Consider the following 71607-nt stretch of genomic DNA (forward strand, 5'->3'; position numbering starts at 1 on the left):
ATGAACAAGAACGACCGTCAAGTAGCAGTCAACGATATGTTTTGCCAAGCCATATTTTAAGCCAACGTGAGCCTAGTCAAGCTAGCATAGTCTGTTAGAGTGGGCCGACGGGCTCTCCAAATTAGAAAGTGTGACGACCAGAACACAAAAAGAAAGTCGTCGTTCTAAAAAGATTATCGAGATTTTATAATTAGCTTGCTTTTAGTTATTCCTGTATTAATTTTGTTGTTACATTTTTAAGAATATTGTAACCATATAATTACTATTTCCATCCTTGTTTTTCTTGAATTTGTATTCATTGATGGTGAATAGCTAGCATAGCAACATGTTTGTGTGGAAGCAGCAAAAACAAGAATGGAAATAGGTTAAGATAGATGATAAAAGCTAGTTGTACAAATAGCAATAATAGTTGTACTTTTATTTCTTTATATGTTGAATGTGATATCAAGTGAAGTCCATGAGTTCATTAAATTTACAGGCTTTTTTCTCATGAGGAAGATGGTTGCTTAATTCAATAGGGGTGGTGGGGAAAGGGTCAAAATAGTACTTTTGTTTATTTAAATGCTCAATATTTGTTGACTTTGTTAATTTAAATAGTTATGTGTGTATACTTTATACTAGAGTTTAATGAAAAGTATAATGTGTTGAACTTTCATTTAAGTTGTTTTAAAATAGTATACAATATTTATTGACTTGGTAAATTTAAATAGTTGTGTTTACACACGAGTTTAATGGGAGTGTAATTGTCTTTGTTGACTTTCATGTTTATCTTTTAAAATAATATACAAATTGAAATAAAAAAGAAAAGTCATTAAATTAGAATTTTAAAAAATAAAAATAATAATGAATAGCTTTTAATGTTGAGCATGTAACTCATTCTATAAATCTCTTAAAAAATTGTTCATAAGTAATGTTGTTACAACTCTTTTTTAACTCGTCAATCTTTTAAGACTTATTCAACATATTTATAACTTAATTACAAAGTCATTAGAAACCGTCAACCCGCTTCTTACTCGTCAACCTATCTCGAGTTTCTACTTGTTCTTAACCTCTTTAGACACAATACATTTTTGCAATCCAAATTAGACACAATACATTTTTGCAATCCAAATTATAACCAATTAATTGATAGTAATTCATACTGGTAATGTGACTAATGATACCTTTAACGTTTACTTTAAATGCCAAAATTATCCTCCTTCAACGTCTGACTAGCTTTCATATTTCTCGTCCAAAACAAGTAATAATGCGTGACTGATATAAAAATAACTCAGTCGTTTGTCAAGAGTCATTAGAGTGAGGTTGTCCATTAACAAATAAACTAAAAATCAGAAGTATCGTATTTGTCACATTTTCATTATGAATTAATATCGGTCAATGCTATTATCATCTAATTTTATTTTGTACAAATAAATATACGTGACATATGTATAGTTTCATTTCATCCCGCCAAACCTTCACCCTGAATTTCCACTTGATTTCCTGTTTTCCCTCTTTTTGTACTTTCATGCCAATAAATGAAAAATAGTTACAAATTAATTGGAAGGGCAAGAAACCCATGATAGACATCCGTATATATTTCATTTATGTTAATATTATTTATGCTAATATTTAAAATCATAAAAGAATTGTGATGTAATTTGATGATCTTATTATTCATTAGCTAGTGCAATTGTTTCATTATATTTAATACTAATTTTTATCCTCTGTATTACCGGGTTATTTTATATTATTTGTTTTTTATATTTATTTATTTTTAAACTTTTATTTTTTTATTGTATAAAAGTTAATAATATACTTATGGTTTGATGATAAATTGTTTCACAAATAAATGAGATGTTATAACCCGGTTTAAAAACCATGTGAGTTTGATAAGACCCAAGACCCGTTTATTTTTTTTACTATAAAATTGGTTTTTTAATTATAAATAATATATATATTTTAAATAAATCAGATATTAATTTTTAGCATATCCATACTTTATAGGATTTTTATATCAAATATTTGGTGATATTAGTTTTTAATTTAATGAGATGTTATAACCCGTTAAAGAAATATCTGGGTTTGATAAGACTCATACCCGTGAATTCGGGTCAAATGCATGAGAAGTCTCCATTTAAAAATCAAGCAAATCTGGTGACTCCAAAAAAAGGAAAAGCAACCACATCGCGACACGTAGGATTTTTATGATTTCGTTTATATATATTATATAGATTATAGATAGATAGATAAATAGATAGATATGCTAATATATAAAATCATCTTCAGAAAATGTTAAAAAAAAATCTTCTATTTCATGGTCACGTGTTTCTATAGACTATTTAGAAGTATTAGTAATTTATTTTGCAACCAACACATGAAAATAATTAAAAGATGGCAATATCCGACACAACCTCTTATACGACATGAAGATGAACAAATTTTGGGTTGGCATGTCTTAACTCGTTTAAAAAACGATTCGTACTTGGGTTGATCTGTTTAATTTTATAGGTCAACCCACGGACCTATTTAATTAAATAAATTGGCCCACTAACCCGTTTATGACATTTAAAACTCGCATTTGCAACCAACAACCCGATTAACACATTACAACTCGCATTTGGCAAATTGTTTTGGACGAGAAATATGATAGCTAGACAGATATAATTACTTCTTCGTTGAAGTAGGATAATTTTGGCAATTAAAATAAACGTTAAGGGTATCATAGTCACATTACATGTATGAATTACTATCGGTTAATAGGTTATAATTTGGATTACAAAAATACGATGTCTCAAAATAGGTTAATAACCCGCATACTCGAGATAGGTTGACGAGTAAAGAGCGGTTTGACAGCTTCTAACAACGTTGTAATCAAATTATAAATGAGTTGAATAAGTTTTAAACAAATTGATGAGTTATAAAAGAGTTGTAACAATATTACGAGTCTTTAATAGATTGATGTGTTATATAAGAGTTGTAACAACATTATTTATGATCGGTTTTAAAGATTTGTAGCATGAGTTACCATGTTCAACATTAAAAGCTATACATTTTTTTCTTTTTTTTATACAAATCAACCACCAACCTTTATGGCACGTCTAGATAAATGGGTTAAACCGCCTGTGTTTAGGTTACAAATTTTTTTTAACCGTATGCATGTTAAAATTGTTTTTTTTACACGAATAAAGATACGAGTCGTGTTCAAGTTAATCATTTAACACGTCAACCATAACCCGTTAATGTAACACAATTGACACTCCTGATAACCTTTGAATACTATGGGGCCTATGTATATAGCATCCCAAAAATATATATGATCTAAATGAATATGAAATTTGAATTAAATAATGCAGAAAGTGGTCCCTTTTTTAGAACAAAAAATGTGACATTTGTTAATGTTTGCAAGCATGAATGATGTGACAAAAACAATATATTTTGTGGAGATGTAGGAAATGATCACTTGGTTGGGAACTTTTCCGGTTGCACACAATCTACATAGATTTGACATGTTATGTTTCTTTTTTAACTAAATTTTTTTATTATGTCGTTTGACGTGTTTTCTTTTTGCTAAATATTATGATTTGACCCATTTGACCCGTGTTCCAGACTCATGGTTGTAAAAATTTCGCTTAGACGTCATTAATCCACACGACTAATCACTTGTCTGTATTCCACCGACTAGTTGTCGATCAATTGTTATTTAATTAAAATCAGCAAAAATAAAAACAATTATATACAAAGTTGGTGTGTGTGTGTATATGTGTGTGTTTGAAAAATTACATATAAATTTCAATTCCATTAATCGTTACTCTACCCTACCGCCCGACTAGAGCCTAATGAGTTCTATAAACACTACTACTTCATTACACAATTTGTATAGATTTGGCCCATTTTTTTTTAATTTGCCTCAGTTGACTCATTTTTTTTTTTAACTAAGTAGTTTCATTTGACTATTTATTTCATTTGACATGTTTTCTTTTAGCTAAATATTTTTGATTTGACCCATTTGACTCGTGTTCTAGACTCATGGTTTTAAAAATCTCGTCTATGCGCTGATTAATCGCTATTTGGTTGAAATCGGTCAAATTCCACATATTTACTTATTGTAGGAGACACCCCTAAGGCCCTAAATAGCCAGGTCCAACGGGTTTAGGCCCAATAGATACTGATCCATCCAATCCCCATTTTGGGATCATTTCCTACCAAGTCTTACCAGAAGATTTATTTCACATATGCATTTCTCATATTTATATATACGTCTATTATGATGATTCCTTGGACCGACTCTAAGTGTTAAAGCCTAATGAGTGGTCTCGCGCTTTCAGCCTTGGACCTTTCGAACGAGCTTCATGGTGACTGATAGTTCAATACATCTCCTCAACCGCTGCAACAATCTAGATCACCTCTCAATAGATCTTCGTTGCAAAACTTATAAATGGGATGATCGTGTCATATCTCAAACGAGTAGACAATGAGCCTAGCAGGTTGAAAGTCGCCCAAAGTCTGTTTTCTATTCATACAACCCCCTAAACCATTTTATAAGAAAACATTTTAGATGTTTATTGTACAAGTTTATTACTTTTTTGGTTCTTACGATTTTGTTTGGATTAATCCTGTACAAAGTATTTTTATTATGAAATATTGTCGTTGAAGAAGTAGAGCTGTGCGATGTAAACGAACATGACTGTGATTGCTTCGTGTTCGTATGTTCAAATATACACTTTTGTTAATCAAACACAATTTAGTAAATATGAATCACCTAAACAAACCACCCGATTTCCAGATCAAACATTGATAGAAACAGTCTGCTCAAAAACAATTTCATATCGGCATTAGTTGGCGACTAATCGCTACTCTGTTTAATTTATAGTAATCAGCAATATTAATCGCTAGTTGGTCCTAAGCAGCCCTGATTCCAGTCAATTTCTGGCGACTTTCGTATGTTCAAAATTTTATATATAAAAATGTGTACGTATAATGTATATATAACTAAAACTTACATAATTATTTCTATTATTTGCTAGTCAGTACCCCACCGGCCGACTAGCGCCTAGCGAGTTTACAAAACTTCAAAAACTGATGTTCAAAGTTAAAACGCAACCAATCTTATCAGGCAAAAGTCGTATCAAAGTTTCACATAATCAAACTGAAAACTTCACATAATTAAAAACAATTTATATGTAATATTTAAGTCAAAACTAGTTCAGCAATGAAATAACTAACCTAATCCAACACCAATAACCGAACATATCGGCTGTTCTTCAACACCGATGACGATTGACCTAATCCAACACCAGTACCAATGAAAACACCAAAATAACACCGAAACCATAGGGTATTGATACCATAATCATGAGAACAGAGAACCAGTACCGATGCCGGCTGTGTACGATCGATATTGGTTCTTACAGTTTCAGTAAAGTACCAGTATTTGCCTATTTGGTAAAAATCACTAAAGACTAAATCAACTTAACATGGAAACAGTTAGGGTGCACAAAAAACCCAAACCCGGAACCGTACCCGATAAAAAACACGGAAACAATTTTTTCAGTACCAAAACTCGTACCCAAACCGGACCCAATTTGTACCCGGTAATACCCAAAACCAGGTTTTCAAATACCTTATCTATACATGAAAAATACCCCAAAAAAATCCAATCTATACCCGAAAAATACCCAAATAAAACCCGAAAATAGGGTTTTTCAATACCCGGAAATAAGGTATTCAAATACCCAGTTCTATACCCGACCTAGGTATTACTAATACCCGATTTTTCAATACCCGAAACTGGGTATTTGAAAAACCCGATTTGTGCACCTCTAGGTCCTAGTACCAATATGTAATCAGTTCAATCAAACACAATTTCATATTCAAAATTTTAACATAAAGTTAGATCCAGTACAATAACCATTCATAATAATATCCTCATTTCTTCAACCATATTATTATTATTCTCCTAACATACTCAATAACAATAATATTATTATTATTACCATGATGGTTTCCGTCGAGATTCAAGCAAATTTCCGCCCAAAATGTTTACGTATATATAAAACTGAAAATTACATATAAAACGCGTGTATGTGTATATAAAATTGAAAAATTATACATTAAAGTCTGATCGCGATTAATCGCTAGTCCCTCCCCACTGCCCAACTAGCGATTTTTACAACACTGCTTGTACCGGTACTCGACACCGGTATTCGGTACAATATATTCCAGATCAAACACAATTTCAAATTTCATATTCAAACTTTCACATAATCATAAAACAATTGTTTACAAACTTCAACTTAAAATCAATTCATAATAATAATAACCATTCATAATAATATCCTTATTCATAACAATAATAATAATAATATTATTATTAATATCAAACTACCATGAGGCTTTCTTAACTCCTTGTATCAACCCTTTACCAGCCAAATCTCTAAAGACGATTCTGGAAACCCTAAACATTTTATAAACGGCGTGAGCACGGCCAGTGAACACGCACCGGTTCATGACGCGAGTGAACGAGCTGTTGCGAGGCAACGCGGCGAGCTTGGAACGGTGCGTTTCGCGGACCTCGGGTGGGAGTCCGGTGTCTTTGGATAAGGCTTTGTGGAGTTTGCGACGGAGTTCGAACTTTTCGGACAAGATGCGCCGTTTTTGGTCCGGAATGTTGCGTTTGTCAGACATAGTGTTTGTGATTGTGAGAATGGATCTGGTGATTGGAGGAGTTGTGAAGATGAAAAAATGGTGAAGGAGTGGGAGTAATTAGGGCTTGATTTTGATTTTGATTTTGATTTTGATTTATTTGGGCTGAGTTTGGGCCGTAGGATGGAGTGAGTAATATTGGGAATTTGAAAATCGGGTATTGAGATTTGAGAATACATGGGTTATAGGTGAAAAAAAAACAACCGGACCAGATAAAAATACTTTGAATCGGTTTTTTATACTTGGGATTTTAATACCCGAACTTGTACCCGATCCGTAGGGTACAGATAGGGTATGCATTTCAATATCTGGAACCGGACCCGATTTGTATCCAGTAATACTAGAAAATCCGAACCGGATTTGACAAATACCTGGAACCGGGTTTTTCAAATACCCGATATTCCCCGAAAAGATAATCGTAAATAATGCAACTCCTTAAAAAATCCAATATATATCCAAAAAAATACTCGAAAAAAGCCAAAAAAACCCGAAAATAGGTTTTTTTTTAAATACCCGGAAATATGGTATTCAAATACCCGATTTTAGAATACCTGGTTCTATACCCGACCCGAACCCGATACATAGGGTGTGGTTTTAGAGACGATACCCGGACCCGGACCCGATCCGAGTTTTTCCAATACCCGGTTTCATACCCGAACCCGAGTATTTGAAAAACATGATGTGTGCACCTCTTCATGGGGTTGGTTTCGGATTAGGGTATTTCATTACAAACTATATCATATGCACCGGGTTTGGGTCGGGTATATGAATACCCTGTTTCCGGGTATTGGAAAATCTCTATTTTTCTAGTTTTTTGGCCTTTTTTCGGGTAGCTATAGATTAGATTTTCAAGGGGTTGCATTTTTTATTTTTTATTTTTGAGGAATTTTCGGGTATTTTTCATGTATTTTTTTTGGGTAATTTTGGGTATTGGAAATCTCTAATTCCATATAGAGAACCGGTTTCAGTTTTTGGGTATTACCATGTACAAATCTCATTTAAAAGCGGCTTTTTTCAAGCTTTTACCGAATCAATCTCGATATTCATATTACAAAAGCAACTGAGCATTTTATCTATTCTTCGACCAAAAGTACACTTCCTCCTTCATACTTGACTCTAAATCAGCTTTGCAATCAGGCACAAGATCTAAAGATGATCCGAAGACTCCAAATCAGTCTCGTCAATTCCATGCCCCGAAAGTCCAAAGCTTCTTTTGTAAGGATTTGGTCCATCTCCGCTCTTCAAACAAAGTAGTTTACCTTAAGAGAAACCCAGTTGCTCCACGAATCAATCAATCGATAACAAATGGATAATTAATACAGTGTTTCGTTAGTACGTTTACATATTATTAACCTAACCACGTTCTTAACGACGAATATCTCAATTGGTTTGTTTTTATTATTATTATTATTATTATTATTGTTGTTGTTTTTTAGATTGTCTTCGGGTTCTTCGTTCAAGTTCATGTTCGGCATGTTGCATGACAAGCCGCCGGTAGACGTCGTGTAGTCCCCGGACTCAGAAGTTTTTGATCTTTTTGAACAAGATCCTTTCTTCCTTGGAGCCGTTGGTCCGTTCAAATCGACCAACGGAATCGGTATCCACTTCGCGTGACGTCTGGAAATCTGCCACGCATCCAAGTGGGGAAAATCCTTACATATGTAAACTGAGACATATTCGCGCAAATCGTTCGTTATCATAGTCGCCTCGCTCGCTCCGCTTTGTGGAGTTCGGGACTAGAAAACATTTAGAAAAAATTATATATATCAAATTATAAAAATAAAGTAATAGATTATAAAATAAATAAACTAAAATAGTTACCTCTTGGACGTAACAAGCATTAAATTTTGACATTTTTTTATTCAAATCTCCCCACTTGCCAATCATTTGATCCTTGTTTCGTTCGATTGCGCCGGGAAGTTGCGAGAAATGTTCTTTAATACGTTTCCATAACGCGTCTTTTTTTTTTGTTGGTTTGAGCGTTTTTTTTACTTCGGAGCAATGTAAATAAGCCTTGGTCAAGGCGACCTCCTCATCGGCCAACCAACGCCGAGCACCTCTTTGATGCGGCTCCTCATCCTCGGATTCATCTTCATCCAAAGTTTGCACATCGTGACGAAAAGCACTTGCAAATTGATGTATAACATCATTATTGTCTAGGGGATCGACGGACATTTGAGACGGTTGAGAGCCAAACAATTGAGACGGTTGAGAGCCAAACATTTGAGACGGTTGAGATCCAAAAGTTTGAAAAACATTATTTGGGTAATTTTGGGTAGAAAAAGGGGGTATAAAAGGTTGGTTTTGGGACGGTTGATAATAACGTTGTTGTTGGGAAGGTTGTTGTTGGTTTTGAGACGGTTGAAAAGGTTGGGGATAATAAGGTTGTTGTTCGGAAGGTTGGTTTGTGTCGGGTTCGTCTTGTAAGCGAAATCTCGTCGGTTCGCCTAGATTTTGTCGAACCTTTGGTCGGGTTTGGGTTTTCTTTGAACCCGACCCACGTTTCTTAGAACCCTCCATTTGATATGTTAACAATGGTGTGTGTAATAGAAGATTTAAGTTGGATTTGAGTTGGATTTGTGTATGTTTTGAAGATATATTTATAATGTTTTTATTGTGTTTGTAAATAATGTTTTTTTTTATTTTTCAACTCCAACGGCTAGATTGACCCCCCTCCTCAACGGCTATTTTTCTTGGAAATCACCCCCACCAAGCGTGATGGCCATCACGCAAACTAATCTATTTCCCCGTGACAAGGGGGCGGCAGCGGTGTTGGATGGCTCATCACACGTGACGAGGAGGCCACCACGTACCGCCCCGTCCGCACTAAAGAAACAAGTTCTAAAATTAGTATACATCAAATAAAAAAAGAATCAAAAGTGGGTCCAAATTAAATCCATAGGAAACCAATTGCACATTGTAAAAGAAAAGAATACTTTCTCGATACATTATCAAGAACCAAATGCAAAGTATAGACCAAAAACAAAACCTTGCTTATTCTTATAATCTCATCATCTTTTGAGTAAATTTCACCCCCCCCCCCACCCCCCACCATTCAATCATGGAGAATTGGATCAAGCAAATATGGTAAATGATTAGTTTTTATATATCTTTATACTCCGGGTGTTGTTGTACATAAGCGTTACACTCCTAACGTATAAAATGAACAATGTATTTTTGAGTTTTTTTTTTAACAAAGGTGTCAATAAGTACGCTTAATGTTTGTTCTTACAAAATATAATGTTTTAAACAATTTTTAAAGGGTGATATGTTGTTCATGGTCTTATTATTTATGATCGTTGTAGCATGAGAATTTTTCATGTCGAGGAGGAAAACAACGCACAAACTTCACGTGTAATTAGAGACCGTAAGGTTTCATCTCGAAGAACACGATCATTCAAAGGAGGTAAACTAACAAAAATCAAAGTTATGAATAATTCATGTTTGTTTCTTTCAACTATACAATAAATAAGAAGATGTATTCTTGTAACTTTTAATTAAGGTGTTACTATTTAGAACATATATGAAATGTCATACACCGGTTTGACATAAGTAACACATTTTCTTAATTTGTAGATAGTCGGAAAAGCCAAGATTGGGGTCGAAGAAAACCTTCACATGAAAAGAGTCGCAATGATGAGAAAATGGAAACCGTCGAGTTTCGAACTGCTGTTGCAGCCGCTGCATTCGCTATAAATTCTATTGAAAATAAAGAACAAGAAATAAAACAAGATCCAAACTTAAGCTCAAACTCCAGAAAAACTTTATCGGGTAACATTTAATTTGTATTGCAATTAACATAATAATCCTTCAAAAAAAATATATATTGATATTTAAATTATTATATACTGATCAATTATTATGTTTCATAACCGGAGTTTGAATTATTGACACCACTAACACGAAATGTGTGGTTTTTGGTTTACTTAAACGGGTTCATGTTAGTTTCGGGTCAAACCCGCCCATGTTTAGCTAAGTGAGATATCTTGAGGTCAACATGACGTATTGACTGGTTGGCCCGTTTAACCCATTTGTTTTTATATATACTTTAAAAAAACATGTATTATTATGTCATCATTTAAACCTATTGAGTATTTTATTTCAAAATTTTAAAGATAAAAGAGAAATAAGTATTGCTACGGTAATCTAAACATCCATCTTTTATATATTTTTTTAACTATGAATTTGTAATTTGTATTATTAATTAAAAAAACTTATAATTTTCGAATTAACCGAGTTATGCTATAGTCAACCTGTAAAGAATCATGTTGTGTCGAGGTTCTTGTCAATTTTTTGGGTATGTATTGAAGTTTGATTTGCAGTACCATGAACATGACCTATTTAACACGCATGTTTATAACAAGGATTTTAAGAAAAAAAATTAAAAAAAATAGATATTAGGCATTCAAAGTTTTAACCCTCTTGTAAAAACTTGTTAAGAGTGACTATACCTTTAACAAAATGGGAATTGTAGAAATTATGGAGATGACACCACAACCAAAAACTAATGACGATCTTCCTAGCGGGGCTAATCAACGAAAGCTAGCCGCCATTGATTCGAAAACTGATGAAAAAGTGCCGGTGAAAACTACTGGTTCAACATCATCCATCGAGAAAACTCCTACAATTGCTTCAAAGAAGCAATCGGAAGTAGAAGCTAACCAAAAAGAGCCTGAATCAAAACTCGGAAAACCAAATACTTTGGAGAAAATCCAGTTAGAAAAGACTAGAGAACGGTACGTTTTATTTTCTATCATCAAAACCTTAGAAAAGTTGGTGTTAAAGTTACTAAATTTATTCTCCCATATATTGTTCTTACATTTCACAATTTGGGTTTCCAACAAATCAACAATGAATAAGTCAAGTTGATCTTTTCAAAGTCAACTTAATTTTGAACTAATTTTAAATCAACCATAGTGAAAAAAAAAATAACTTATTCTTGATTTTTTATAGGTATATGAAAGTGAATGCTAGAATATTTGAGTGGGAGAACAAAAAGAAGTCAAAAGCAAAGATGCAATTGATAAGAAAAGAGGTCTGATTTTTATACTGTTTTCTATATCAACGTTATAACATAAAAGCCCTCGTATTTTAACATTTGAATAATAAACAACAAAATGTTCAGGGTAAGCTAGAGTGGAAACGAGCTCGAGCATTGCAAGATTTCAAGAAAAAGATGCAGACGGTCGAAAATATCTCTCGGGGAGCAATATCAAAAAACGAGGAAAACCGGAAACGTGAGGAAGCCAGGGTTAAACAGAAGGCGAATATGATTAGATCAACGGGACAAGTCCATAAGCCTATGTTTTTATGTTGGTGAGATATCAAAATGACTAATTGTTGTGTTTAATATTTAACATGGATGTAACACATAAGTTGTAAAAGATTTGATGTATTTATTTTGGGTGTGGGTGAATATCTAAGTAGATTGCTTAATAATATAAACAACAATGTCAATATTACTCATTGTTTGTGATGGTGACATAATTTGTTGGATACTTAGGCAATTGCTATTTGATACGAAAACATTATTAAAGTTGTCCCGACAATGATCACACACGTGGACATTGTACATATGTGGTTCTAGTGTTTGAAAAAAGCTGAATTACTTGAAAATAAAATGAAATTTATTTAAATGATTTATAATATATTACCGTTCAACACGACTGTGTACTGTTAAAAATGAAATGTGAAATGTTAGTCGGATTGGAAACGTTTAGATTTTCTTTTATGATCAGTTAAAAGCGTGACAGCATAAAAGGTCTAATGATACACACGGGACTACAGTAATAAATTAAGTATTAGAGAAACCAAATAACGTGAAGATATTTGAGTCATTATTATTATTATGAGGAATCATATGGATCTTCATCTTTTAGTTGTCAAAGGTTTGCTTCCACAAACGTTAAATACTAACTTGTTTTAGTGATACTTGACTTATGTTCGAATATTTATTGTATGCTAAAATCTTTGTATAACTAGCTTAAAACCAGTGTACTATTTTTCGATATAATAATAACCTTTTATATATATATATATATATATATATATATATATATGTATATTAAACCTTATTTTCATATTACAAACTTATGTAACACAATAACACATAAATATCACACAGCATACAACACATGTATAGACGTGGTATACAACATGCAATTGTTGCTCTACTTGAAGAAACTTCCCGCAGCCTTTAAAGCATCTCCGGCACCAACCGCACTTTCAAATTCATCTTTTTCACCTTTCTCCTCTATAGGCAGAGGTACCTTCACCTTTTCCTCCTCCACAGGCAAAGGTACCTCCGCCTTTTCCTCCCCCTCCACAGGCAGAGGTACCTCCGTCTTTTCCTCCTCCACAGGCAGAGGTACCTCTGCCTTTTTCTCCTCCAGAGGCGCCGCTGACTTTCCAGACAGAGACGTCTCATCCAGTGGTGTTGCTGTTTTTGTATCAGCAACACCACTGGACTTCTCATACTGGTGCAGATACTCATCTGCCTGGTTTATATACTGCCCCACTCCTTGACTCTCGTCAAACTTTCCATACTGTTTGACAGAGTCAAGGAGGTCGCCAGCTGCACCAGCGACCTTAGGCTTATCAATTTGGTCAGTCTGGTTGTTTGCAGCTGACTGGGCCGCCTCGGCCACCAGCTTGGCACTCGACAAGAGGCCCGTGTTCGATTGTTGATCCGGGTTGGTTGTCTTGTCGTTACCAACGGCTCCCGAGGCTGCGGATTTGATGTTGCTAATGAAAGAACTCATGTTTTCCGGTAACAAAATAATAATAATATTGGCGGGGAATTGAGAGTGTGAATTATGGTTTGTGTGTATATTTTGGGTTAACTGAAAGTGGTTAAATAGTGTAGTTGTTGACGAAATGCCCTTGGTGTGTTATGTACTTGAGTGGTGGTGGGGGGTTACACGAATGAGGGTATAAAGGTCATTTGGTTATTGATTAAGATTATTATATGTCGGCCACATTGTGATCAATTAGTTAGTGGGCCCATGTTTTGGACTTTTAAGTTACGTGGCAGGGGCCTGGTTTTGGGCCTTTAATTGTTTTGAAAAGTGACATTGAGCTACAAATGTTAGTAGTGGGATGGTGGACAAGTATCAATAATAATAATAATATTACCATGTATTTTCGTGAAAAGAGTTTAACAAAGTCATAATTAATTTGACTGATGTCAGTTTAAGCCTGTTGGAATCAAAACCAGTACTGAAATTGGCTTGAAACCGACCTAACCGACAAGATTAATATCGGGTTGTATTAGAGAGGTGTAAAGTCAGTTTGGTTATGGGGGCGTAACTATAACCATAGCTAAATGGATGGTTAACCGTCAGTTATGGATTGGTGTCGGTTAAGTTCGGTTAATCGTCCAGAATATTTTTTTTTTCGTTTATTATAGTTGAAACAGTTCATTTATGGTGTTCCAGTCTCAATTACGAAGTTTCAAAGCAGAAATATGTTGATTTCAAGAATTCAAGCTATGTTACAAGCAATTACAACATATATAATATTCAAAGCTAGAAACGAAGGTATAAAAGATGGAAATAAAGGTAAAAATTAAAGAAAAATACAAACATACAAGGTTTGGTTCAATTCGGTCTCAGATAAAGTTTGTTTACAAAGCCACATTAACAACCATAACCGAATGTTCGGTTAATCAGACTCGCTTAACCATAACCGTCCGTTTTTTTGGTTTAGATTAATGTCGGTTAATTTTTTCGGTAAACGGGTTGGTTTTTTGCTCACTAGTCACCCCTAGGTCGTGTCTTGATACTTAGAAACCGGTCAAATCCGACTAGAACCAGACAAAACTCAATTTTAAAACGGTCAAACCAGATCTGACTTTTGGCTAGAATTCAGTTCCAACCCGACACGGTATGGCAGAAACATGATTTTACTTTTGTTGACCCAACTCAACCCCGTTTCAACCCTACGCTAGAACCCAATCTGTGCCACGGTATACTTCATAGGAGTCAAGCTCATGTCACAAAAAAAAATAGTAATAGTAATAGTAATAATAATAATAATAATAATAATAATAATAATAATAATAATAACAACTAGGCATCAAATATCATAATACCTTAAGATCATATATGTAATTACTTGACTTCATAATATCATATATGCATTGCCGCATTGGCTTTAAAATCCACATTAAAGAACCAACATCTCAAAAACCTAATGTAATACTACGAACACGAAATCTATCTGTAAATTCACATAAAGTATTCGTGAATCTTGAATCTTGAATCCAAAATATTGAGTCCCACAAAATTCCAGTTAGTGTCTTATCCTTTTAAAACTTCTCGCCATCCTCGAGACTGCACTAGTATGCTTTGACCCGTTATGAGCTTCCACCTCACCCATACATGAACACGAAGATTTGCATAGTTCACACCAAATCGGGTTGCAAATTCCCACTTTTCGCTTCTTCATTTGGGTTATGACGACGTTGTGCAGTTGACTTTTGACGTGACTTCTAAGGTAAAAAACCGAAGTGAAGCTCAAGTTGCATGCCTTGCAAGAGAATATAACTCTTTCTTTCAACATTTGGCTGCTTGAAGAGATCTGTAGCATTGGAGGCACTTGAGCATTGCTCGGTGCCACCTCAGCAGTTCTTTCCAGGTTTGCGTTGTTGCTTGGTGCCACCTCAGCATGTTCTTTTCGGGCTTGAGTTTGTGGGCCCTACAATGTGGATTTATAGGGTCAAATGGCAATGGTGTACATGTGAAATTACATAAATATCCCTAAGTTTAATCAGCTTAGGGGGTGTTTGGGATTCCTTATTTTGCCTCCTTATAACTTTTCATTAAGTTAATAAGTTACAAAAGTGTAACTTATAGAACTTTTCCTCTCACAATGTAAGCAAACCCAAACACCTTATTACTTTTCAATAAGTTTATAAGTTATAAGTCGATGAAAATAAGCAATCCCAAACACCCCCTTATTATCATCTAAAACTTTATTGTTTTCTTGATTCAGTTTTACTCAAAGGTGGCGTTTTTGACCCGTTTAGAAATGAACGAATCGATTCAGGTAAGTGGGTTATTTTTTTATTTCTAATGGCTCAAAAAGGGTCAAACAGATTGAAAGTCGACCAAAGTCTATATCAAATTATTAATGAATAAAACCCTCCTAAATCAGTTTACTAAAAAAACCAGATTCAATCTAAAAAAGATCTTAATATATGCGGACACTGGGCAGTAGGGGCATAATGGTAATTTTAAACCGGAAATATAGAGAAAACAAGAGGCATAATAGTCGATGGCTCGATGCAAATTATGTAATACAAGATTGTGGAAAACAGTTATACAACAATGTGGATTCAATTTAAGCTGGTTATATTGGTACATAATGTGTTACATAATGTAATTTTGATAATCATATGTGACACGCTAATTGTTTATTAAAAAGTAAAATCTTTGGATAAAAGGTGGTTCGGGTCAACACAACCAGACCAGCCCGTTTCTTATGTGTCTTAACACATATGCATGCAGACTCACATAGATTATAAAAACATTCTGTTTTAAAAAAAATTTAGAGCATTACCATTTGGCTGCTCGAAAAGATCTGTACCATTGGAGGCCTTTGAGAGTTGCTTGGTGCCACCTCAGCATATTCGTTTCGGGCTTGAGTTGGTGGGCCCTACAATGTGGATTTCTAGGGTCAAATGCTATTGGTGTACATAGTAAAATTACATAAATATCCTTAAGTTTAATCAGCTTATTAGTTATTACATTCTAAAAGTTTATTGTTTTCTTGATTCAGTTTCTCAAAGGTGGCATTTTTTACCCGTTAAGAAATGAATAAACTGATTAAGGTAACTGAACTATTTTTTTTTCTCTGATGGGTCAAACGGGTTGTCAAGAAAATAGGAAATGGGTCAAAAAAGGTCAAGCGGGTTGAAAGTCAACCAAAGTCTATATTAAATTATTAATGAATAAAACCTCCTAAATCAGTTGACTAAGAAAACCAGATTCAATTTAATAAAGATCTTAATATAAGTGGACAGTAATGGCATACTTGTCAATTTAAACCGAAAAGAGAGAAAACGAGGGGTAAAATAGTCGATGTAAATTATGTAATACAGATTGTGGAAAATAGTTATACAACAATGTGGATTTTTATCGCCTTCGCCTTGGTTTTCCTTGATTTCATCCTGATTAACAGAATCAAATCCAAAACAAAACCAATGATTAACAGATAGTCTAATCAAATCACTGAATCATGCAATTTAATCTTGCATAACAATAATTTGTAGTCTTGTACACATAATTCAACTAGAGGCGTAAACAAGCCAAGCCGCTCGTGAGCTACTCGAGATCGACTCGCAGAAAACTCAAATCAAGTCGAGCCTAACAATATGTTTGTTTAATAACCGAGCCCAAGCCCGAGCTTGAGCCTAAAAATAAGCTTGTATAATAAATAAGCCTAAGCCTGAGCTTGAGCCTAAAAATTAGCTTCCTTAATAAACATGCCTGATCCGAGCTTCACTTGTTGAGCTTGTGCCAGTTCGCGAGCGTAAACGAGTTTATTTTTTATAAAAAAATAGTTTAAATGCTTAATATGTATTCATTTAAGCATTATAATAATAATAATAATAGGGTTTGGATTAATATAATAGGGTAATTACATAATTACTTTACGATATAATTACATAAATACTCTCATTGTATATATATAATTACTTTACTTGATTCTCACAATTAGCAAGTTAAATTCATTTGTACATTAACTTTCCACATAATAATAATAATAATAATAATAATAATAAATAACTATTATGTTATATATTATAATCTATAATTAAAAATTATATATATTGATTATAAATATATCTAAAATAATTAATAAATAATATAAAATAATATAAGTTTAAAAAAACTACTAACCAACCGAGCTCTAGCCTAGTCAAGTTCAGGCTCGGCTCGTTTATTCGATTCCAACAAGATCTCTAAAAGGTAAAAAAAAATCCCCAAATTAACATGCAATTTGTACAATTTCAATTGTACACAGACCTGGTGGTGAGATTGAATGTGAGTGGTGATTAATGTCTTCTTTGAACGAATGATTCCACAATACTCGCACGTGTAACGCCGTACGTCTTTGAATATTGGTAATTGGCTATTTGTTTCAATCATTGTTTCTTGTTCCATTTGCAGATATTGTTAATGGCAGTTGCTTGAAGCTTGAAGCTAGCTAGGGTTTTAAACTGTGACAATTGGGTAATTGGGTATTTGGGCGGGTCGGATTTCAAAGCCCAATAGTAGAGAGTGGGCCTTGGGCCTGTTTTTAGTTTTATAAATTGAGATGGGAAAAAAACCCGGTTCCGGACCCGACCCGTGGGTATGAACCAGATTTCAGTTGCTTAGATAAATCGTACCCATGCTTGGTTCTTGACTTTGTTGATCATATCTGGAATTGGTTCCTACCTGGTTTCTGGAAAAACCCGGTTCCGGACCCGACGCGTGGGTATGAACCAGATTTCAGTTTTTTTAGAAAAATCGTACCCCGGCTTAGTTCTTGACTTTGTTAATCATGTCTGGAATTGGTTCCTACTTGGTTTCTGGAAATGTCCGGTTCCGGACCCGACCCATGGGTATGAACCAGATTTCAATTGCTTAGAAAAATAATACCCCGGCTTGGTTCTTGACTTTGTTGATCATATCTGGAATTGGTTATTACCTGGTTTCTGGAAAACCCCGGTTTTCCCACCGCTATAAACAAGTAATATATGAGTTTTGTCTTGTTGGGACTAGCCAAAGAAGACAAAATTCAATGTGTGTGTGTGTTCGTATTTTCGTTTATATATCAAATCTAACATTTTGAAAGTTTGATTCATTTTCGTTGGAGGAAAATCAAGACGCGGAAATATATGTTTTGACTGGACCGGGAACCGGGAGTTAAATGCTTAAAACATTTCTTTTTTATTTATTAAAGTCTTTAAAGTTGTAAAGTCACATCGAACGACGAACATATATGTATTGTTCTTTTATAATATTTGTGATGTCATATGGTTTAACTAGTGAACCAATAAGGCGACCATTTTGTTGTACAACCCGACTCTGAACACATTGTAAAAAATATATAGAGCCACGAAACTAGAATCTCATGTGTAGTTTTAGACGTAAAACTTATTGTAAGACACCTACGACATCTTTGTCAGTTGTCGGTCCCAAGAAACAATACAACAATACTCATTGTGGTTATGAGACATATTGGTCATCTTAGGCAATATCATCCCTCGGCTGTTGTGTTCTGGAAGACAAACGTGTATATACGTAAAAATATAGTTACACGCTAATGTGGATTCAACGTTAAGCCGGTTATGTTGGTGCGTTGTGTGTTGCATAACGTAATTTTGATGATCATATGTGACACGCTAATTGTTTATTCAAAAGTAAAATCTTTGGATAAAAGGTGGTTCGGGTCAACACAACCAGACTGGCCCGTTTCTTTATGTGTCTTAACATATATGCATTCAGGAGTCACATGACTATTGAGTATTTAAAGATAGATTATAAGACCATTCAATTTTAAAACATAAATAAAAATAAGAACATTACCATTTGGATTTGGCTGCTTGAAGAAATCTGTACCATTGGAGGTCTTTGAGAGTAGCTTGGTGCCACCTCAGCATGTTCTTTTCGGGCTTGAGTTGGTGGGCCCTACAATGGGAATTTCTAGGGTCAAATAGTATTGGTATACATAGAAAATTACATAAATATCCCTAAGTTTAATCAGCTTATTATCATCTAAAAGTTTATTCTTTCTTGATTCAGTATCCCTAACAGTAGGGGCATAATAGTCAATTTAAACCGAATAGATAGAAAAAACGAAGGGCATAATAGTCAATGTAAATTATGTAATATAAAATTGTACATTATGTGTTGCATAATGTAATTTTAATAATCATATGTGACACGCTAATTGTTTATCAAAAATTAAAATCTTTGGCTAAAAAGTGTTTCGGGTCAAAATAATCAGACCGGCCCGTTTCTTTATGTGTCTTAACATATACGCATGCGGAGTCACATGACTATTGAGTACTTAAAGATAGAATATAAAAACATTTAATTTAAAGAAAAAACATAAGAACATTACCATTTGGATTTGGCTGCTGGAAGAAATCTGTACCGTTGGAGGCCTTTGAGAGTAGCTTGGTTCCACCTCAGCATGTTCGTTTCGGGCTTGAGTTAGTGGGCCCTACAATGTGGATTGCTAGGGTCAAATAGTACTGGTGTACATGTAAAATTACCTAAATATCCTCAAGTTGTCAAAAGTCAACCAAAATCAATATTAATGACTAAAACCTCCGAAATTAGTTTACTCAAAAACCATATTCAATCTAAAAAAGATCTTAATATATGTGGACAGTAAGGGCATAATTGTCAATTTAAACCGAAGAGATAGTGAAAACAAGAGGCATAATAGTCAATGCAAAAATTATGTAAAACAAGATTGTGTAAAACAGTCATACAACAATGCGGATTCAATTTAAGCCGGTTGTATTGGTACATCGTGTGTAATTGTTTATTAAAAAGTAAAAGCTTTGGATAAAAGGTGGTTCGGGTCAACACAACTAGACCGGCCCATTTCTTATGTGTCTTAACATATATGCATGCAGGAGTCACATGACTATTGAGTATTTAAAGATGGATTATAAAACACTTATTTTAACAAAATAAGAACATTACCATTTGGCTGCTTGAATAAATCTGTACCATTGGAGGCCTTTGAGAGTTGCTTGGTGCCACCTCAGCATATTCGTTTCGGGCTTGAGTTGGTGGGCCCTACAATGTAGATTGCTAGGGTCAAATAGTATCGGTATACATGTAAAATTACTTAAGTATCCCTAAGTTAAATCAGCTTAGGGGGTGTTTGGTAGAGGGATTTGATTGGGGAGAAATGGAATTAGAAATATTTCTTTTGTTTGTTTTCCACTTTTCATTTCTATTTCTCTTTCTATTTCTCTAAAACTAGAGAATTCCTATATCTTATGTTCCAAAAATTTGAATCTTTTTAATTTCTTGTGTACTGTGGTTGAAGAAGGGGATTTGGTGGCGGCAGCCGGTGGTGGTGGGCTGTGGTTGAAGAAAGGGCTGTGGTGGTGGTGCTGGTGGTGTGGGGCTGTGGTGGTGGTGCTGGTGGTGGGGCTGTGGTGGTGGTGCTGGTGGTGGTGGGTGTCACACCCGGCCCTGAGCGGCGGAAACAGCCGGGCGCGCGCGAGTGGGGATTGATAATTAAGCACGGGCCATTGCAAACATTCATAGTAAGATTTTCATTGCGCATGAAATGTTTAATACAAATACATTACATTGTTTAAAAATTACATAAAAACATCCAAGTATAAAACTGTTGAAGATTTCCACGCCATATCCCCTTGCGCGGCGGGAACAGCCACGCGCATCGAAGGGATAGAACTAAAATCTTCCAAAAAGCTAGTTTTAGATGTTCAGCGTGAGGTGCTCTAAGTGTGACTCCATGCGCTACCTAGTTATCTCCTGAAAGACACGTAAAAACATTTGAATCAGTATAAACTGAGTGAGTTCACAAGTTTTAGTAACTTGATAAATCGCATTGCATCATAGTCTTAATAAAAATCATATTAAAACACATTTCTGATTTCATGTCTAAACATATACTTGATAATCCGTATGAAAACATGGATCTGACACATATTTCTGATAAAAGTCGTTCAGCGGCTACGCGCGATCATTACTGGAAGTGTGCTCGTCCATGCAAAGTGGCGCTGCCACTACGAGCTAAATAATATAATGCCGTCCCGCGGTTTACGCGTGGACATTTCTGAAAAACCGTGCTCGTCTATGCAAAGAGGCGCTGCCCCTACGAGCTAATCAATAATTCCGTCCCGCGGGTTACGCGCGGACGTTGTGCAGGAAAACAAGGCGCTCGTCCATGCAAAGAGGCGCGACCCCTACGAGCGGGCTCAAACCCATAGTACTGCCCCATGACCATACTAGGCACTCGTCCATGCAAAGAGGTGCGACCCCTACGAGTGGGTGGATCAAACCAGCAGTCCCTACCCTTAGAGTTCCAATGGTAAAGTGATCACTTACTCGAGTTCTAGCGCACATACATCGAAAACCTTAGATAACCGTTCGCATTGCTCATCATGAAATATAATTTAAACACATAATCGCTTGCATAGCTTGTAAGTATACCAAGATAAAACATTATTTAAGTACGTGTCCCTCGCCCCGAAAACAGTTTAAAAACAGTGAAAACAGCGAGAATAGGGGCTGTGAGACTCACCTGTGGTTCTTGTTAAGGGATTAATCGAGATTCGGGTTTTCTTGGTGTTGGCCTCGGAATTGAAGGTCTAGAATACGATTAAATAACAAGAATTATATATATTAAGATCAAGAATTAGGAGAATATAAGGGTTGGAAAGCATATCTCAAGGTTATATTCTTGGCTTACCTGGTAACAGGATCGGAAACGAAAACAACGGATGCTTGGGAGATGATTAGTGCAAGTTGCAGTTCTTAAGAGAGAAGTTTGAAGTGTGTTTTGGGTGATAATTTAGGTTACATATTTATAGGCAAACTCAAGGAAACACAATCCCTTGCTTTAGGGGATTGTAATCTCTTCATATCTAGGTGTAATGATGATAAAGTATGGAAATTATTATTATTTATTTAAGAGTGGAGTAGTGGATAAAAGATTTTGATTTGATTTGGACAGGACATGCAGGTCTGTGGTTGGTGGGAGTAGGGTGGCTGACAGTTGACTTTTCATGTTACAGTGTGCTTTTTCAGGTACTTTGTCAGTGTACAGTAAAAAGTGGAAAATCTCTTAAACACGCTACTGTTTCCCTTTGGGCGGGAGTAATCTCCTTACAACTGGAGAATAGACTAAGTGTTCTGCGCGTATTACTTTGTGCGCATAGCTTTCTGCGTGAAGGACATTTCTTTGCTGCGGGTAGGTGCGTGACCTTCTCGCAGTCAGGGACATTGAGTTTCATTTGTAGATTCTCCAGGTGGTCTTGGTATTTCAACATAGTGATCAGTCATGTTGAAGTCAATTCCATCTTGGAGCTTCAGACAAACTAGTTCTCAATGTTCCCGCCATGCGGGAAGGTTAGTTCCCCTTCCGCACGCGCATAAACGATTTGGGATGCACCCGCCTTAGCATCATGCGAGACGGTCAACCCATTAGACAACATTAAGTTATAGAAACATAAAACCAATACACTCGCGCATGGCGCATATAACATATGCCCACGCAGGTTCTTAACATGGTGCGCTCGCGCAGGGTGCTCATAACAAATACCCGCGCCGATTCTAACATAGCGCGCTCGCGCAGGGCGCACATAACATGCCCGCGCTGACTAATATGGCGCGCTCGCGCAGGGCGCACATAACGAATACCCGCGCCTATTCTAACATGGCGCGCTTAATATTTACACTCACCTAATTATTAGGTTGATTACTTAGTTTATAGGATTGGGAAATTACCGGGTGTCACATTCTTCCCCTGTTAAGCGAATTTCGTCCCGAAATTTAGGAGACGTTGCTGGCAGAAGCCATGTTCTGAAAGAGGTGTGGGTATTTCTGGCGCATTTGATCTTCTCTTTCCCAAGTGAATTCAGGCCCACGCCTTGAGTTCCATTGAACCTTTACTAACCTGATTCGACTTCTGCGCAACTTTTGTTCTTTCCAATCAGTTACGGCTATAGGCTCTTCTACGAAGTGCAGTTGTTTGTCGATGTGAATCTCTTCCAACGGTAAAATCAACGTTTCGTCAGATAAACACTTTTTGAGGTTGGACACATGAAACGTATCATGAACTCCACTGAGTTCGGCGGGTAAACGGAGTTTATAAGCAACCGGACCGATCCTTTCCAGGATCTCAAATGGTCCGATGTAGCGCGGATTCAACTTTCCTCGCTTGCCGAAACGGGGGACTCCTTTCCATGGAGAGACTTTCAAAAGTACTTTATCCCCTACTTGAAATTCCAATGGTTTCCTTCGCACATCTGCGTAGCTCTTCTGTCTATCGCGCGCTGTCTTAAGGCGATCCCTTATCTGAAAAATCTTGTCTGTTGTTTCTTGGATCAATTCTGGACCAGTCATTTGCTTGTCACCCACTTCAGCCCAGCACAGTGGGGATCTACACTTGCGCCCATACAAAGCTTCGAACGGCGCAGCCTTGATGCTTGTGTGATAACTGTTGTTGTAAGAAAATTCAACCAATGGGAGATGAGTATCCCAGCTACCACCGAAATCGATTGCGCACGCGCGCAGCATATCTTCCAATGTCTGGATTGTTCGCTCGCTCTGCCCATCCGTTTGGGGATGATATGCCGTACTCATGTCAAGACGAGTACCTAAAGCCCCTTGTAACGATCTCCAAAACCTTGATGTGAACCGACTATCTCTATCAGAAATGATGGACACTGGGACTCCATGTTTTGAAACTACTTCTCGAATATACAGTCGGGCTAACTTTTCCATCTTATCGGTTTCCTTGATCGGCAGGAAGTGCGCTGACTTAGTTAGCCGATCTACAATAACCCAGATCGTGTCATAACCCCCAGGTGTCCTTGGCAGTTTGGTGATGAAGTCCATAGAGATTTGTTCCCACTTCCACATGGGAATTTCTGGCTGCTGAAGTAACCCCGACGGCTTCTGATATTCAGCCTTTACTTTTGAACACGTCAGGCACTTACTGACATACGTCGCGATGGCGCCTTTAAGATTGGGCCACCAATACAGCGCTTTAACATCTTGGTACATCTTGTCTGCGCCAGGATGTACGGAATACCGCGTCTTGTGAGCCTCGTTTAATACTCGCTCGCGCAATCCTCCCTTGAGAGGGACCCATATGCGGTTAGCGAAATATAGATTGCCGTTCTTAAGTTCCAAACTCTTAATCATACCCCCAAGGGATTCGTTTTTAGCAAACTCTGGTTTCAAAGCTTCTTGCTGAGCGTCTCGGATGCTGGTAAAGAGATCTGAGCGAATGGTCAGCCTTAGAGCCTTGACTTGTAGCGTTTTTATTCGCTCCTTCCTGCTTAGCGCGTCTGCCACCACATTCGCCTTTCCAGGGTGATACTTTATTTCACAATCATAATCATTCAACAATTCAACCCATCTTCGTTGCCTCATGTTTAAATCCTTTTGATCAAATATATGTTGAAGGCTCTTGTGATCCGTAAAGATTATACACTTTGTACCATAGAGGTAATGGCGCCAAATCTTTAGCGCGAAGACAACCGCTCCAAGTTCCAGATCATGCGTTGTGTAGTTCTTTTCATTGGTCTTGAGTTGGCGCGAGGCATACGCTATGACTTTGTCTCGCTGCATAAGGACACATCCGAGTCCCTGATGTGAAGCGTCGCAGTAAACGACGATGTCGTCCGTCCCCTCGGGCAGAGACAAAATTGGCGCACTACATAACTTCTGTTTCAACATTTGAAACGCTGCTTCCTGATTTTCGCCCCAAACAAACTTCTTGTCTTTCTGAGTTAGCGCGGTCAGAGGTAGAGCTATCTTGGAGAAGTTCTCAATGAAGCGTCGATAGTAGCCAGCTAGTCCTAGGAATTGCCTCACCTCAGTTGGGGTTTTTGGCGCTTCCCAGTTTTCGATGGCCTTGACTTTGGAAGGATCAACGTGTATTCCTTTCTCGTTTACAACGTGACCGAGAAAGTGAACTTCTCTAAGCCAAAACTCGCACTTGGAAAACTTCGCATACAACTTTTCTTTCCTCAACAATTCCAAAATCAATCTCAGGTGTTGCTGATGCTCGGCCTTGGTCCGAGAATAAATCAGAATATCATCTATAAATACAATCACAAACTTGTCCAAGTATGGTTTGCACACGCGGTTCATCAGATCCATGAATACAGCCGGCGCATTAGTTAGCCCGAAAGGCATCACTAAGAACTCATAATGGCCGTATCTAGTTCGGAAGGCTGTTTTCGGCACATCTTCCTCATGGACCCTAAGTTGGTGGTATCCGGACCGTAGATCTATCTTCGAATAATAACTGGATCCTTGCAACTGGTCAAATAAGTCGTCAATCCTCGGTAAGGGGTACCGATTTTTGACTGTCAGCTTATTCAGCTCCCTGTAGTCAATACACATTCTGAACGAACCATCCTTCTTCTTAACAAACAGTACTGGAGCTCCCCAAGGTGAAAAGCTTGGGCGTATGAAACCCTTATCCAATAGTTCCTGTAACTGATTGGATAGCTCTTGCATCTCAGATGGAGCTAGTCGATAAGGCGCTCGAGCTACTGGCGCAGCTCCTGGGACCAAATCAATACGAAACTCGACTTGTCGCGGCGGCGGTAATCCGGGCAAATCTTCAGGAAAAACTTCTGGAAATTCGCGCACTACTGGTAAGTCTTCAATTCTTCGCTCATCTCTTTTCTTCTCTACTACATGCGCCAGGAAGGCGTAGCACCCTTTCCTTAGGCACTTGCGCGCCTTTAAGCACGAAATTAGTTTCGTCGCAACTCCCCTTCTTTCCCCTTGAATCACCAAGGTTTCTCCGTTCAACAGTGGGACCCGAACCTGCTTCTCATGGCAAATAACTTCCGCGTGGTTCTCGACTAACCAATCCATACCTATCACAATGTCAAAACTTCCCAAGTCTATTGGCAACAAGTTAATATTGAACCCGTGACCTCCCATGACTATTACACATTGTTCAGTTCTTTCGTTCGCGCATAACTGCCTACCATTGGCTAGTTCTATAGTATAAGGTGTGTCTAGCCTACTGGTTGCTAGGCCTAGGGAGTCTTTAAACTCAGCGGATATAAAACTTAGGTCAGCGCCAGTATCAAATAAGACAGATGCAAAATGTCCGTTAAGCAAAAACGTACCGGTTACCACATTCGGCTCTTCTTTAGCTTCGCCTGCGCCGATCACAAAAGCTCTCCCGCGAGCTTGGTTTCCCTTTTGCGGGCAATCCCGACTAAAATGCCCTGGCTTCCCGCATGCGTAGCAGTTGTCGCTCGCTCCAGCTTCTCTGACACGGCAATTCATCGTCTTGTGCCCTGGTCTGCCACATTTGGCACATTCGATTCTTGCGCATTCACCCTCGTGGTGATACTTGCATTTGTTGCACCATGGGCGAGGCCCGCTGTATCCTTTCCTTGATGGCTCCGCGACTTGGATCGCGTAAGCCCTTGCGCTCTCCTGCTTCTTGAACGGTGGCTGCTTGGAGTCGGACCCTCGGTGGTGAGAGTTCCACTTCCTCTTGGGATCAGAGGTTCGCTGCTCGATTCCGCGCGTAGTTAACATACCCGCACGGACCGTATCCCTTGTAAGGGTGATGGCCCGCGCTACCGCCTCATCAAAGGTTGGAGGGGTTGCGGCGTTGAGCGGAACCCTAACAACAGGAGGTAACCCAAAGACATACCTCTCGATCTTCTTTTCCTCCGTGTTTGCCATGTCTGGCACCAACTGGCAAAGCTCGTTGAACCGGTTGTTGTAGGCGTCGATATCCGTTCCTACCATGGTGTGGTTCCAGAATTCCTGTTGTAGGTTCTGAATTTCTGCGCGAGAGCAGAACTTTCTCATCAACATTTCCTTCAGTTCATCCCAGGTCTTGTGAAGAGCAACTTCTCGCCCCAAGGTTTTCACTTGAAGCTTCCACCAAGACGAAGCTGCTTCTTGGAACATGCAGGTCGCGTAGAGGACCTTCTGGTTATCACTACATCCGCTAATGGAGAGAACTGTCTCCATCTTGTCAATCCAGTTGTAGAGCCCAATGGCCCCTTCGGTACCCTTGAATGGCCAAGGCTTACAGGCCATGAATGTCTTGTAGGAGCATCCTTTGTCCAAGGCTCCTGATTCGGGTTCTGGGGTCTCATTCTGACGACCCTGACTTGATTCGGCCTTGCTGGCCTCATGTGTTGCGATTGCTTGCGCGATTATTTCCGCGAGTTCCTCGGGTGTCATGGTAATTCCCTTGGCTTTAGTTGGAGGCATTCTTGCTTTAAAAGAGTGAAAACATATCAATCTTAGCGCATGTATTCTGAGCACATAATGTTATCATTATTTACTAGACACTGTGTGACCCGTGTTCCTAAGTGTGTGTATAGTTTCTTTTGAAAATATTTCATGCGATTTCCCCCAACGGTTATAGTCTAGGTTAAAACTTCTTTTCCTAGTTCGCTATAACCAGTGCTCTGATACCAATCTGTCACACCCGGCCCTGAGCGGCGGAAACAGCCGGGCGCGCGCGAGTGGGGATTGATAATTAAGCACGGGCCATTGCAAACATTCATAGTAAGATTTTCATTGCGCATGAAATGTTTAATACAAATACATTACATTGTTTAAAAATTACATAAAAACATTCAAGTATAAAACTGTTGAAGATTTCCACGCCATATCCCCTTGCGCGGCGGGAACAGCCACGCGCATCGAAGGGATAGAACTAAAATCTTCCAAAAAGCTAGTTTTAGATGTTCAGCGTGAGGTGCTCTAAGTGTGACTCCATGCGCTACCTAGTTATCTCCTGAAAGACACGTAAAAACATTTGAATCAGTATAAACTGAGTGAGTTCACAAGTTTTAGTAACTTGATAAATCGCATTGCATCATAGTCTTAATAAAAATCATATTAAAACACATTTCTGATTTCATGTCTAAACATATACTTGATAATCCGTATGAAAACATGGATCTGACACATATTTCTGATAAAAGTCGTTCAGCGGCTACGCGCGATCATTACTGGAAGTGTGCTCGTCCATGCAAAGTGGCGCTGCCACTACGAGCTAAATAATATAATGCCGTCCCGCGGTTTACGCGTGGACATTTCTGAAAAACCGTGCTCGTCTATGCAAAGAGGCGCTGCCCCTACGAGCTAATCAATAATTCCGTCCCGCGGGTTACGCGCGGACGTTGTGCCGGAAAACAAGGCGTTCGTCCATGCAAAGAGGCGCGACCCCTACGAGCGGGCTCAAACCCATAGTACTGCCCCATGACCATACTAGGCACTCGTCCATGCAAAGAGGTGCGACCCCTACGAGTGGGTGGATCAAACCAGCAGTCCCTACCCTTAGAGTTCCAATGGTAAAGTGATCACTTACTCGAGTTCTAGCGCACATACATCGAAAACCTTAGATAACCGTTCGCATTGCTCATCATGAAATATAATTTAAACACATAATCGCTTGCATAGCTTGTAAGTATACCATGATAAAACATTATTTAAGTACGTGTCCCTCGCCCCGAAAACAGTTTAAAAACAGTGAAAACAGCGAGAATAGGGGCTGTGAGACTCACCTGTGGTTCTTGTTAAGGGATTAATCGAGATTCGGGTTTTCTTGGTGTTGGCCTCGGAATTGAAGGTCTAGAATACGATTAAATAACAAGAAGTATATATATTAAGATCAAGAATTAGGAGAATATAAGGGTTGGAAAGCAGATCTCAAGGTTATATTCTTGGCTTACCTGGTAACAGGATCGGAAACGAAAACAACGGATGCTTGGGAGATGATTAGTGCAAGTTGCAGTTCTTAAGAGAGAAGTTTGAAGTGTGTTTTGGGTGATAATTTAGGTTACATATTTATAGGCAAACTCAAGGAAACACAATCCCTTGCTTTAGGGGATTGTAATCTCTTCATATCTAGGTGTAATGATGATAAAGTATGGAAATTATTATTATTTATTTAAGAGTGGAGTAGTGGATAAAAGATTTTGATTTGATTTGGACAGGACATGCAGGTCTGTGGTTGGTGGGAGTAGGGTGGCTGACAGTTGACTTTTCATGTTACAGTGTGCTTTTTCAGGTACTTTGTCAGTGTACAGTAAAAAGTGGAAAATCTCTGAAACACGCTACTGTTTCCCTTTGGGCGGGAGTAATCTCCTTACAACTGGAGAATAGACTAAGTGTTCTGCGCGTATTACTTTGTGCGCATAGCTTTCTGCGTGAAGGACATTTCTTTGCTGCGGGTAGGTGCGTGACCTTCTCGCAGTCAAGGACATTGAGTTTCATTTGTAGATTCTCCAGGTGGTCTTGGTATTTCAACATAGTGATCAGTCATGTTGAAGTCAATTCCATCTTGGAGCTTCAGACAAACTAGTTCTCAATGTTCCCGCCATGCGGGAAGGTTAGTTCCCCTTCCGCACGCGCATAAACGATTTGGGATGCACCCGCCTTAGCATCATGCGAGACGGTCAACCCATTAGACAACATTAAGTTATAGAAACATAAAACCAATACACTCGCGCATGGCGCATATAACATATGCCCACGCAGGTTCTTAACATGGTGCGCTCGCGCAGGGTGCTCATAACAAATACCCGCGCCGATTCTAACATAGCGCGCTCGCGCAGGGCGCACATAACATGCCCGCGCTGACTAATATGGCGACCTCGCGCAGGGCGCACATAACGAATACCCGCGCCGATTCTAACATGGCGCGCTTAATATTTACACTCACCTAATTATTAGGTTGATTACTTAGTTTATAGGATTGGGAAATTACCGGGTGTCACAGTGGGGCTGCGGTGGTGAGTGGTGTCAGGTTGGGTGGAGGTGGGGTTGGGTATGGTAGAGTTCTCTGTTTATTTTCTCGTGTACCAAACAAGAGAAATGATTCTCATTCTCCATACCAATTCTCTTTCTCTACAATTCCATTTCCATTTCTATTTTCTCTCCTTTTCCATTCTCTGTACCAAACACCCCCTTATTGTCTTCTAAAAGTTTATTGTTTTCTTGATTCGGTTTTACGCAAAGTTGACATTTTGACCTGTTTACAAATGAATGAATCGATTTGGGTAATTGGGTTATGTTATATCTCAAATGGGTCAAATAGGTAGTCTAGAAAATAGAAAATGTGTCAAAAAGGGTCAAACGGGCCGAAAGTCACCCGAAGTCTACAGCTAATGCGTAAAACCTCCTAAATCAGTTTGCTTAAAAAAACTACTTTAAACTTAACAAAGATCTTCTTATATATGAACAATGAGGGCATAATTGTCTATTTAAACCTATTATATATGAAAACACAGGGGCATAATTGTCAATTATGAAAACATTTATGTAAAAAGGAAAATATTATGAAATCATTATGTTCACACATACATGCAGAATAACATGATTAATGAGTACTCAAAGGTACATTATGAAAACATTTATATAAAAAAGAAAATATTATTATTATGATTCAAAAGGTTACCTGCGCGAGAACGAGCGGTTTCAAGTCACTTAGATTTTGACTGTTTAATGCTTCCATTTTTGCGCGATACGCAAGCTCCCTTTTAACTGCAAGCTCCACCGATATGATGTTACACATATTAATCATCTCTTCTTCCATCTTTGACTATTTGTCTATGCAACCTGCTTAATAATAATCACATCTGAAAAATATGAGGCAGTTAGTTACTCATTTAACTAACAATTTAAAGTTATATAAGCTTATAAAAATCAAAATTTTGTCCGATGAACATTTATAGAACTTCGGATTTCGTTTATTAGACGGACAAACGTATTACTAGTCTCTTAACTCATTCATCAATTTCATAAAAGTGAGGTAGATTCTACGCTTTCTAGAACTAAAGAACGAGTCCAAATGCATTGACCTTTTGGAGTCAAAACTTGTAGCTTCTAACTTAAAAACTATTACTAAACACGTTACAAACACAACACCACAATTTTCAATCGCTACTACACACAAAAGTTAAACAACTCCTCAACGAAGCGAACCAAACAAGGCCTTGTTCACGTTCATGTTCGTCCATTAAGCTTTTAACGGAGTAGCAAACGATTCACGAACAACGAACCGAACGAAATTTCTTGTTTGTGTTCGTTCATTAATGAAATGAACTTGTTTCAGAACGATTCACGAACACAAACAATGTTGTATTTGATTTGGCTAACCGAGAATGGTCAAAGTCAATGACTCGAAGACTTCGTTCCGGCTACCAAGTTTTGTGTTTGTGTTTTTATTAACATTCATATTCATATTTAAATGTTTCATATAAACATATCATGTAATACTCATATATGTTTTTGTTCTGTAATTAATAATTTTGCTTAAATAAATAAATAAAACTAAATAATATATATTATTTTATACATAATATTATAATAGAAAAAATATATAAAAACAATTATAATTATATATAAAATAATTGGTAAATAGTAAACGAGTTGAGCCCGAGCTTGAAAATCTACTCACTAGCCAAGCTCGAGCTTTGAAAATAGAGCTCGAAACGATCCGAGCTTAAGTTAAACGAGCCGAGCTCGAGACCACTCGGCTCGTTTACACCCCTATTTTTGTTTTATTGTTAATAATTTTGCTTAAATCTATATAAAAATGTCACACCCGGCCCTGAGCGGCGGAAACAGCCGGGCGCGCGCGAGTGGGGATTGATAATTGAGCACGGGCCATTGCAAAACATTCAAAGATTTTCATTGCGCATGAAATGTTTAATACAAATACATTACATTGTTTAAGATTACATAAAAACATCCAAGTATAAAAACTGTTGAAGATTTCCACGCCATATCCCCTTGCGCGGCGGGTACAACCACGCGCATCGAAGGGATAGAACTAAAATCTTCCAAAAATGCTAGTTTTAGATGTTCAGCGTGAGGTGCTCTAAGTGTGACTCCATGCGCTACCTAGTTATCTCCTGAAAGACACGTAAAAACATTTGAATCAGTATAAACTGAGTGAGTTCACAAGTTTTAGTAACTTGATAAATCGTATTGCATCATAATCATTCTGAAACATAATTCTGTTAGCATCATTAAAACACATGTTTGGTAAAACATAGCTCTATCAACATATTCTGATAAAATCGTTCCGCGGGTTACGCGCGAACAATTCTGAGAAACTGTGCTCGTCTATGCAAAGTGGCGCTGCCACTACGAGCGAAACAAGTAATACCGTCCCGCGGGTTACGCGCGAACGTTTCAGGAACATGTGCTCGTCCATGCAAAGTGGCGCTGCCACTATGAGCTAAAATAATGTATTATCGTCCCGCGGTTTACGCATGGACATTTCTGAAAAACCGTGCTCGTCCATGCAAAGAGGCGCTGCCTCTACGAGCTAATCAATAATTCCGTCCCGCGGGTTACGCGCGGACGTTGTGCCGGAAAACAAGGCGCTCGTCCATGCAAAGAGGCGCGACCCCTACGAGCGGGCTCAACCCCATAGTACTGCCCCATGCCAGGCACTCGTCCATGCAAAGAGGTGCGACCCCTACGAGTGGGTGGATCAAACCAGCAGTCCCTACCCTTAGAGTTCCAATGGTAAAGTGATCACTTACTCGAGTTCTAGCGCACATATATCGTAAACCTTAGATAACTGTTTGCATTGCTCATCATGAAACATAACTTAAACACATAATCGCTTGCATAGCTTATAAGTATACCGTAATGAAACATTATTTAAGTACGTGTCCCTCGCCCCGAAAACAGTTTAAAAACAGTGAAAACAGTGAAAATAGGGGCTGTGAGACTCACCTGTGGTTCTTGTTAAGGGATTTAGTCGAGATTCGGGTTTTCTTGGTGTTGGTCTCGGAGTCGAAGGTCTAGTAACAGGATCGGAGCTGGAAACAACGGATGCTTGGGAGAAGATTAGTGCAAGTTTGTAGTTCTTTGAAGGGTGTTTTGGGTGATAATTTAGGCTACAAATTTATAGGCAAACTCAAGGGAACACAATCCCTTGCTTTAGGGAATTGTAATCTTTTGAAATGATGATAAAGTATGGAAATTATTATTATTTATTAAAAAGAGTAGAAAAGTAGATTAAAGATTCTGATTTGATATGGACAGGACATGCAGGGCTGTGGCTGGTGAGAGTGGGTGGCTGGCAGTTGACTTTTACAGTTTGCTTTTTCAGTGCTTTAGACAGTGTACAGTAAAAAGTAGAAGTTTTTCTGAAACACGCTACCGCCCTCTTTTGGGCGGGGACAATTTCCTTAAATCTGATCATTTTGACTAAGTGTTCTGCGCGTATAACTTGGTGCGCATAGCTTTCTGCGTGTAGGACATTTCTTTGCTGCGGGTAGGTGCGTAACCTTCTCGCAGTTAGGGACATTGAGTTTCATTTGTAGATTCTCCAGGTGGTCTTGGTATTTCAACATAGTGATCAGTCATGTTGAAGTCAATTCCATCTTGGAGCTTCAGACAAACTAGCTCTCAATGTTCCCGCCATGCGGGGAGGTTAGTTCCCTTCCGCACGCGCATAAACGATGTAGGATGCACCCGCCTTAGCATCATGCGGGATGGTCAACCCATAGACAACATAACGTTTAAGTTACATGAAAACATAAAGCCAAATCATTCACGCATGGCGCATATAACATATGCTCACGCAGGTTCTTAATATGGTGCGCTCGCGCAGGGCGCACATAACACATGCACGCGCTGACTAACATGGCGCGCTCGCGCAGGGCAAACATAAATGCCCGCGCTGATTCTAACATACGCTCGCGCCGGGCGCACATAATGTGCCCGCGCTGATTCTTAACATAGCGCGCTCGCGCAGGGCGCACATAACAAATGCACGCGCTGACTAACATGGCGCGCATAATATTTACAATCGCCTAATTATTAGGTTGATTACTTAGTGTAAGGGGTTGGGAATTTACCGGGTGTCACATTCTCCCCTCGTTAAACGAATTTCGTCCCGAAATTTAGGAGACGTTGCTGGCAGAAGCCATGTTCTGAAAGAGGTGTGGGTATTTTATGCGCATCTGATCTTCTCTTTCCCAAGTGAATTCAGGCCCACGCCTCGAGTTCCATTGAACCTTTACTAACTTGATTTTGCTCCTGCGTAACTTTTGTTCTTTCCAATCGGTTACGGCTATAGGTTCTTCTACGAAGTGCAGCTGTTTGTCAATATGAATTTCTTCCAACGGTAAAATCAACGTTTCGTCAGATAAACACTTCTTGAGGTTGGATACATGAAACGTATCATGAACTCCACTGAGTTCGGCGGGTAGACGGAGTTTATAAGCAACTGGACCGATCCTCTCCAGGATCTCAAAGGGTCCAATGTAGCGCGGATTTAGCTTTCCTCGCTTACCGAAACGGGGAACTCCCTTCCATGGAGAGACTTTCAAAAGTACTTTATCCCCTACTTGAAACTCCAACGGTTTCCTTCTCATGTCAGCATAACTTTTCTGTCTGTCGCGTGCTGCCTTAAGGCGATCCCTTATCTGAAAAATCTTGTCTGTTGTTTCTTGGATCACTTCTGGACCAGTCATTTGCTTGTCGCCCACTTCAGCCCAACACAGTGGGGACCTACACTTGCGCCCATATAAAGCTTCGAACGGCGCAGCCTTAATGCTTGTGTGATAACTGTTATTGTAAGAAAATTCAACCAACGGAAGGTGGGTGTCCCAACTACCTCCAAAATCGATCGCGCACGCGCGCAGCATATCTTCCAATGTCTGGATCGTTCGTTCGCTTTGTCCATCCGTTTGGGGGTGATAAGCCGTACTCATGTCCAGTCGAGTACCTAACCCCTCTTGTAATGATCTCCAAAACCTTGAGGTGAACCGACTATCTCTATCAGAAATGATGGACACTGGGACTCCATGTTTTGAAACTACTTCTCGAATATATAGTCGGGCTAACTTTTCCATTTTATCAGTTTCTTTAATCGGCAGGAAGTGCGCTGACTTAGTTAGCCGATCTACAATAACCCATATCGTGTCGTAACCCCCAGGTGTCCTTGGCAGTTTGGTGATGAAATCCATGGAGATTTGTTCCCACTTCCACATGGGAATTTCTGGCTGTTGAAGTAACCCTGATGGTTTCTGGTATTCAGCCTTTACCTTTGAACACGTCAGGCACTTACTGACATGTGTCGCGATGGCGCCTTTAAGATTGGGCCACCAATACAACATTTTAACATCTTGGTACATCTTGTCTGCGCCAGGATGTACGGAATATCGCGTCTTGTGAGCTTCGTTTAAAACTTGCTCGCGCAATCCTCCCTTGAGAGGGACCCATATGCGGTTAGCGAAAAATAGATTGCCGTTCTCTTTCAGTTCCAAACTTTTAACCATACCCCCAAGGCATTCGTTTTTAACAAACTCTGGTTTCAAGGCTTCTTGCTGAGCGTCTCGGATGCGGGTAGAGAGATCTGCGTGAATGGTCAACCTTAGAGCCTTGACTCGTAGCGTTTTTATTCGCTCCTTTCTGCTTAGCGCGTCTGCTACCACATTCGCTTTCCCCGGATGATACTTGATCTCGCAATCATAATCATTCAACAATTCAACCCATCTTCGTTGCCTCATGTTTAATTCCTTCTGATCGAGTATATGTTGGAGGCTCTTATGATCCGTAAAGATTACACATTTCGTACCGTAGAGGTAATGGCGCCAAATCTTTAGCGCGAAGACAACAGCTCCAAGTTCCAGATCATGGGTTGTGTAGCTCTTCTCATTGGTCTTAAGTTGGCGCGAGGCATACGCTATAACTTTGTCTCGCTGCATAAGGACACATCCGAGTCCCTGGTGTGAAGCGTCGCAGTAAACAACGATGTCATCTGTCCCCTCGGGCAGGGATAAGATTGGCGCACTACATAACTTCTGTTTCAACATTTGAAATGCCGCTTCCTGATTCTCGCCCCAAATAAACGCCTTGTCTTTCTGAGTTAGCGCGGTCAGAGGTAGAGCTATCTTGGAGAAGTTCTCAATGAAGCGTCGATAGTAGCCAGCTAGTCCTAGGAATTGCCTCACCTCAGTTGGGGTTTTTGGCGCTTCCCAGTTTTCGATGGCCTTGACTTTGGAAGGATCAACGTGAATTCCTTTCTCGTTTACAACGTGACCGAGAAAGTGAACTTCTCTAAGCCAAAACTCGCACTTGGAAAACTTCGCATACAACTTTTCTTTCCTTAACAATTCCAAAATCATTCTCAGGTGTTGCTCATGCTCGGCCTTGGTTCGAGAGTAAATCAAAATATCATCTATAAACACAATCACAAACTTGTCCAAATATGGTTTGCATACACGGTTCATCAGATCCATGAATACAGCCGGCGCATTAGTTAGCCCGAAAGGCATCACTAAGAACTCATAATGGCCATATCTAGTTCGGAAGGCTGTTTTCGGCACATCTTCCTCATGGACCCTAAGTTGGTGGTATCCTGACCGTAGATCTATCTTCGAATAATAACTGGATCCCTGCAACTGGTCAAATAAGTCGTCAATCCTCGGTAAGGGGTACCGATTTTTGACTGTCAGCTTGTTCAGCTCCCTGTAGTCAATACACATCCGGAACGAACCATCCTTCTTCTTAACAAACAGTACTGGAGCTCCCCAAGGTGAAAAGCTTGGGCGTATGAAACCCTTATCCAATAGTTCCTGTAACTGATTGGATAGCTCTTGCATCTCAGATGGAGCTAAGCGATAAGGCGCTCGAGCTACTGGCGCAGCTCCTGGGACCAAATCAATACGAAACTCGACTTGTTGCGGCGGCGGTAATCCGGGCAAATCTTCAGGAAAAACTTCTGGAAATTCGCGCACTACTGGTAAGTCTTCAATTCTTCGCTCATCTCCTTTCTCTACTACATGCGCCAGGAAGGCGTAGCACCCTTTCCTTAGGCACTTACGCGCCTTTAGGCATGAAATCAGTTTCGTCGCAACTCCCCTTCTTTCCCCTTGAATCATCAAAGTTTCTCCGTTCAACAGTGGAATCCGAACCTGCTTCTCATGACAAACAATCTCCGCGAGATTCTCGACCAACCAATCCATACCTACCACAATATCGAAACTTCCCAAATCTATTGGCAACAAGTTTATATTGAACTCATGACCTCCCATGACTAATACACATTGCTCAGTCCTTTCATTCGCGCATAACTGCCTACCATTGGCTAGTTCTATAGTATAAGGTTTGTCTAGCCTACTGGTCGCTAAGCCCAGGGAGTTTTTAAACTCATGGGATATAAAACTTAGGTCAGCGCCAGTATCAAATAAGACAGATGCAAAATGTCCGTTAAGCAAAAACGTACCGGTTACCACATTCGGCTCTTCTTTTGCTTCACCCGCGCCGATCACAAAAGCTCTCCCGCGAGCTTGGTTTCCTTTCTGTGGGCAATCCCGACTGAAGTGTCCAGGCTTCCCGCATGCGTAGCAGCTGTCGCTCGATCCAGCTTCTCTGATGCGACAATTCATCGCCTTGTGTCCTGGTCTGCCACATTTGGCGCATTCGATTTTTGCGCATTCACCCTCGTGGTGATACTTGCATTTGCTGCACCATGGGCGAGGCCCGCTGTATCCTTTCCTTGATGGTTCCGCGGCTTGAATCGCGTAAACCCTTGTGCTTTCCTGCTTCTTGGGCGGTGGCTGCTTGAAGTCTGACCCTCGGTGGGAGTTCCATTTCCTCTTGAAGTCAGAGGTTCGCTGCTCGTTCAAGCGAGCGGTCAACATACCCGCACGAACCGTATCCCTTGTAAGGGTGATGGCTCGCGCAACCGCCTCGTCAAAGGTCGGAGGTGCGGCGGCGTTGAGCGGGACTCTAACGACAGGAGGTAACCCAAAGATGTACCTCTCGATTTTCTTTTCTTCTGTGTTTGCCATGTCTGGCACCAGCTGGCAAAGCTCGTTGAAACGATTGGTGTAGGCATCGATATCCGTTCCTACCATGGTGTGGTTCCAGAATTCTTGTTGCAAGCCCTGAATTTCTGCGCGAGAGCAGAACTTTCTCATCATCATTTCTTTCAATTCTTCCCAGGTCTTGTGAAGAGCAACTTCTCGCCCCAAAGTCTTTACTTGGAGCTTCCACCAAGATGAAGCTGCTTCTTGGAACATGCAGGTCGCGTAAAGGACCTTCTGGTTTTCACTACATCCGCTGATGGAGAGAACTGTCTCCATCTTGTCAATCCAATTGTAGAGCCCAATGGCTCCTTCGGTGCCTTTGAACGGCCAAGGCCTACAGGCCATGAATGTTTTATAGGAGCATCCTTTGTCCAAGGCTCCTGATTCGGGTTCTGGGGTCTCGTTCTCTTGGCGACCCTGACTAGATTCGGCCTTGCTGGCCTCATGCGTTGCAATCGCCTGCGCGATTATTTCTGCGAGCTCCTCGGGTGTCATGGTAATTCCCTTGGCTCTGGTTGGAGGCATTCTTTTCATAAAAAAAAAATATAACAAACTTAGCGCATGTACTCAGAGCACATAATGCTCTTATCTCTAGACACTGTGACCCGTGTTCCTAAGTGCGTGTGTGATTTTTCTTTTGAAAATATTCTTTGAAAAATATTTCATGCGATTCCCCAAAGGTTATAGTCTAGGTTAAAAACTTCTTTTCCTAGTTCGCTATAACCAGTGCTCTGATACCAATCTGTCACACCCGGCCCTGAGCGGCGGAAACAGCCGGGCGCGCGCGAGTGGGGATTGATAATTGAGCACGGGCCATTGCAAAACATTCAAAGATTTTCATTGCGCATGAAATGTTTAATACAAATACATTACATTGTTTAAGATTACATAAAAACATCCAAGTATAAAAACTGTTGAAGATTTCCACGCCATATCCCCTTGCGCGGCGGGTACAACCACGCGCATCGAAGGGATAGAACTAAAATCTTCCAAAAATGCTAGTTTTAGATGTTCAGCGTGAGGTGCTCTAAGTGTGACTCCATGCGCTACCTAGTTATCTCCTGAAAGACACGTAAAAACATTTGAATCAGTATAAACTGAGTGAGTTCACAAGTTTTAGTAACTTGATAAATCGTATTGCATCATAATCATTCTGAAACATAATTCTGTTAGCATCATTAAAACACATGTTTGGTAAAACATAGCTCTATCAACATATTCTGATAAAATCGTTCCGCGGGTTACGCGCGAACAATTCTGAGAAACTGTGCTCGTCTATGCAAAGTGGCGCTGCCACTACGAGCGAAACAAGTAATACCGTCCCGCGGGTTACGCGCGAACGTTTCAGGAACATGTGCTCGTCCATGCAAAGTGGCGCTGCCACTATGAGCTAAAATAATGTATTATCGTCCCACGGTTTACGCATGGACATTTCTGAAAAACCGTGCTCGTCCATGCAAAGAGGCGCTGCCTCTACGAGCTAATCAATAATTCCGTCCCGCGGGTTACGCGCGGACGTTGTGCCGGAAAACAAGGCGCTCGTCCATGCAAAGAGGCGCGACCCCTACGAGCGGGCTCAACCCCATAGTACTGCCCCATGCCAGGCACTCGTCCATGCAAAGAGGTGCGACCCCTACGAGTGGGTGGATCAAACCAGCAGTCCCTACCCTTAGAGTTCCAATGGTAAAGTGATCACTTACTCGAGTTCTAGCGCACATATATCGTAAACCTTAGATAACTGTTTGCATTGCTCATCATGAAACATAACTTAAACACATAATCGCTTGCATAGCTTATAAGTATACCGTAATGAAACATTATTTAAGTACGTGTCCCTCGCCCCGAAAACAGTTTAAAAACAGTGAAAACAGTGAAAATAGGGGCTGTGAGACTCACCTGTGGTTCTTGTTAAGGGATTTAGTCGAGATTCGGGTTTTCTTGGTGTTGGTCTCGGAGTCGAAGGTCTAGTAACAGGATCGGAGCTGGAAACAACGGATGCTTGGGAGAAGATTAGTGCAAGTTTGTAGTTCTTTGAAGGGTGTTTTGGGTGATAATTTAGGCTACAAATTTATAGGCAAACTCAAGGGAACACAATCCCTTGCTTTAGGGAATTGTAATCTTTTGAAATGATGATAAAGTATGGAAATTATTATTATTTATTAAAAAGAGTAGAAAAGTAGATTAAAGATTCTGATTTGATATGGACAGGACATGCAGGGCTGTGGCTGGTGAGAGTGGGTGGCTGGCAGTTGACTTTTACAGTTTGCTTTTTCAGTGCTTTAGACAGTGTACAGTAAAAAGTAGAAGTTTTTCTGAAACACGCTACCGCCCTCTTTTGGGCGGGGACAATTTCCTTAAATCTGATCATTTTGACTAAGTGTTCTGCGCGTATAACTTGGTGCGCATAGCTTTCTGCGTGTAGGACATTTCTTTGCTGCGGGTAGGTGCGTAACCTTCTCGCAGTTAGGGACATTGAGTTTCATTTGTAGATTCTCCAGGTGGTCTTGGTATTTCAACATAGTGATCAGTCATGTTGAAGTCAATTCCATCTTGGAGCTTCAGACAAACTAGCTCTCAATGTTCCCGCCATGCGGGGAGGTTAGTTCCCTTCCGCACGCGCATAAACGATGTAGGATGCACCCGCCTTAGCATCATGCGGGATGGTCAACCCATAGACAACATAACGTTTAAGTTACATGAAAACATAAAGCCAAATCATTCACGCATGGCGCATATAACATATGCTCACGCAGGTTCTTAATATGGTGCGCTCGCGCAGGGCGCACATAACACATGCACGCGCTGACTAACATGGCGCGCTCGCGCAGGGCAAACATAAATGCCCGCGCTGATTCTAACATACGCTCGCGCCGGGCGCACATAATGTGCCCGCGCTGATTCTTAACATAGCGCGCTCGCGCAGGGCGCACATAACAAATGCACGCGCTGACTAACATGGCGCGCATAATATTTACAATCGCCTAATTATTAGGTTGATTACTTAGTGTAAGGGGTTGGGAATTTACCGGGTGTCACAAAAAAGATTAGAAAAGTCATTAAAAAAAGTATTAAAAACCATAAACACACATGTCATTGCCAAAAATAAACAAATGTACGACAAACAAAGGTGAGTGCCCGCAGCCTCTGTTTGTGTTCGTTTATTAAGAAAATGAACTTGTTTCAAAAACGATCCACGAACACAAACGAACACAAGCAATATTGTGTTTGATTTGGCTAATTTTACATATAAACTAATCACATAATAATAATAATTATAATAATAATAATAATAATAATCATAGATATGGAATTAATGAGGTTAAGTTCGATAATTATACATGTTTATATAAATTAGACCTAAAATAAAATCAATCGTTAAAGTTATTACTCGTATCGAACCATCATAATAATATTATTATTATATTATGAATATAAAATGAAACTCACTGAATATGTAAAACTCAAATCTTTGAGATGAAAATTGGAGAAAATGATTATTACCTTTTGATGAATTTGATTAAGATTATGTATGTATATTACCATAATAACCGGTATATATAAATATATATTTTTAGCTCATTTAATAGAAGAGAGAAAATGATTAGCGTTGGCAAATAAATCGGTTAATCGAACAGATTTGAAAATCAAACAGAAATCGATTATGTGAAAATCGGTTTGGAATTGATTGAAATCGTAAGTTTGGAACTTGTTTATAATTTTCTGCACCAAAACTAGGGGTGTCTAAAAAGTCCGCGGCTCGCTCGAAAATAGCTCGGCTAGAAAAAGCTCGATCCTAAATGAGCTCGGCTCGATTTCTAAACGAGCCGCCATGTTTAGCTCGGCTTGAGGCTCGACTCTTTAGCTTGGATCGTTGGCTCGTTTAGATTAAACCATAAATTATAATATCTGTATACAATAATATCATACTTATACATATATTATATCACTCGATACCTAAAACCTTATAAAAAATAATGACAATAAAACATATAAAGTTCTAATTGTTAATTTTTATAGTATGTATGTTAAAATTATATTTTTTTTTTGTTTTTTATATATCAAAATTTGTAAAATAAAAAATAATAAAATAATAAAAAAAATTCAAAAAAATTAAAGGAGACTGGCTCGACGAGCTCAATTTTTCAGCTCGATAAATAAAACGAGCCGAGAACACTCTGGCTCGGCTCGTTTACAGCCCTAACCAAAACTAGTTCCAAACAGGTTAAAACCCGAACTAAAACCGATCATAACCTGGTTAAGAAACCGGTTTCAACCCGAACCGAAAATGATCATGAACCAGTTTTGACAACAACTTTTGTTGAGCAACCCGAACCGGTTTCGAGTTTTAAACCGGTTGGCTTAAACGATTATATATGTTTTTGGAAAGGCTGAGAATCTTACGTGTAAACCTACTTTTTTTCAGGGCTACATCCAACGTCGACTCCTCGACCGCCGTGAGACCGTACCCCATAGTGCGTGGGAAATGGATGGAATCCGTAAACACCCGGCCCATGTCAGGTTCGAACCCGTGATTAAATACCTGATTCGTCCTTTTACCCAGATACCCATGAAAATAAACCAAGTGGGAATCGATCTTACGTTTCTACTAGGGAGGGCTAACCAACTAACCACTTGACCAAATTCATCTTGTCATACTTGCTTCTCTAAGTTATCCAACAAGTTATTAATGAAATTGCTTGGGTTACCACACTCCGTATTTAGCAACCCGACAATGAACCATGAGATGCATCGAAGATTCTACAATTATATTTAGTTGTACCTATATGTGTATATGGAGGTTGATTCATGTACAAACAAGTTTCATCACACAAAGCATACGAAATGAAGAAATAAAGAATGCTAGGGGTGTGCATGGTGCGGTTCGGTGTGGTTTTTGACTAAAACCGAACCAAAAACCAAACTTTCGGTTTTATAATTTTTTAAAACCATTCAGTTTCGGTTTTTTCGATTCTCGGTTTTTGGTTTTTGGGTTCGGTTTGGTTTTTGATGCGGTTTTTTTGGTTTTGCTAATCGAGCCAAAACTTTTTGGGCAATAAAACCCAAGATATTGAAATTGGGCATGATATTTTAAGAAAAAAGTTAATTATTAATAGAATATTGAATATTTGGACTTCAAATATTAAAAGCAAATAAAAGATACATTTAAAATAAAAACTCAAAATCAAAACCTAGTACTATTAGTTATTAACCATATCTGGAAACCAAATATATTTGTTATTAACCATATGTTAAAACTAAAAAAATAGTCATCGGTGGATTTTGCTTTAATGGCTACTGACTTATTATAAAGATATTATGGTTTTTTTAATTTTTGGTTATTCGGTTCGGTTCGGTTTTTAACAAAATACAAAACCGAACCAAAACCAATATTTTGGTTTTTGCTAAAGTTCAAAACCGAACCGCCGAATTCTAATACGGTTTGGTTTTTTTGGTTCGGTTTATTTGGTTTTTCGGTTTCGATTCGGTTTTTTCGGTTTTGTGCACACCCCTAAAGAATGCTTTGACATCTTTGTAATTACTCTTAAAAAATAAGTAATTAAGTTACAACAAAATATTAGTTACTATGGTTGTAAACGAACCGAACATCTGGCGAACCATTCATGAACCGTTCGGGGAAATTCGTTTATGTTTGTTCGTTTAGTAAATGAACGAACATGAACAAAGAATTTCGTTCAGTGAGCTTGACGAACGAACACAAACATAGAGTGTGTTCGTGAGTGTTCTGTAATGTGCTCGTTCTTAATGTTCGTCTACTTACGTTCATTTACGCTTGCCCGGTTATGTTCGTTTATTAAAGATTTACTATTGCTGTCTTCTATCCATCAATATTTTTTTTTTTACTATTACTAATTTGATATAAGTATGTTTATGATTACTACATTAAACTTTTTTTTTAATATTATGTGGTGTATTTTCAGATTTTTAGATTATTTAGTGATTATCAAACTCAAATTAATATACGTATGTTTGTACTCATTTATGTATTTTTGTTCATTTACGCCCATTAGTGTTTGGTTACATTCGTTTATGTTTGTTAGTGTGATTAAAAGGATTTCATGATATTTGTATGGCATTATCTATAACAAAATAGGAAATAGAATAACTTGTTTTGTAATTTGTAAATGTAAATGGAAAATAAAAAATAAAAAAGTCACGTGAAAGATGTGTTTACCTAAAAATAGAATAACTTGTTTTGTAATTTGTAAATGTAAAATAAAAAATAAAAAGAGAAAACAATACACTGAATACAAGAGTCCGGCCTAGCAGGAAGCTAGCCCACGAATCAGCGACAACACCAAGAAACACCTTGTAAAAACAATATTGTTATCTTTTATCTATCAATATACTCCATCCGATTTTGACTTTTGTTGACCATAACCGGAAACGGTTCTTGAAAATACCCGGTTTGTGCACCTCTAGTACAGTAGTACAAACAACTTTTAACGTGAAATAATATTTTAAAAAATTTCAAAACAAATAATTTTTTTAAAATATGATTGAAATAAATAGCAAAATCACAATATCAAGACTTTTATCATTCCTTGAAAGTTTTCATGAATATACATAATACATACATCTAGTTAAACAACAATAATATAAGTCACTCTTCATCCTCTGTTGATAGTAACCAAGAGATATAATCAGACCCATGTATGTCATCGCATTCTCTCGGTGGACACACTCTCTTACTCATAAGCGTGTCGATTTTAACGGGCAATTTTCTTTTCACGCCACCCCTCGGTCTTGATCGAAACTTGTCATCACCCTTCACAAAATCCCCCTATAAAAACCATTAATTAATTTAATATTAATAATTGATATAATTGATAAAATATTAAAACGCGAAGCTACATTACGCGGACTGATAGTGTTCTTACGAGTGTGTAAACATGTCGCCCGGATTTCTGGTGCTTGTCTCTCACATGCTTGAAAGAAAACCTCATTCCACAACCCGAAACGCTGCATGCGTATGGCTTTTCTTGAAAGTGAGCGGCTTTTATGTGTTGTTGAAGATTTGAACTCTGTATTTTTTGCAAACAATAAAATAAAAATAAGAATTTTTATTTCATTAAAAATATGCTTTTTTCAAACGAGACGGGTAGGCAAATTAGATACTTTATTTGGTAAAAAAAAAAAAGTTGACTTTTGGAATGGGTCAAACGGTCCGGGCTAGCTGGTAAACGAATTTTCTTGCTTTATGGTTATTAATAATAACGGTTGTGTACAACCTAAACCGACCTGTTTAACAGTAAGTATGGGTCAAAATATCTAAAGACGAATTAAAGGCGTTTATTTGTTATTTTCACAAAAAGACGAATAAACGCCGTTGAATGAATAAACTTTTCACAAAAATTTAAAAATAAAACTGGGATTTGTTATTTTCGTTAAAGGTAACTTTTTTATACAAGAAAACTATAGCAGGTAAATCTGAAAAAAAAATTGGTCAAAAGTTGACTTTTAATACGGTCAAACGGGCTGGCGGCTGGCCTAAACAGTAAATGTTTTTTTCTTCTTTATTAGGTATAATTCATGATGGTTGCATACAACCCAAATCAACCAGTTTAACAACAAATAAATAACGGGTCAAAATATCCAAAAATGGATCGAGCAGTTAAGCGAGTACAATTTTTAATACGGGTCAGACGGGCCGGGCTGGGCGACGCAAACCAGTAAATTTTTCTTTTTTGCAACACGATTTTAGAGGTTTGATGAATCTTGGATACATCTTTGTTGAAAATCAACGTTTGAGACAAAAGTTCCCATATTTGACCCGTTTAATAACAAATAAAGAATCGAAACTTACCTTTGAGAATGTTAAGTTGCATCCATCAACGCTGCATTGGATCTTATCTTTTAAAGCCACCTTTTCGTGTGTGTGGAGGTGACGTTTAATACTTTTCTTCAAAAGTTTAGTTCCACAAATCTCGCAAGTAATATGCTGATGGCAAGACTGCAAATGAGCTTTTAGACACTGAGCGTTTGTGAAATATTTCATACAACCTGCTTCTCCACAAAACGCCTCGGCGGTTTCTAACCTAACTGCAATGGTCAACAGATAATTTAATTAGAGAATCAATTATAAATTAGAATTGTGCTTTTTTAAAGTTTGAAGTTGTTAAAAAAATCAGCAATTTGAGTGATTAAAAAATTATACTAATTTAAGAAACTAGTACAAGATACATCAAATAAACGGGTTGAACTTTTTTAGACACGTGTTTAATCATGTCATTAACGCTTCGACCCGATTAAGACCCAAAACCATTTACCCTAGACACTAATGGGTCAAGCAGCTTGCACTCTTTAACACGTTTTTAATTATTCCATTAACACGTTTTAAATTATGCCATTAACACGTGGATCTGTTTATGACCCAAAACCGTTTACCATAAACACTAACGGGTCAAGCGAGTTGAACTCATATAGACACTTTTTTGAGCGTACCATTAACATGTTAACCGGTCTATGACTCAAAACTTGTTTACCCTAAACACTAACCGGTCAAACGGGCTGAACTTGTTTAAACATGTTTTAATTCATATCACTAACGTGTTGGACCGGTGTATGACCCAAAACTGTTTACCGTAAACACTAATGGGTCAAGCAGGTTGAACTCGTTTACAAACGTTTTTAATCGTGTCAGTAACACATCGATCCATTTATGAACCAAAATCGTTTACCCTAAACACTAGCGGGCGGTGTCACTTACCATGAGTTTCTTCATGCTTTTGTAACTTAGATGCATATTTGAAAACCTTTCCACACCCGGGCTCCAAACAAGCATGCTGCTTTTGATCATTCACATCATTAACAGTGGACCCCACGCCTTTATGCATTTCCCTCACGTGTCGCGACACGTTACCTTGAATCGAAAACTTTTTCTCACAGTTTTCGATCGGGCAGTCAAAAAATTTACCCTCGTGTTGAATAAGATGGCGGTTTAAGTGATCTTTCCTACGGTAACTCGAGTTGCAGTCGTCTATTGGACAAATAAATGGCCTCTGCAGATAATAAGTTCATTTTTTTTATTTGTGAAATGTATAAATGTTTTAGAGGTTTATATATTATATATGAAAGAATTTTAGAAACCTTATATGCTGATTGCGTGATTGATTACTTAATTGGGCTTCTCAGGAGGTCACCCAACCTGATACTAATCCAATCAAGATCTTGCATTTTGGAGTTCAATCAGTGGGATCCAATGCATCACACAAACATAATTCATTTTTTCATAGAATTTGAAAAAAATGAAGCTTTATACCCTGCAGTTGGATGCTACGAAAGATTATAAACTACAGATAGATTGATATATATATATATATATATGTGTGTGTGTGTGTGTGTGTGAGTGGTTTGGATCAAATACAAATGAAATTAACATGCTAAACATGAGAATCAAGTAGAGTATATATACAAGTAGAGTAATTATGTAATCACTCTATGATAATTACTCTGTGATGTAATTATATAATTACTCTACTTGATTCTCACGTTTAGCACGTTATATCTATATTACATATAAAACATTTTTGATGGACAAAATGGTAATTGAACCATTTAAGACGCTGCTAAAGGAGACGCTGCTAAAGGAGACGCCGCTAAATTAATTACCTCTTCACCGACCGGTGACCTTCAGTTGTACTGTCCTACGGCTTTCAGTTGCCCAATTGACTACTCCGTTAATTGTCAGTTTCATCGTCAATTAATTGACGTTAAATGTTGGTGAACATCGATCAATTATTAGTGCTCCTTCAATTACTTCTCCTCTTCATGCCAATCATTTGCTCTCCCCTATCATTCTCTTATTAAATTGAAGCCGAATTGGTTGTCATTCTCTCATCTGATTCAAGGTAATCAATTTATTTCAATCCCATATGTTATCCTACTCCAACTATTCTAATCCTGAAATTCGAATAGACTTCTGTTTGTCAAAGATGGAATGGTTCATGACTGTTAGTATACAACAATTTTCATTTTGGACTCAATTGACTGGTGTGTTGTTGGATAATTTTGATAATTAATATGGTGTTTTTGTTGGAAATTTTGTTGGGGTCATCAAATGCTCATATTGCTTACTAACTTTGATTCCTTCTGTGTTTCAATAATATTTGGGTGTGACTATTATTAGTTCATATAAAACGTGATGCAAAGAGTTAGAGCATATTTTACCCAAAGAATATCCCGACCCCAAACACAGGATTAAGGTGAGTGTAAAACCTTTTTATGTTTTACTCTTGCAGATGAGATTGGATCATGGCATATTGATGTTTCTATATAATTTTACTTTATTTCCAGATCTATGAGTTTATCGAACTACAGGATTTGGGGTACTAATATTATGGTTGGGATACAAGCAATTGTTGGTGCTTTTGCTTCAAAACGGTTCCCATTTCCATCACTTTCATTTGACATGGTACATAGTGCATGTGATGATGTTGAATAGGATAAAGAAGGTAAATATTTTCATCTTTTCCTAAATAAATTTGGGTACCAAATTTTGATTTTGCTCGAATGGACAAAAGCGAATTTTCATAAACAAGACACGTGTTGGTTTGTTTAACTAAATGAACAACAAATTTTATACGTTTACGTTCGTTTATCTATTCATGTTTTTCCATTAGTTATAAAAATAAAATATAAAAGAGAGTTCAGATTCTGTGCAGTTAACTTTAATTCTATTTGATCTCAATCTTCCTACTAACTGTTGTAAACAAAAGCACTAAATTCTGATTTTACACATGTAGGAAATTGGGTTACAAGCATATGCCGTTAAAGGTGTTGTTAAAACACATGTGAAGTGGTCTCCTGTTACTACTGCTTGGTACCGAATGTTTCCTGAGGTAACAACACGATAATTTACAGATAAATTACGAGAATACGAGCCCTTGTTTTAAATGCTTTTTTAAAGGTTGTATTGTTGCAATAAATTGAGGACAATGATGTTCAGAAACTTGTGAACAAATGCCCTGTTAATGTGTTTGGCATTGAAGATATGGGTAAAGGTATTTTGTGTGTTATATTTTTATTTATGACGTTTTTTATTTAAAAAACATGAAAGTGGTTTAAGACCTCATGATGTAATTCTTTGAACAGGTGTGCTTGTGTGAAGAGGGCAACTGTTGTTAGACCACGAGCCAGTATATTGTGTCGGGGAATACATTTGAGATCCTGGATGATAAGAAACACTAGCACTAACACGGTCGAATGTCGTTTTCTTTGTAAGTATAATAAAGTATCTGCATAATTACTAGGCATGTAAACGAACCGAACGAACATGAATGGGGTACGTTCATGTTCGCTTATTTAACTTAAACGGAACAAGCGATTAAATACGAACAGTTAAAAGTATGAGATCTTCTTGTTCGTTTTCATTGATTAAAAAACTGAATGTGTTCATGTTTATCTTTGTTCGTTCGTTAATTGTACAAACGAATAGCTCACCAACGTAAATGAACATACATACGGATATAGCTGAGCTAGATTAACAAATATAAACAAATGTAACTTAGTGAACACCAAATATAAGTAGAAATGAATTTTAATCTGTTGGGCCCAAAATTATATATAAAATTAACAAAACTAGACGAATGCACACTGATGAGCATTAATGGATGTAAACGAACGGATATAAGCAAATTTTCACAGACAGGACACGTGTTGGTTTGTTTAACTAAACGAACCGAACCCATACCAACGGAATTAGTAAATTACTTTTGAAAGTATATATTGCTGGTGAAATTTACAGTAGCTTATTTATCAATTGATTTCCTTACTACTTAGCTTTGCAGCATTTTTGTTTCTTTGGTCACTTTATAATGCATTAGAGATTAAATCGCATGCTCTTTGATAATAGATCTGATAAATCACCAACTGAAGTGTGAACATCTTTAAGTGACATGCAATTAATTTCTTTTTCACAAATGCATGTGATTGAAACCTGACAACGTATTAAAAGTGTTGTCTACACAAGTTTCCTAGATACTCATTTGGTTGTTATGCTTGCAGGAAAAGGTGACGTATTGAGTTTGACCATTTAGAGAAGTGGCTTTTCAGGACAACTAGGACTAGAAGTTCTTGCAAATTATATTTTTCATTAGTAACAAACGTTGCAGGTTTTATCTTTTCTTTGTTAGCAATTCAGATTTCAAACAGTATTATGGCATGTGAAGGTAGGGGTTAGTCCGACCCGTTCATTATTTTATAACTTTAAGTTGAGTTTGAAGTAAAAAAGCTAAAGTTATAGTTTAGTGCAAAATGGTAAAATCAATTTGACTTTTGCAAGTTTTGTTGACAATATTGGAACGGGGTACTTTAGGGGTACAAGAGAATTGGTTAATTTTAATTGTACAACTTTCATTTTGACCAAGTGAAAGTCAAACAGATGCATAGTGCATATTTGCATTAAACTGTTATAGTTATCATGAATCAAGTTTTTGTTAATAAGTTTTGATTATGGGACAACTTTTAATCAGATATGCAGGTCAATAATTTGCAAACAAGTCAAACTTTCTAAATGAATTTTTTTTTTCATTTGTGATATGGTTCAGAACATTGGTTACGAGTATTTAGGTTGCTTTAAAAAACTAATAAATAAAAACTAATGAGTCATTTGAACTTCAATGTAAGGATTAAAATTGTTACAAGACAGTTTCGAGTATCGGTCAAAACACAAATATTACGGCTAAGGGCAATTTCCCTTTGTATATCGTACCTTTTTTTTCCAGACATTAGGTAAATTTGTTTACTTTTTCACTGTATGTAGGACAAAATTAGTTTATATAGGGCTAAATATCATATATGTGTAACTATTCATTTTGTGTTGCATTTTTGTACTCACCAACTATATGATGAGAATTTTTGTGTTTCTTATTAACAGCTGTGCTTAAGTACTACTTGATCATAAAAACCATATACGCAATGATCTGTTCTAAAGAAAACTTATTAATATTTATTTCTCCAGTGAAGTTCGGATGCAAGAATTGGAGACTCAATTATCTAGACTACTTAAAGATTAGTGGGGACATATTGGAGATGCTATAACCTTTGAATCTGATGGATATGGGTTAATCTTAATGATATACAAAATGTGACTGAATTCACCAACTATACCTGTTGGGTTAATCTTGATGGGTAGGGCTGTAAACGAGCCGAGTCGAGCCGAGCCAGAGTGTGCTCGAGCTCGAGCTCGAGCTCGAACATAATCGAGCCGGCTCGAGCTCGGCTCGTTTTTCTTATCGAGCTGAAAAATCGAGCTCGAGCTCGGCTGAGCCAGACTCCTTTAATTTTTTTATTTTTATTTTTTAATTTTTTATTTTAAAAATTTTGATATATAAAAGACAAAAAATATAATTTTTAACATACATATTATATAAAGATTATAAATTAGAGAATTTATAACTTTATATGATTTATTTTTATTATTCTTTTATAAGGTTTTAAGTATTGAGTGACATAATATATGTATAAATATGATATTATTATATGTAGATATTAAAATTTAGGGTTTAATCTAAACGAGCCAACGAACCGAGCTAACGAGTAGAGCCAAAGTCGAGCCACGACCCGAGCTGACCCTGGCTCGAGCTCGGCTCATTTAGAAATCATAATAATAATAATAATAATAATAATAATAATAGGGTTTGGATTAATATAATAGGGTAATTACATAATTACTTTACGATATAATTACATAAATACTTTCATTGTATATATAATTACTTTACTTGATTCTCACAATTAGCAAGTTAAATTCATTATTACATTAACTTTCCACATAATAATAATAATAATAATAATAAAAATAATAATAAATAACTATTATGTTATATATTATAATCTATAATTAAAAATTATATATATTGATTATAAATATATCTAAAATAATTAATAAATAATATAAAATAATATAAGTTTAAAAAAACTACTAACCAACCGAGCTCTAGCCTAGTCAAGTTCAGGCTCGGCTCGTTTATTCGATTCCAACAAGATCTCTAAAAGGTAAAAAAAAATCCCCAAATTAACATGCAATTTGTACAATTTCAATTGTACACAGACCTGGTGGTGAGATTGAATGTGAGTGGTGATTAATGTCTTCTTTGAACGAATGATTCCACAATACTCGCACGTGTAACGCCGTACGTCTTTGAATATTGGTAATTGGCTATTTGTTTCAATCATTGTTTCTTGTTCCATTTGCAGATATTGTTAATGGCAGTTGCTTGAAGCTTGAAGCTAGCTAGGGTTTTAAACTGTGACAATTGGGTAATTGGGTATTTGGGCGGGTCGGATTTCAAAGCCCAATAGTAGAGAGTGGGCCTTGGGCCTGTTTTTAGTTTTATAAATTGAGATGGGAAAAAAACCCGGTTCCGGACCCGACCCGTGGGTATGAACCAGATTTCAGTTGCTTAGATAAATCGTACCCATGCTTGGTTCTTGACTTTGTTGATCATATCTGGAATTGGTTCCTACCTGGTTTCTGGAAAAACCCGGTTCCGGACCCGACGCGTGGGTATGAACCAGATTTCAGTTTTTTTAGAAAAATCGTACCCCGGCTTAGTTCTTGACTTTGTTAATCATGTCTGGAATTGGTTCCTACTTGGTTTCTGGAAATGTCCGGTTCCGGACCCGACCCATGGGTATGAACCAGATTTCAATTGCTTAGAAAAATAATACCCCGGCTTGGTTCTTGACTTTGTTGATCATATCTGGAATTGGTTATTACCTGGTTTCTGGAAAACCCCGGTTTTCCCACCGCTATAAACAAGTAATATATGAGTTTTGTCTTGTTGGGACTAGCCAAAGAAGACAAAATTCAATGTGTGTGTGTGTTCGTGTTTTCGTTTATATATCAAATCTAACATTTTGAAAGTTTGATTCATTTTCGTTGGAGGAAAATCAAGACGCGGAAATATATGTTTTGACTGGACCGGGAACCGGGAGTTAAATGCTTAAAACATTTCTTTTTTATTTATTAAAGTCTTTAAAGTTGTAAAGTCACATCGAACGACGAACATATATGTATTGCTCTTTTATAATATTTGTGATGTCATATGGTTTAACTAGTGAACCAACAAGGCGACCATTTTGTTGTACAACCCGACTCTGAACACATTGTAAAAAATATATAGAGCCACGAAACTTGAATCTCATGTGTAGTTTTAGACGTAAAACTTATTGTAAGACACCTACGACATCTTTGTCAGTTGTCGGTCCCAAGAAACAATACAACAATACTCATTGTGGTTATGAGACATATTGGTCATCTTAGGCAATATCATCCCTCGGCTGTTGTGTTCTGGAAGACAAACGTGTATATACGTAAAAATATAGTAAGATAATTGTGTTTATTACGAGCCAAACATGATTCCCATTCTTTTGTTCGGCTTTTGTTGTTGCATATTATACTCTGGTTTCTGCTGTCTTTTCTTTATGTCATTATAAATCAATTTTATGTAGACGGTAGCGAGCGACCCAAACGCTACCATAACCGCATACACAAATAACGATTAAACACAAATATCGCGTACGTGCAAGTGGTTAAAAGTTAAAACCAACAACCATGAGACGAAAGTTGTAACTACCTCTCGGCTCTAACTAAATTCTCACAATCCCAATAGTTTGTCATAGAACAAGTAGTATACGCATAAATCATCAATTGCAAATTTGCAATTGTTTTTCTTCTTATATTTACATTTTTCATACTTTCTTTCAAGAATCATGTGTTGTTTTTATAACAAAAACCCAATAATATGGGTTTAAAAAGTTGGGTCTCTAGAAAAGATTGTGCTTCAAAGTAAAAATTATAATATTACAAATTAATCACTATTTGGGATTAAAATTCTAGGAATTTGACCATGATCACAAAAGTCAATCTTGTTAAGTCTAACACAACATAGTACTTGTTCCGGTAGTTCCTCTGGATGTTGTGCCTAAAAAACCAAGAAAAAAACATAAGTATATTAAGTCATGTGAACTAGGAATCGAATCGAATCGAATCAAATAATATAAATATCCCCTGTTTACCTGAATCGTTAAACCAACATTGAGTATCCCCCTTTTCAACCGCTCTCGAAAAGCATCAAGTGCTTTCCGTGATATGTAGCTGAATCGATGTATGTCTAGATCTATTTCAAAGTAGTCACATCCCTATATTAAAAAAAGAAAAAAATTAAAAAAAGAGTTTGATTTAAATATGTAACACGATACAATATATCAATGGGTGCATATAACTGCACCCCTGGGTGTCGTGTATGTCACTACACATAACCCTATACCAACCTGGTAGAATGCATGTTGAGGGCGCGTAAGCACTGGTTTGTCATTATAAGCGTTTAGAAGCTTCTTTTCAGCGGAACATAACTCAAGATCCTCAGGGTTAACCACACCCGCCATTAATTTCAGTCGTTCCCGATAAGGAACCGAAGAGTCTTTTGCAAAACCTTTCACTACTTCCATCTCATCCATGACTAGCTTCTGTTACATTTATGATTTACAAAGGTCAACCGCGGTGTGAAACACCCAAACTTAAAACTAAAATAAGTAAAATAACGATTGAACGTGTTGTTCTAAGTGCCAAGAGATTATAACAACGCGACACCTGAATGCTTTCGCAAAAACGAGGAGAGACTTCTTTATCAAAGCTTTCGGACACTTTGAAATATAAAACTAGACTGATCCCTTCACCATCAGTGTCACATTGAAACAATGTAGCCGGATAAGTTGGCAACTGTCATGTAAACATAAATATAGTGTCATAATATGATGTGTGACCAAATTGAGTACATATGAACTGATAATCTAAAGGGCTAAACCAAAACGTCAATTACATATTCTGTTATAAACCATAACTAAATCAAACCAATCCATACTCATTCGTCACGTTATAAAAAAACAGCCTTTTATTGTTTAACTTATAGTTTTGGTCGCACTTTTTGGTGTGACATTTTCTACTAAAAAGGTTTTACAGGTCCGGTTTGGTTCAAGTCAATTTTTGCGAGAGACATGAACCAAACCATACCTTCATAGTTCATAATTTTCAGAACTAAAAATTAATATATATCTTGGTTTGATATGGTTTGGTGTGACACATGAAGCCATAAACCAAACTTACTAGCTTGATTAATATTATTAATACCTGTACATTAACAATTAATAATGAAGGTACTTTCTTATTCACAGCAACTAAAGGAAGTTCAACGTGTTGGGCGATATGATCGATCTTTCGAGGGCAAACAAACAAATCGAGACCGATTGGAACATACGGGCTATAGTCTGGAGCCGGGTCCTTTCGCTTATCTCTACATAATTAGTAATTAGTTTAGTTCTAGGTTTATAAAAAATAAAAACTTATACAAAAAACAATACCAAAGATCAAATATACCTGAAGAAATTTTCACCTCTAAGCTTAAAAACCGAAGGCGAAACAAATGACCAACTTTCTGGACTCGGCTTATCGTTTGTTGATCTAGGAATTATAAGTCCTGCCCGTGGGCGAAACACGAATCTCTTTGACTGGCCTGGCATTTTGTTAAGTGATTTAGAAATGCAATGTATCGTAATAATCATAATCGAATAATCAATTTTAAAAAAAGGAGTGTTTGAGTACTATTCTCGTAAACTACTCTAGATCAATTCACTATAAGATTGAGTCGAAACAAGTTTAAATGAGTTCGAGCCTAAAAATAAGCTCGTCAGATTAACGATCCTCACTTTTACATACCGTGCTTGGGTAGGCTCGCAAGCCTATACAAACCTATAATTTATATAAAGATAAGGCTACTTTTATTTGGTATCATAAATACATATTACATGATAAAATAACTATATATATATATATATATATATATATATATATATATATATATATATATATATATATATGAGGGATATTTTGAGAACTTGATGAGTTATAAGAACTTTAAGAACTCAATTTTGGACCACACATTTAATTAAATGAGTTTGAATATGTGGCTGAGATTAAATTTGATTAAAAAATGAATCAGAAGAGAGAATAAGCATTTTTGATAATTACACAAGTTTAAATGTTAGTTACACATGTGTAATAAGTTGATTCGGTGTGTAAAAAATTACGGTAATTTTGTGTACATTACTTACACTTACATATTACACATGTGTAAAAAAATTCAAAAAAAAAATTGTTACGTTGAGTTCTTAAAGCTCAAAGCGGTTCTCAAAAGAAATCAATCCTATATACATATTTATATATATGTGTGTGTATGTATGTATACATACATATATGATAAAAGTAACTATATATACACAAATAAACTAATTTAAGTACTTAATAAATAACAAACAACCAAGTCAAGTCCGAGCTTGAAAATTTCACACAAAACCTGGCCGACCTTAGACGACTTCGACTCAAATATTTAGACCCCTTATATTACTTTTAAATAATTAGTTTTGTTATGAATAGTAAGAAAGTGTATATCAACAAATATAAATAAACATAACTTTCTTAAAAATTAGTTGCTAGGGAGAAGTAACTCCCCAAATGCCACCTAGACACCGTATCAGATTTTACCCTAACTCTTCTAACTTCTAAATTACACGTGTTCGAATTACACGTTATGGATCAAAAACTCCTTAAACTCCCCAATACACACATGTGTGCACGTGTGTTGTAATTTATGGGAAGTATTTGGGGATAATCCCAATTCTTGGAGCTCAATTTCGCCCACAAATAGGGACTGTGTTCCCATGTGGCCCCAAACCCCTCCCCAGGCCCCATACCGTTCTCTCTTATGAATTTAGATCACAAGTTCATAAATAAACATATAGCTTCAAATCACAAATCCAAAGATACTTACAAATATTGGTGTTTTCATCTCCATCCGAAGGTTTTTGGTTCATAGGAAACACAATAACAGTCGTTAGGCAAGAAAGATCGTTCTCTAGAATACTTTTATCAAAAACCGAAGTCCCACTTGAGTCTTTGTATTCGTTTATGATGAAAATCTTGTCACTCTCTATATCATCATATTTTCGATCAGCGCTTTCGTCATTTGCATTTCCTAAAGATAAGGAATCAAGAAATAATAAAAGGGTCAAGATTTAGAATAATATAAAACGTCAAAAGTGTAATAAAAACTTAGGTTACCTCCGTGTACACTAATAAAGTCGTCATCAGAATCGGATCCTAGAATACTTATGGAGTCAAACCACATCTCCTCTTGACGACCCGATGCTAGAATAAAAGACATGTATCTTTAGCATCCCGGGGAAACAAAATGTGAAATTACAAATATACCCTTTAGAAAAGCTAGGAAAACTCACCAACACCATTTGCGAACTCTTCAACCCTAAGAGGGACGGAAGTAGACACCCTTCTATTCCATTTCCCTGAACAAAAGAAGTATTTTCGTGATCTTGATGTTTTGTACGGACTAGACGTGCATCCACCCATGATAACGTGATGTCTATATACGTAATTTCAGAAACGATTTTGCATGACTAACATGAAAACATTCGAAGAGTCTTACAAGATCGAATCGAGTTAATTAGGACATAAAGATTGCAAAAGATATAGAATTTTGGATTAATTTTTGGGTGCAAATGAAAAGAGATTTTGATCATAGTTTAGATGAATGGTTGTTTGAAGAATTTATATGGTTAGAATACATGAAAGTAGACCTACTAAATTGCTTTTGACAACTCATTTTGTCCTTAAACCATACAACCACCTGCAAACAAAATATCAAATTTAAAAGTATGCCTCTTTTAGGTACTATAAATAATTATAAATCATACCCTAGATGATATTTTTGGTCTTGTTTGACAACTGCCATTTGTTGCCTATGAAAGAGTCAAATTATAAGGTTTTTATTTCTTAACCGGCTAGCAAACAAATATTGTTCAAGCTTAACCGAACAAATAAAGAAACAAAGTCTTTTAGCAAGTTTACCGTATATGTGCATGCATGTTTGTTCATTAATACGCTAAATGAACATACATGTAAGCACATATATATATATCAACAAATATAAACAATAAAACATAAACGAATCTTAACAAACAAATATAAATAAACATATATGCTTACATAAACGAGATATGTACGTGTTTATCCTTTTAGTTAATCAATTAGTGATCATTCGTTTTTTAAATAAATAAATATAGACAAATTTCTACCGAACATAATGTTCATTCTTTTATTAGATATACAAATATAAATAAACTTTTTTCACTTAATCTCACAAAAACACCATATTAATTAGCAACTATATTTAAAATTTATAATCATTAATCATGTTTAAAAAACTCATTTACGCATACTCGTTTCTCTTTACGACTAAACATTCTAAAGTTGTGATCAATGTGTCTATTTAAATACCACAAAATCAAAGATGTTGAGAATATTTATTTAATATTTAGGTCTTATTACAATACATATTTTATGATTAAAAAATAGTTAAGATGCAACAAACGCAAAGATGAGTAAAAGTCTTCATCAAAAGCATATAAAAAATTTAAAAGAAAGGGACATATAGCAACTACAACAATACCACAATGAAAAAGAGAACCAATCATTTGAATGATATTCTTTTGTCCACATTCATGTTTATAGAATACTATAAAATAAACCCTAACAAAAATTATTAGAAATTAATTTGGTGGTGGAATTTCCACCAAATCATAGATTTATAATTTTAATTGTTTCGTTGCTCATTACAAACCTAAGTGATTATTGCCTTGGCACATATAACATAACTAATTTAAATTATAAATTGTAAAAACTGTATAACGCATTTATACATTGATTTATGAAAGGTTATCAAGAGTAATTAAAGAAAAATATATGATTACATAATTGTCTTATATACTATAATTAAAACATTAGAAACACGTGTTTGTATGGTTTATTACAGTTCCTTACTTGAAGTAGAATATATACTAAATAGTTGTTCACCGAGTAAGAGGAAAAACTGAGTATGGGTCGAATCACTAAATCAGATCAGCAATTCGATCTTGAAAACTTTCATACGATATTTTATGACCCTACGAAAGAATCAGATGAATAGTTACGCCCTGACGCCACCCCATAGCCCGTTCGAAATTTTGTCAATATTGCCAAAGAAGTATGTTCACGAGCCGGAGAAAAACTGAGTATGAGTCGAACCACTGAATCGGATCATAAATTCGGTCTTAGAGACTTCCTACAATATTTTATGACCCTAAGAAAGAATCGAATCAATAATTATACCCTGACGCCACCCCGGGGCCCGTTCGAAATTTCGCCAGTATTGTCAAAGGGGTATGTTCACCGAGCCAGAGAAAAAACTGAGTATGGGTCGAACCACTTAATCGGATCATAAATTCGGTCTTGGAGACTTCCATACAATATTTTATGACCCTTCGAAAGAATCGGATAATTAATTATGCCCGGACGCCACCCCGCGGCCCATTCGAAATTTTACCAGTATTGCCAAGGGGAATGTTCACCGAGTATGAGAAAAACTGAGTATGGGTCGAACCACTGAATCGGATCAGAAATTCGGTCTTGGAGACTTCCATAGAATATTTTATGACCCTACGTTAGAACCGGATCAAGAATTATGCCCACACGCCACCCCGGGGCCCATTTGAAATTTTGCCAGTATTGCCAAAGGGGTACGTTCACCGAGCCGGAGAAAAAGCTGAGTATGGGTCGAACCACTGAATTCCGATCAGAAATTCGGTCTTGGAGAGACTTCAATACAATATTTTATAACCATACGAAATAATCGAATCAATAATTATGCCCTGACGCCACCCCGGTGCAAGTTCGAAATTTTCCTAGTATTGCAAAACGGGTACGTTCACTGAGCCGGGGAATAAACTTTGTATGGGCCGAACCATTGAATCAGATCATAAATTCTGTCTTGGAGACTTCCATACAATATTTTATGACCCTACGAAAGAACTGGATCACTAATCATGCCCTCGCGCCACCCCGACGCCCGCTTAAAATTTTGTCAGTATTGCCAAATGGGTACGTTCACCGATCCGGAGAAAAAACTGAGTATGGGTCGAACCACTGAATCGGATCAGAAATTCGGTCTTTGAGAGTTCCATACAACATTTTATACACAGAAAAAAGAATCAGATCAATAATTATGTCCAGACGCCACACCGCGGCCCGTTCGAAAATTTTCCAATATTGCCAAAGGGGTATGTTCACCGAGCCGGAGAAAAAACTAAGTATGGGTCGAACCACTCAATCGGATCAGAAATTCGGTCTTGGAGACTTCCATACAATATTTCATACAATACGAATGAATCGGATCAATAATTATTCCCTGACGCCACCCCGCGGCCCTATCGAACTTTTGCCAGTATTGTCAAAGGGGATTGTTCACCGAGCCGGAAAAAAAATTGAGTATCGGTCTAACCAGTGAATCGGATCAGAAATTTGGTCTTGGAGACTTACATACATTATTTTCTACACATACGAAATAATCAGATAAAAAATTATGCCCTGATGCCACCCCGCGGCCCGTTCGAAATTTTTCTAGTATTGCCAAAGGGGTATGTTCACCGAGCCGGAGAAAAAACAGAGTATCGGTCTAACCACTGAATCGGATCAGAAATTTGATCTTGGAGACTTCCATACAATATTTTATATACATACGAAAGAATCGGATAAATAATTATGCCCTGACGCCACCCCGCGGGCCGTTCGAAATTTTGCCAGTATTGCCAAAGGGGTATGTTCATCGAGCCGGAGAAAAAACCGAGTATGGGTAGAATCACTGAATCGGAACAAAAATTCAGACTTGGAGACTTCCATACAATATTTTATACACATACGAAAGACTAGGATCAATAATTATACCCTGACGCCACCACGGGGTCCGTTCGAAATTTTGCCAGTATTGCCAAAGGGGTATGTTCACCGAGCCGAAGAAAAAACCGAGTATGGGTTTAACAACTGAATCGGATCAGAAATTTGGTCTTGGAGACATCCATACAATATTTTATAGACATAAGAAAGACTCGGATCAATAATTATGCCCTGACGCCACCACGGGGTCCGTTCGAACCACTAAATCGAATCAGAAATTCAGTCTTAGATACTTCCATACAATATTTGATACACATACGAAAGAATCGGATAAATAACTATGCCTTGACGACACTCCGCGGCCCGTTCAAAATTTTACCAGTATTGCCAAAGGGGTATGTTCACCGAGCCAGAGAAAAAACTGAGTATGGGTTGAACCACTCAATCGGATCAGAAATTCGGTCTTGGAGACTTCCATACAATATTTTATACACATACGAAAGAATCGGATCAATATGTATGCCCTGACGCCACCCCGCGGCCCGTTCGAAATTTTTCCAGTATTGCTAAAGGGGTATGTTCACCGAGCATGAGAAAAAACTAAGTATGGGTCGAACCACTCAATCGTATCAGAAATTCTGTCTTGGAGACATCCATACAATATTTCATACAATACGAATGAATCGGATCAATAATTATACCCTGACGCCACCCCGCGGCCCGTACGAACTTTTGCCAGTATTGTCAAAGGGGATTGTTCACCGAGCCGGAGAAAAAATTGAGTATCGGTCTAACCAGTGAATCGGATCAGAAATTCGGTCTTGGAGACTTACATACATTATTTTCTACACATACGAAATAATCGGATAAAAAATTATGCCCTGACGCCACCCCGCGGCCCGTTTGAAATTTTGCCTGTATTGCCAAAGGGGTATGTTCACCGAGCCGGAGAAAAAACAGACTAGGATCAATAATTATGCCCTGATGCCACCACGGGGCCTGTTCGAAATTTTGCTAGTATTGCCAAAGGGGTAAGTTCACCGAGTCGAAGAAAAAACTGAGTTTGGGTCTAACAACTGAATCGGATCAGAAATTCGGTATTAGAGACTTCCATACAATATTTTATAGACATAAAAAAAGACTTGGATCAATATTTATGCCCTGACGCCACCCTGGGGCCGTTCGAAATTTTGCCACTATTGCCAAAATGGTATGTTCACCGAGCAGGAGAAAAAAATGAGTATGGGTCGAACCACTGAATCGAATTAAAGATTCAGTCATGGAGACTTCCATACAATACTTGATACACATACGAAAGAATCGGATCAATAATTATGCCCTGGCGCCACCCCGTGGCCCGTTCGAAATTTTGCCAGTATTGCCAAAGGGGTATGTTCACCGAGTCGGAGAAAAAACTGAGTATGTGTCTAACAACTGAATCGGATCAGAAATTCGGTCTTGGAGACTTCCATACAATATTTTATAGACATAAGAAAGAATCGGATCAATATTTATGCCCTGACGCCACCCCGGGCCCGTTAGAAATTTTGTCAGTATTGACAAAGGTGTATGTTCACTAAGCCGGAGAAAAAGCTGAGTATGGGTTGAACCACTAAATCAGATCAGAAATTTGGTCTTGGAGACTTCCATACATTATTTTATACACATACGAAATAATCGGATTATTAATTATGCCCTGACGCCACCCCGCGGCCCGTTCGAAATTTTGCCTGTATTGACAAAGGGGTATCTTCTCCGAGCAGGAGAAAAAACTGAGTATGGGTTGAACCACTGAATCGGAAAAGAAATTCAATCTTGGAGACTTCCATACAATATTTGATACACAAACGAAAGAATCGGATCAATAATTATGGCCTGACGCCACCCCGCGGCCCGTTCGAATCTTTTCCAGTATTGTCAAAGTGGTATGTTCACCGAGCCGGAGAAAAAACTGAGTATGGGTTGAATCACTGAATCGGATCAAAAAATCGGTCTTTGAGACTTCCATACAATATTTTATACAAATACGAAAGAATCGGATCAATAATTATGCCCTGACGCCACCCCGCGGGCCGTTCGAAATTTTGCCTGTATGGCCAACGGGGTATGTTCACCGAGCCCGAAAAAAACTGAGTATGGGTCGAACCAGTGAATCGGGACAGAAATTCGGACTTCGAGACTTCCATACAATATTTTATACACATACGAAAGACTAGTATCAATAATTATGCCCTGATGTCACCACGGGGTCTGTTCGAAATTTTGCCAGTATTGCCAAAGGGGTATTTCACCGAGTCGAAGAAAAAACTGAGTTTGGGTCTAACAACTGAATCGGATCAGAAATTCGGTATTAGAGACTTCCATACAATATTTTATAGACATAAAAAAAGACTCGGATCAATATTTATGCCCTGACGCCACCCCGGGGCCGTTCGAAATTTTGCCAGTATTGCCAAAGTGGTATGTTCACCGAGCAGGAGAAAAAAATGAGTATGGGTCGAACCACTGAATCGAATTAGAAATTCAGTCATGGAGACTTCCATACAATACTTGATACACATACGAAAGAATCGGATCAATAATTATGCCCTGACGCCACCCCGCGGCCCGTTCGAAATTTTGCCTGTATTGACAAAGGGGTATCTTCTCCGAGCAGGAGAAAAAACTGAGTATGGGTTGAACCACTGAATCGGAAAAGAAATTCAATCTTGGAGACTTCCATACAATATTTGATACACAAACGAAAGAATCGGATCAATAATTATGGCCTGACGCCACCCCGCGGCCCGTTCGAATCTTTTCCAGTATTGCCAAAGAGGTATGTTCACCGAGCCGGAGAAAAAACTGAGTATGGGTTGAATCACTGAATCGGATCAAAAAATCGGTCTTGGAGATTTCCATACAATATTTTATACACATACGAAAGAATCGGATCAATAATTATGCCCTGACGCCACCCCGCGGGCCGTTCGAAATTTTGCCTGTATGGCCAACGGGGTATGTTCACCGAGGCGAAAAAAACTGAGTATGGGTCGAAACAGTGAATCGGGATAGAAATTCGGACTTCGAGACTTCCATACAATATTTTATACACATACGAAAGACTAGGATCAATAATTATGCCCTGATGCCACCACGGGGTCTGTTCGAAATTTTGCCAGTATTGCCAAAGGGGTATTTCACCGAGTCGAAGAAAAAACTGAGTTTGGGTCTAACAACTGAATCGGATCAGAAATTCGGTATTAGAGACTTCCATACAATATTTTATAGACATAAAAAAAGACTCGGATCAATATTTATGCCCTGACGCCACCCCGGGGCCGTTCGAAAGTTTGCCAGTATTGCCAATGTGGTATGTTCACCGAGCAGGAGAAAAAAATGAGTATGGGTCGAACCACTGAATCGAATTAGAAATTCAGTCATGGAGACTTCCATACAATACTTGATACACATACGAAAGAATCGGATCAATAATTATGCCCTGGCGCCACCCCGTGGCCCGTTCGAAATTTTGCCAGTGTTGCCAAAGGGGGTATGTTCACCGAGCCGGAGAACAAACTGAGTATGGGTTGAACCACTGAATCAGATCAAAAATTCGGTTTTGGAGACTACCATAAAATAATTTATACACATACGAAAGAATCAGATCAATAATTATGCCCTAACGCAACCCCGCGTGGCGTTCGAAATTTTGCCAGTATGGCCAAAGAGGTATGTTCACCGAGCCGGAGAAAAAATTGAGTATGGGTAGAACCACTGAATCGGAACAGAAATACGGTCTTGGAGACTTCCGTACAATATTTTATGGTCATAAGAAAGACTCGGATCAATATTTATGCCCCGACGCCAACCCGGGGCCGTTCGAAATTTTGCTAGTATTGTCAAAGAGGTATGTTCACCGAGCAGGAGAAAAAAATGAGTATGGGTCGAACCACTAAATCGAATTAGAAATTCAGTCTTGGAGACATTCCATACAATATTTGATACACATACGAAAGAATCGGATCAATAATATTGCCCTGACGCCACCCCGGGGCCTGTTCGAAATTTTTCCAGTATTGCCAAAGGGGTATGTTCACCGAGCCGGAGAAAAAACTGAGTATGTGTCTAACAACTGAATCGGATCAGAAATTCGGTCTTGGAGACTTCCATACAATATTTTATAGACATAAGAAAGAATCGGATCAATATTTATGCCCTGACGCCACCCCGGGCCCGTTAGAAATTTTGTCAGGATTGACAAAGGTGTATGTTCACTAAGCCGGAGAAAAAGCTGAGTATGGGTTGAACCACTAAATCAGATCAGAAATTTGGTCTTGGAGACTTCCATACATTATTTTATACACATACGAAATAATCGGATTATTAATTATGCCCTGACGCCACCCCGCGGCCCGTTCGAAATTTTGCCTGTATTGACAAAGGGGTATCTTCTCCGAGCAGGAGAAAAAACTGAGTATGGGTTGAACCACTGAATCGGAAAAGAAATTCAATCTTGGAGACTTCCATACAATATTTGATACACAAACGAAAGAATCGGATCAATAATTATGGCCTGACGCCACCCCGCGGCCCGTTCGAATCTTTTCCAGTATTGCCAAAGAGGTATGTTCACCGAGCCGGAGAAAAAACTGAGTATGGGTTGAATCACTGAATCGGATCAAAAAATCGGTCTTGGAGATTTCCATACAATATTTTATACACATACGAAAGAATCGGATCAATAATTATGCCCTGACGCCACCCCGCGGGCCGTTCGAAATTTTGCCTGTATGGCCAACGGGGTATGTTCACCGAGGCGAAAAAAACTGAGTATGGGTCGAAACAGTGAATCGGGATAGAAATTCGGACTTCGAGACTTCCATACAATATTTTATACACATACGAAAGACTAGGATCAATAATTATGCCCTGATGCCACCACGGGGTCTGTTCGAAATTTTGCCAGTATTGCCAAAGGGGTATTTCACCGAGTCGAAGAAAAAACTGAGTTTGGGTCTAACAACTGAATCGGATCAGAAATTCGGTATTAGAGACTTCCATACAATATTTTATAGACATAAAAAAAGACTCGGATCAATATTTATGCCCTGACGCCACCCCGGGGCCGTTCGAAATTTTGCCAGTATTGCCAAAGTGGTATGTTCACCGAGCAGGAGAAAAAAATGAGTATGGGTCGAACCACTGAATCGAATTAGAAATTCAGTCATGGAGACTTCCATACAATACTTGATACACATACGAAAGAATCGGATCAATAATTATGCCCTGGCGCCACCCCGTGGCCCGTTCGAAATTTTGCCAGTCTTGCCAAAGGGGGTATGTTCACCGAGCCGGAGAACAAACTGAGTATGGGTTGAACCACTGAATCAGATCAAAAATTCGGTTTTGGAGACTTCCATAAAATAATTTATACACATACGAAAGAATCAGATCAATAATTATGCCCTAACGCAACCCCGCGTGCCGTTCGAAATTTTGCCGGTATGGCTTAAGAGGTATGTTCACCGAGCCGGAGAAAAAAATGAGTATGGGTAGAACCACTGAATCGGAACAGAAATTGGGTCTTGGAGACTTCCGTAAAATATTTTATGGACATAAGAAAGACTCGGATCAATATTTATGCCGCGACGCCAACCCGGGGCCGGTTCGAAATTTTGCTAGTATTGTCAAAGATGTATGTTCTCCGAGCAGGAGAAAAAAATGAGTATGGGTCGAACCACTAAATCGAATGAGAAATTCAGTCTTGGAGACATTCTATACAATATTTGATACACATACGAAAGAATCGGATCAATAATTATGCCCTGACGCAACCCCGGGGCCTGTTCGAAATTTTGCCAGTATTGCCAAAGGGGTATGTTCACCGAGCCGGAGAAAAAACTGAGTATGTGTCTAACAACTGAATCGGATCAGAAATTCGGTCTTGGAGACTTCCATACAATATTTTATAGACATAAGAAAGAATCGGATCAATATTTATGCCCTGACGCCACCCAGGGCCCGTTAGAAATTTTGTCAGTATTGACAAAGGTGTATGTTCACTGAGCCGGAGAAAAAGCTGAGTATGATTTGAACCACTAAATCAGATCAGAAATTTGGTATTGGAGACTTCCCTACATTATTTTATACACATACGAAAGAATCGGATCATTAATTATGCCCTGACTCCACCCCGGGGGCCGTTCAAAATTTTGCCCGTATTGACAAAGGGGTATCTTCTCCGAGCAGGAGAAAAAACTGAGTATGGGTTGAACCACTAAATCGGATAAGAAATTCAATATTTGAGACTTCCATACAATATTTTATACACAAACGAAAGAATCGAATCAATAATTATGGCCTGACGCCACCCCGCGCCCCGTTCGAATCCTTGCTAGTATTGCCAAAGAGGTATGTTCACCAAGCCGGAGAAAAAACTGAGTATGGGTTGAATCACTGAATCGGATCAAAAAATCGGTCTTGGAGACTTCCATACAATATTTTATACACATACGAAAGAATCGAATCAATAATTATGCCCTGACGCCACCCCGCGGGCCGTTCGAAATTTTGCCTGTATGGCCAACGGGGCATGTTCCCCGAGCCGGAAAAAAACTGAGTATGGGTCGAACCAGTGAATCGGGACAGAAATTCGGACTTCGAGACTTCCATACAATATTTTATACACATACGAAAGACTAGGATCAATAATTAGGCCCTGATGCCACCACAGGGTCTGTTCGAAATTTTGCCAGTATTGTCAAAGGGGTATGTTCACCGAGTCGAAAAAAACTGAGTTTGGGTCTAACAACTGAATCGGATCAGAAATTCGGTATTAGATATTTCCATACAATATTTTATAGACATAAAAACAGACTCGGATCAATATTTATGCCCTGACGCCACCCCGGGGCCGTTCGAAATTTTACCAGTATTGCCAAAGTGGTATGTTCACCGAGCAGGAGAAAAAAAATGAGTATGGGTCGAACCACTGAATCGAATTAGAAATTCAGTCATGGTGACTTCCATACAATATTTGATACACATACGAAAGAATCGGATCAATAATTATGCACTGGCGCCACCCCGTGGCCCGTTCGAAATTTTGCCTGTGTTGCCAAAGGGGGTATGTTCACCGAGCCGGAGAACAAACTGAGTATGGGTTGAACCAATGAATCAGATCTAAAATTCGGTTTTGGAGACTTCCATAAAATAATTTATACACATATGAAAGAATCAGATCAATAATTAAGCCCTAACGCAACCCCTCGTGCCGTTCGAAATTTTGCCAGTATTGCCAAAGAGGTATGTTCACTGAGCCGGAGAAAAAACTGAGTATGGGTTGATCCACTGAATCAGATCCAAAATTCGGTTTTGGAGATTTCCATAAAATATTTTATACACATACGAAAGAATCGGATAAATAATTATGCGCTAACGCCACCCCGCGGGCAGTTCGAAATTTTGCCAGTATGGCCAAAGGAGTATGTTCACCGAGCCGGAGAAAAAACTGAGTATGGGTCGAACCAGTGAATCAGCACAGAAATTTGAACTTGGAGACTTCCATAAAGTGGTTTATACACATACGAAAGACTAGGATCAATAATTATACCCTGACGCCACCTTGAGGTCCGTTCGAAATTTAGCCAGTATTGTCAAAGGGGTATGTTCACCGAGCCGAAGAAAAAACTGAGTATGGGTCTAACAACTGAATCAGATCAGAAATTCGATATTGGAGACTTACATACAATATTTTATAGACATAAAAAAAAAGACTCGGATCAATATTAATGCCCTGACGCCACCGCGGGGCCGTTCGAAATTTTGCCTATTGCCAAATTGGTATGTTCACCGAGCAGGAGAAAAAAATGAGTATGGGTCGAACCACTGAATCAAATTAGAAATTCAGTCTTGAAGACTTCCATACAATATTTGATACACATACGAAAGAATCGGATCAATAATTATGCCCTGGCGCCACCCCGTGGCCCGTTTGAAATTTTGCCAGTGTTGCCAAAGGGGGTATGTTCACCGAGCCGGAGAACAAACTGAGTATGGGTTGAACCACTGAGTAGGATCAGAAATTCGGTCTTGGAGACTTCCATACAATATTTTATAAACATACGAAAGAATCGGATCAATAATTATGCCCTGACGCCACCCCGCAGGCCGTTCGAAAATTTTCCAGCATTACCAAAGGGGTATGCTCACCGAGCCGGAGAAAAAACCGAGTATGGGTAGAACCACTGAATCGGAACCGAAATTCGGACTTGGAGACTTCCATTCAATATTTTATACACATACGAAAGACTAGGATCAATAATTTTGCCCTGACGCCACCACGTGGTCCGTTCAAAATTTTTCCAGTATTGCCAAAGGGGTATGTTCACCGAGCCAAAGAAAAAACTGAGTATGGGTCTAACAACTGAATCGGATCAGAAATTCGGTCTTGGAGACTTCCGTACAATATTTTATAGAAATAAGAAAGACTCGGATCAATATTTATGCCCCGACGCCACCCCGGGGCCGGTTCGAAAATTTGCTAGTATTGCCAAAGAGGTATGTTCACCGAGCAGGAGAAAAAATGAGCATGGGTCGGACCACTGAATCGAATTAGAAATTCAGTCTTGGAGACATTCCATAATATATTTGATACACATACGAAAGAATCGGATCAATAATTATGCCCTGACGCCACCCCGGGGCGTGTTCGAAATTTTGCCAGTATTGCCAAAGGGGTATGTTCACCGAGCCGGAGAAAAAACTGAGTATGGGTCTAACAACTGAATCGGATCAGAAATTCGGTCTTGGAGACTTCCATACAATATTTTATAGACATAAGAAAGAATCGGATCAATATTTATGCCCTGACTCCACCTCGGGGCCCGTTAGAAATTTTGTCAGTATTGCCAAAGGGGTATGTTCACTGAGCCGGAGAAAAAGCTGAGTATGGGTTGAACCACCAAATCAGATCAGAAATTTGGTCTTGGAGACTTCCATACATTATTTTATACACATACGAAAGAATCGGATCATTAATTATCCCCTGACGCCACCTCGGGGCCCGTTCGAAATTTTGCCTGTATTGACAAAGGGGTATCTTCTCCGAGCAGGAGAAAAAAATGAGTATGGGTTGAACCACTGAATCGGATAAGAAATTCAATCTTAAAGACTTCCATACAATATTTGATACACAAACGAAAGAATCGGATCAATAATTATAGCCTGACGCCACCCCGCGGCCCGTTCGAATCTTTTCCAGTATTGTCAAAGTGGTATGTTCACCGAGCCGGAGAAAAAACTGAGTATGGGTTGAATCACTGAATCGGATCAAAAAATCGGTCTTTGAGACTTCCATACAATATTTTATACAAATACGAAAGAATCGGATCAATAATTATGCCCTGACGCCACCCCGCGGGCCGTTCGAAATTTTGCCTGTATGGCCAACGGGGTATGTTCACCGAGCCCGAAAAAAACTGAGTATGGGTCGAACCAGTGAATCGGGACAGAAATTCGGACTTCGAGACTTCCATACAATATTTTATACACATACGAAAGACTAGTATCAATAATTATGCCCTGATGTCACCACGGGGTCTGTTCGAAATTTTGCCAGTATTGCCAAAGGGTTATGTTCACCGAGTCGAAGAAAAAACTGAGTTTGGGTCTAACAACTAAATCGGATCAGAAATTCGGTATTGGAGACTTCCATACAATATTTTATAGACATAAAAAAAAGACTCGGATCAATATTTATGCCCTGACGCCACCACGGGGCCATTCGAAAATTTGCCAGTATTGCCAAAGTTGTATGTTCACCGAGCAGGAGAAAAAAATGAGTATGGGTCGAACCACTGAATCGAATTAGAAATTCAGTCTTGAAGACTTCCATACAATACTTGATACACATACGAAAGAATCGGATCAATAATTATGCCCTGTCGCCAGCCCGGGGCTCGTTCGAATTTTGCCTGTGTTGCCAAAGGGGTATGTTCACCGAGCCGGAGAAAAAACTGAGTATGTGTCTAACAACTGAATCGGATCAGAAATTCGGTGTTGGAGACTTCCATACAATATTTTATAGACATAAGAAAGACTCGGATCAATATTTATGCCTGGACGCAACCCCGGGGCCCGTTCGAAATTTTGTCAGTATTGCCAAAGGGGTATGTTCATCGAGCCGGAGAAAAAGCTGAGTATGGGTTGAACCACTAAATCAGATCAGAAATTTGGTCTTGGAGACATTCCATACAATATTTGATACACATACGAAAGAATCAGATCAATAATTATGCCCTGGCGCCACCCCGGGGCCCGTTCGAAATTTTGCCAATATTGCCAAAGGGACATACACCGAGCCAGAGAAAAAACTGAGCATGGTCTAACAACTGAATCATATCAGAAATTCGGTCTTGGAGACTTCCATACAATATCCAATAGACATAAGAAAGAATCGGATCAATATTTATGCCCTGACACCACCCCGGGGCTCGTTCGAAATTTTGCCAGTATTGACAAAGGGGTTTGTTCACCGAGCAAGAGAAAAACTGAGTATGGGTTGAACCACTGAATCAGA

General features: G+C 38.2%; 6 protein-coding genes across 12 annotated transcripts; 1 reads left to right on the top strand and 5 right to left on the bottom strand.

Annotated features, from left to right (window-relative positions):
* Positions 1 to 6205: 6205 nt before the first annotated feature.
* Positions 6206 to 6713, bottom strand: LOC143563625 (small ribosomal subunit protein uS14m). Its single transcript, XM_077051119.1, has one exon. The coding sequence runs from the start codon at positions 6664 to 6666 to the stop codon at positions 6364 to 6366; it is 303 nt and encodes a 100-aa protein (XP_076907234.1). The 5' UTR covers positions 6667 to 6713; the 3' UTR covers positions 6206 to 6363.
* Positions 6714 to 9743: 3030 nt separating this feature from the next.
* LOC143563638 (uncharacterized) lies at positions 9744 to 12004 on the top strand. The gene is made up of 6 exons (XM_077051138.1): positions 9744 to 9771; positions 9990 to 10090; positions 10261 to 10455; positions 11159 to 11420; positions 11638 to 11719; positions 11810 to 12004. The coding sequence occupies exons 1-6, from the start codon at positions 9746 to 9748 to the stop codon at positions 12002 to 12004; spliced, it is 861 nt and encodes a 286-aa protein (XP_076907253.1). The 5' UTR covers positions 9744 to 9745.
* An 815-nt stretch (positions 12005 to 12819) lies between these two features.
* LOC143563627 (uncharacterized) lies at positions 12820 to 13549 on the bottom strand. Of its 2 annotated transcripts, XM_077051121.1 has the most exons (2): positions 13062 to 13548; positions 12820 to 13028 (listed from the first exon to the last, which is right to left on the bottom strand). In XM_077051121.1, exons 1-2 carry the CDS (start codon positions 13443 to 13445, stop codon positions 12855 to 12857), a joined length of 558 nt encoding a protein of 185 aa, XP_076907236.1. In that variant the 5' UTR covers positions 13446 to 13548; the 3' UTR covers positions 12820 to 12854. The 2 variants fall into 2 exon arrangements, with proteins under 2 accessions (XP_076907236.1, XP_076907235.1); XM_077051120.1 differs by having other exon boundaries at positions 12820 to 13549.
* A 1382-nt stretch (positions 13550 to 14931) lies between these two features.
* Positions 14932 to 31104, bottom strand: LOC143563628 (uncharacterized). 5 transcript variants are annotated; one of them, XM_077051127.1, is made up of 5 exons: positions 30862 to 31104; positions 20394 to 20489; positions 19329 to 19364; positions 16246 to 16305; positions 14932 to 15381 (listed from the first exon to the last, which is right to left on the bottom strand). In XM_077051127.1, the coding sequence occupies exons 1-5, from the start codon at positions 30997 to 30999 to the stop codon at positions 14977 to 14979; spliced, it is 735 nt and encodes a 244-aa protein (XP_076907242.1). In that variant the 5' UTR covers positions 31000 to 31104; the 3' UTR covers positions 14932 to 14976. The 5 variants fall into 5 exon arrangements, with proteins under 5 accessions (XP_076907242.1, XP_076907241.1, XP_076907238.1 ...); XM_077051126.1 differs by lacking the exon at positions 16246 to 16305 and adding an exon at positions 16306 to 16342 and having other exon boundaries at positions 14932 to 15345; positions 19270 to 19364; positions 30862 to 31103; XM_077051123.1 differs by having other exon boundaries at positions 16246 to 16342; positions 19270 to 19364; positions 30862 to 31102.
* Positions 31105 to 44752: 13648 nt separating this feature from the next.
* On the bottom strand, positions 44753 to 47491 carry LOC143563633 (transcription factor IIIA-like). 2 transcript variants are annotated; one of them, XM_077051134.1, is made up of 5 exons: positions 47354 to 47491; positions 46974 to 47265; positions 46071 to 46306; positions 45145 to 45288; positions 44753 to 45047 (listed from the first exon to the last, which is right to left on the bottom strand). In XM_077051134.1, the coding sequence occupies exons 2-5, from the start codon at positions 47098 to 47100 to the stop codon at positions 44868 to 44870; spliced, it is 687 nt and encodes a 228-aa protein (XP_076907249.1). In that variant the 5' UTR covers positions 47101 to 47265; positions 47354 to 47491; the 3' UTR covers positions 44753 to 44867. The 2 variants fall into 2 exon arrangements, with proteins under 2 accessions (XP_076907249.1, XP_076907250.1); XM_077051135.1 differs by having other exon boundaries at positions 46071 to 46302; positions 46970 to 47265.
* A 6528-nt stretch (positions 47492 to 54019) lies between these two features.
* LOC143563639 (protein ENHANCED DISEASE RESISTANCE 2-like) lies at positions 54020 to 57689 on the bottom strand. Its single transcript, XM_077051139.1, has 9 exons — positions 57560 to 57689; positions 57384 to 57470; positions 57094 to 57297; positions 55644 to 55779; positions 55398 to 55560; positions 54861 to 54989; positions 54542 to 54736; positions 54287 to 54409; positions 54020 to 54192 (listed from the first exon to the last, which is right to left on the bottom strand). Exons 1-9 carry the CDS (start codon positions 57687 to 57689, stop codon positions 54079 to 54081), a joined length of 1281 nt encoding a protein of 426 aa, XP_076907254.1. The 3' UTR covers positions 54020 to 54078.
* Between the last annotated feature and the right edge of the window lie 13918 nt (positions 57690 to 71607).

This window comes from Bidens hawaiensis, unplaced genomic scaffold (assembly GCF_021521415.1).
Source record: "Bidens hawaiensis isolate Kalapana, Puna unplaced genomic scaffold, B.hawaiensis_p1.1 tig00021502_1, whole genome shotgun sequence".
Taxonomy (NCBI): domain Eukaryota; kingdom Viridiplantae; phylum Streptophyta; class Magnoliopsida; order Asterales; family Asteraceae; genus Bidens; species Bidens hawaiensis.

What these genes read in the sequence shown, in the direction of transcription:
- LOC143563628 (XM_077051122.1), bottom strand. Translation starts at nt 30,999, where the DNA reads ATGGAAGAAGAGATGATTAATATGTGTAACATCATATCGGTGGAGCTT. An exon ending in CAAGCAGCCAAATCCAAATG is followed by an intron (nt 16,342 to 19,262) that starts GTAATGTTCTTA and finishes TCCACATTGTAG; the next exon opens with GGCCCACCAACTCAAGCCCG. An exon ending in TCTTTTCGAGCAGCCAAATG is followed by an intron (nt 15,382 to 16,245) that starts GTAATGCTCTAA and finishes TCCACATTGTAG; the next exon opens with GGCCCACAAACTCAAGCCCG.
- LOC143563625 (XM_077051119.1), bottom strand. Translation starts at nt 6,666, where the DNA reads ATGTCTGACAAACGCAACATTCCGGACCAAAAACGGCGCATCTTGTCC.
- LOC143563633 (XM_077051134.1), bottom strand. Translation starts at nt 47,100, where the DNA reads ATGCATAAAGGCGTGGGGTCCACTGTTAATGATGTGAATGATCAAAAG. An exon ending in AAAGCATGAAGAAACTCATG is followed by an intron (nt 46,307 to 46,973) that starts GTAAGTGACACC and finishes TGACCATTGCAG; the next exon opens with TTAGGTTAGAAACCGCCGAG. An exon ending in GGCGACATGTTTACACACTC is followed by an intron (nt 45,048 to 45,144) that starts GTAAGAACACTA and finishes TGGTTTTTATAG; the next exon opens with GGGGATTTTGTGAAGGGTGA.
- LOC143563639 (XM_077051139.1), bottom strand. Translation starts at nt 57,689, where the DNA reads ATGGGTGGATGCACGTCTAGTCCGTACAAAACATCAAGATCACGAAAA. An exon ending in CTTTATTAGTGTACACGGAG is followed by an intron (nt 57,298 to 57,383) that starts GTAACCTAAGTT and finishes CCTTATCTTTAG; the next exon opens with GAAATGCAAATGACGAAAGC. An exon ending in CTCAACATGCATTCTACCAG is followed by an intron (nt 54,410 to 54,541) that starts GTTGGTATAGGG and finishes TTTTTAATATAG; the next exon opens with GGATGTGACTACTTTGAAAT.
- LOC143563627 (XM_077051120.1), bottom strand. Translation starts at nt 13,445, where the DNA reads ATGAGTTCTTTCATTAGCAACATCAAATCCGCAGCCTCGGGAGCCGTT.
- LOC143563638 (XM_077051138.1), top strand. Translation starts at nt 9,746, where the DNA reads ATGGAGAATTGGATCAAGCAAATATG. An exon ending in AACACGATCATTCAAAGGAG is followed by an intron (nt 10,091 to 10,260) that starts GTAAACTAACAA and finishes CTTAATTTGTAG; the next exon opens with ATAGTCGGAAAAGCCAAGAT. An exon ending in TGCAATTGATAAGAAAAGAG is followed by an intron (nt 11,720 to 11,809) that starts GTCTGATTTTTA and finishes CAAAATGTTCAG; the next exon opens with GGTAAGCTAGAGTGGAAACG.